General features: G+C 39.3%; 3 protein-coding genes and 1 pseudogene across 6 annotated transcripts; 2 read left to right on the top strand and 2 right to left on the bottom strand.

Annotated features, from left to right (window-relative positions):
* Nucleotides 1–16098: 16098 nt before the first annotated feature.
* LOC138905948 (uncharacterized) lies at nt 16099–17718 on the bottom strand. Its single transcript, XM_070194464.1, has 4 exons — nt 17704–17718; nt 17258–17593; nt 16720–16911; nt 16099–16641 (listed from the first exon to the last, which is right to left on the bottom strand). Exons 1-4 carry the CDS (start codon nt 17716–17718, stop codon nt 16099–16101), a joined length of 1086 nt encoding a protein of 361 aa, XP_070050565.1.
* A 12096-nt stretch (nt 17719–29814) lies between these two features.
* On the top strand, nt 29815–36217 carry LOC104120616 (myosin-binding protein 1). 4 transcript variants are annotated; one of them, XM_009632420.3, is made up of 4 exons: nt 29815–30046; nt 30710–31821; nt 32135–33605; nt 35914–36217. In XM_009632420.3, the coding sequence occupies exons 2-3, from the start codon at nt 30765–30767 to the stop codon at nt 33601–33603; spliced, it is 2526 nt and encodes an 841-aa protein (XP_009630715.1). In that variant the 5' UTR covers nt 29815–30046; nt 30710–30764; the 3' UTR covers nt 33604–33605; nt 35914–36217. The 4 variants fall into 4 exon arrangements, with proteins under 4 accessions (XP_009630715.1, XP_009630718.1, XP_009630716.1 ...); XM_009632423.4 differs by having other exon boundaries at nt 32138–33605; XM_009632421.3 differs by having other exon boundaries at nt 29815–30000.
* Nucleotides 36218–36515: 298 nt separating this feature from the next.
* Nucleotides 36516–39003, bottom strand: LOC104120617 (uncharacterized protein At2g34160). The gene is made up of 5 exons (XM_009632424.4): nt 38698–39003; nt 38082–38130; nt 37767–37829; nt 37072–37136; nt 36516–36978 (listed from the first exon to the last, which is right to left on the bottom strand). The coding sequence occupies exons 1-5, from the start codon at nt 38878–38880 to the stop codon at nt 36844–36846; spliced, it is 495 nt and encodes a 164-aa protein (XP_009630719.1). The 5' UTR covers nt 38881–39003; the 3' UTR covers nt 36516–36843.
* Nucleotides 39004–39956: 953 nt separating this feature from the next.
* LOC104120618 (AAA-ATPase At5g17760-like) lies at nt 39957–41350 on the top strand (annotated as a pseudogene).
* The last annotated feature ends 30739 nt before the right edge of the window (nt 41351–72089 follow it).

The raw sequence follows: 72089 nt of genomic DNA on the forward strand, positions 1-72089 counted from the left end.
TGGAGTTGACACTCAACCGAAGACAGTTGGGCCCGAACCGCATCTTTCTCCGAGGCGAGACGGTCCATGCTCTGCTTCCACCCCAGAGTCTCTGCCTCTTTCATCTTGGCCTTCTCATAAAGCTGCTCAGCCAATTCGGCAACCTGCAGGATCAAAGTGTTAGTTGCCAATATCAAGTTAATACATAACAAGCTCCCAAAAATTTACATTACCCGTTCAATGAGCTCGGTCTGATCTCGATGAGTTCTTGTCAGCTCGGCTCGAATGCTCATGATCTCTTCTTCTTTTTGCACATAAAGGAGTTTGAGGGCGTTTATCTCCTCCGTAAGCTTTTTAAGATCAGCTTCACATCGGGCCAGCTCAACTCGGTACTTGGAAGACGCTTCTCGATGGAGCGATGTAGCATGTACAGAAAGAAAGGAAATTAGACTTAGAGAAATAAGAACAAACGCAAGTATGGTAGCATGAGCTAAAACTCACTTGGTTCAGAAGCCGCTGAGCCTCATAAAATGGAATGACCCAACCGGTCATTTTGACTTTTAGAAACCCGTTTTCTAAAATAAAACTCCCCGAATATGCTTTTATTAATGTATGACTTGCGGGGATGGTTGGATCAGGATTTTGTAGAATTTTGGTTTTATTATTTCTATTGGTTTTAAATTTTGTCAATGAATACTTAATTTATTAAGTTGGCTTGCCTAGCCATAGTGTTAGGCGCCATCACGACCTATAGGTGAAATTGGGTAGTGACAACATGGTATCAAAGCACTAGGTTCACGTAGGTCTCACAAGTTATGAGCAGTCCTAATAGAGTATTGCGGATCGGTATGGAGACGTCTGTACTTATATTCGAGAGGCTATAGGGTGTTAGGAAATTACCTTTCTTCATATTCCATCCTGCAATTAATGTAGTACTAAATATCCTTCTCTTATTCTCTCACAAATGGTGAGAACGCGCTCGAATGAAGTTCCAGACCAGGGAAGAGCTACTCCCTCGGTTGCTAGAGGTCGAGGCAGAGGCCGAGGCCGAGGGAGGGCTCCAGCCCATAGTAGAGGGCGAGGACGTCCCAGGACTGTTCCAGTTATGCCGCTAGTGGGTCCAGCAGAGAATCCCATTATTGAGGAGTAGGGTGAGGTGCCTGGAGCAGAGCCAGCTCCAGTGGATTTCACATCTGCACCGGGATTTCAGGATGCCATGGGTCGTATGCTGCGGTTCATGGACAATATGACTCAGGCTTGTTTATTTCCGGCAGACTCAGCCACATCTCAGGTGGGCGGGGGAGCACATACCCCTACCGCGCAGGCTCATGGACATGCAGCTGCTGTATATCAGACCCAGGGTGCACTACCCGTGGGTAGAGCCCAGCCAACGGCAGCAGCTACACCTGAGCCCAGGCCAGCTGTAGCCGCCGATCCTCAGAAACTATTGGACAGATGGACTAGACTACATCCTTCTGTCTTTGGGGGTGAGAGACATGAGGATCCACAGGACTTCATTGATCGGTGCAAGGATAGACTGTATAACATGAGGATATTAGAGTCTCATGTGGTAGATTTTGCTACTTTTCAGCTAGAGGGCAGAGCCCGTAGATGGTGGCAGTCTTATGTTCTTGGAAGACCAAAAGATTCTCCTCCCATGACTTGGGACAGGTTCACCCGTATCTTCCTGGACAGTTATATTCCACCCTCCCAGAGAGAAGAGTTGCGGTTTCAGTTTGAGCAGCTCCAGCAAGGTCAAATGTCAGTGACTGATTATGAGGCGAGGTTTTCTAAATTATCTCGCCATGCACTTATGATACTCCCTACTAAGGATGAGAGAGTGCAGAGGTTTGTAGCCGATTTACATACTGGTATTCAGGCCACTATGGATCGAGAGTTTAAGATGGGTACTTCTTATGAGCGAGTTGTGGAGATAGCCCGGAGGATTGAGGGTGTGCGTCAGCGGAGTCGAGAGGAGATTATGAGAGATAAGCGGTTCAGGTACTCTGGAGAGTTCAGAGGTGCTCCGTCTAGGGGCAGAGGTCAGTTCTTGAGGGGGCAGTCCAGCAGACCCCCATATCCAGCACCACTACTTCCTCGAGGTGCTCTAATGCGACCTTATCTCAGTGCTATACCAGAGAGTTCTTACCGCCCACCAGCTATTCAGGGTCCTCCCAGTGGGTATTAAGGTCCCCAGGGCCAGACACTTTGTCAGCAACCCATCGCATCAAAGATTTTTTATGAGTGCGAGGATCCCAGTCACATGCAGAGGTTTTGCCCCAGGCTTCGAGGTAGACCAATACAACAGGGTCAGCAGCCTATGCTTATCAGACCAGTTGCTCCACCAGTAGTCCGACCACCAAGAGGTGGAGGACAGGTGGGTAGGGGACGTCCTAGAGGTGGAGGTCAGCCAGGTGGAGGCCAGCCAGTTGGCGCTCCAGCTCGGTTATATGCTTTTTCGGCTAGACCAGATGCAGAGGCCTCAGATGCTGTGATTACAGGTATTATTTCTGTTTGCGGAAAAGATGCCTCAATATTATTTGATCCAGGATCCACGTATTCATATGTGTCATCTCTATTTGCTCCATTCCTGGGTGTTTCTCGTGAGTCCTTGAGTACTCCTGTTTATGTGTCCACTCCTGTAGGTGATTCTATTATTGTGAGCCGGATCTACCGATCTTGTATTATTACATTTTGTGGTTATGAAACTAGAGCAGATCTCTTATTGCTCGAGATGACCGATTTTGAAATTATTCTGGGTATGGACTGGTTATCTCCATATCATGCTATTCTAGATTATCATGCCAAAACTGTTATCTTTGTTGTTCCATCTTTGCCTAGGCTGGAGTGGAAGGATTCGTCGGTTAGTTCATTTAATCGGGTTATTTCTTTTATAAAGGCTCAACACATGGTTGAGAAGAGTTGTTTGGCTTATCTAGCCTATGTTCGGGATACTACTGCAGAGACTCCGGCTATTGATTCAGTGCCAGTAGTTCGGGAGTTCTTCGATGTATTTTCTTCAAATCTTCCAGGTATGCCACCTGATCGTGATATTGATTTCTATATTGACTTGGCTCCAGATACTCAGCCTATATCTATTTCACTGTATCGCATGGCTCCGAAAGAATTGAAAGAATTAAAATAACAACTTGAAGAGTTACTAGCCAAAGGGTTCGTCAGACCGAGTGTATTGCCTTGGGGTGCACCGGTATTATTTGTGAAAAAGAAGGATGGAACAATGCGAATGTGTATTGATTATCGCCAATTGAACAAAGTTACTATTAAGAACAAGTACCTGTTATCGCGTATTAATGATCTATTTGACCAGTTGTAGGGTGCTAGGGTGTTCTCTAAGATCGACTTGAGGTCGGGGTATCATCAGTTGAAGATTCGATATTCGAATGTTCCGAAAACTGCTTTCCGTACTAGATATGGTCATTATGAGTTTCTGGTAATGTCTTTCGGTTTAACTAATGCCCCGACAACGTTTATGGATATGATGAACAGGGTATTCAGGCCATATATTGATTCGTTTGTCATTGTCTTCATTGATGACATTTTGATCTACTCGCGCAGCAACGAAGAACATGAGCAGCATATGAGAATAGTGCTTCAGATATTGTAGGAACAAAAGCTATATGATAAGTTCTCTAAATGTGAGTTTTGCTAGAGTCTGTAGCATTTTTGGGACATATTGTATCGGGCGAAGGTATTAAAGTTGATCCCAAAAAGATTAAGGCAGTTCAGAATTGGCATCGTCCCACTTCGGTGACTGAGATTAGGAGTTTTCTGGGTTTAACAGGTTATTATCGTCGGTTCATGGAAGGTTATTCATCTATTGCAGCACCTTTGACCAAATTAACCAGAAGGGTGTTCAGTTCCGATGGTCCGATGATTGTGAGTCAAGCTTTCAGAAACTCAAGACAGTATTGACTATATCACTAGTGTTAGTGTTACCTTCCAGTTCGGGGATGTATACAGTGTATTGCGACGCTTCACGCGTTGGTTTGGGTTGTGTATTAATGCAAGAAGGGCGAGTTATTGCATATGTTTCACGTCAGTTGAAGCCCCACGAGCAGACTTATCCTGTACATGATTTGGAGTTAGCTGTGATTGTTCACTCCCTTAAGATTTGGAGGCATTATCTTTATGGGGTGTCCTCTAAAGTTTATAGTGATCATCACAGTTTGCAGTATTTGTTCAAGCAGAGGGACTTAAATTTAAGGCAGCACAGATGACTGGAATTACTAAAAGATTATGATATTACTATCCTATATCATCCAGGTAAAGCAAATGTAGTTGCAGATGCCTTGAGTAGAAAGGTGGAGAGTATGGGTAGTTTGGCTTTCATTTCAGCAGAAGAGAGGCCATTAGCTTTGGATATCCAGTCCTTGGCCAACAGACTTGTGCGACTAAATATTTCAAAGCCCAGCCGAGTTCTTACATGTGTTGTAGCTCAATCTTCACTATTTGATCAGATCAAGGCTCGCCAGTATGATGACCCACACTTAATGGTTCTTCGAGAAACGGTACTACGAGGTGGTGCCAAGGAAGTCACTATTGGTGCAGATGGTGTTCTGCGACTCTAGGATCGTCTGTGTGTTCCTAATATGGATGAACTTAGGAAAAAGATCCTGGAGGAGGCACACAGTTCTCGGTATTCTATTCATCCAGGTGCTACGAAGATGTATCGTGACTTAAGGCAGCATTATTGGTGGCGATGAATGAAAAAGGACATAGTTGGGTATGTAGCTAGGTGGCTAAATTGCCAGCAAGTTAAATATGAGCACCAGAGGCCAGGTGGCCTACTTCAGCATATGACTATACCAGAATGGAAATGGGAACGCATCACTATGGACTTTGTAGTTGGGTTGCCGCGGACCTTAAGGAAGTTTGATGCAGTTTGGGTGATTGTTGACAGGTTGACCAAGTCGGCATATTTTATTCCTGTTGTGACTACGTATACTTCAGAGAGGTTGGCCCAGATTTATATTCAGGAGATAGTTCGGTTGCACGGTGTGCCAATTTCCATCATATCAGATAGAGGCCCTCAGTTTACTTCACATTTCCGGAGAGCAATACAGAGTGAATTAGGGACCCGTGTAGAGCTTAGCACAACCTTTCATCCGCAAACCGACGGGCAGTCAGAGCGGACAGTTCAGATTTTGGAGGATATGCTTAGGGAATGTGTGATTGACTTTGGAGGTTAGTGAGATCGTTTCCTGCCTTTGGCCGAGTTTTCTTATAATAACAGTTACTAATCCAGCATTGAGATGGCTCCATTTGAGGCTTTATATGGCCATCGATGTCGTTCACCTATCGGATGGTTTGAGCTCGGTGAGGCTAAGTTATATGGTACTGATTTGGTAAGGGATGCCTTGGAAAAGGTAAAGTTAATTCAGGAGCGACTTCGTACAGCACAGTCCAGATAGAAGAGTTACGCGGATCAGAAAGCGCGTGATTTATCATTTATGGTAGGTGAAAAAGTTCTCTTGAAGGTTTCGCCGATGAAGGGAATTATGAGATTCGGGAAGAAGGGCAAGTTGAGCCCAAGGTTTATAGGCTCATTTGAGATGTTGAGACGAGTTGGGGAGGTTGCTTATGAGCTTGCATTGCCTCCCAGTCTATCGGGAGTTCATCCGGTTTTCATGTATCTATGATCCGGAAGTATCATACTGACCTATCACATGTGTTGGACTTCAGCACAGTTTAGCTAGATAAGAGTTTGGGTTATGAAGAAGAGCCATTTGCCATTGTTGATAAACAAGTTCGCCAGTTGAGGTCCAAGAAGATTTCTGCAGTAAAGGTCCAGTGGAGGGGCCAACCAGTCGAGAAAGCGACTTGGGAAGCCGAGGAGGACATGCGGAGCAAATATCCACACTTATTTAGCACTCCACATATTATTCTAAACCCGTTCGAGGATGAACGTTTATTTAAGAGGTGGAGAATGTAATAACCCAACCAGTCATTTTGACTTTTAGAAACCCGTTCCCTAAAATAAAACTCCCCGAACATATTTTTATTAATTTATGACTTGCGGGGATGGTTGGATCGGGATTTGGTAGAATTTGGGTTTTATTATTTCTATTGGTTTTAAATTTTGTCAATGAATACTTAATTTATTAAGTTGGCTTGCCTAACCGTAGTGTTGGGCGCCTTCACGACCTATAGGTGAAATTGGGTCATGACATAAAAAAATGAGTGATGCTTCAAGGTCGGAAACATCATCGACCCCTGCGAAGCAACCACGAAATATATCATCCCCTTCGGGGCCCGTCCCCACATCGGGGGTCCCCATGGACCGGGCATCCCGAAACTACCCCTTAGAGAACGTGGGGCCGGGCGGCGAATCGTCAATATTAATTGCCCTGAGCGAGTCACTTGGGGCATTCTCTTCTCTTTGAAGGGCCTCAGAACTAGACCCTTCGGGAACACCCGCCGGTTGCTCATCATGGCAGGAGGCATCATCAACACCCGATGATTCGGGGACTCTGCTCGGACCTTCCCCTGCGATCACCTCGGTCTACGGCTGAACCCCCTCGACCGTCACCGGTTCAGCAGCTTTCGAAGCTTCGATGCTTTCCCTCTTCCAAGACACTAGCCAAAAGTCGGTATCTTTTCCCTCCTCATCTCGTAGCGTTTGGAGTACATCGACAGGCACAACAGCGAGATCAATCTTCGACTTTCGAGCCCTGCTTTTCTTGGGCCTTAGGGTATCTGGTGGCGAGGCCCTTCTCCTTTTCTTATCTTTGGTCGGCTTCGGGACCTCCTCTTTCCCGAGGGGATACGGCCTCATAACGACACTATCTCCAAGACCTGTATGAGAAGAAATCAAGTTAAAAAGAAGTATTTCGCAGGAAAGCATCAAACACGGACATGGGAACTTACCATGATTTTTGGCCTCCTATAGACCCTTGGCCAAATCATGCCACGAGCGCTCAGCATATGAAGAGGTTGAAACCAGTTGTCGAACCCAACCTGCAAGGTCCAGGACTGCACCAGGAAACCAGGGGGAAGCTGTACCATAAAGAAGAATATAGATGAGAAGAGGTAAAGGAAACATAACACGTAATCAAACATTATCGGCGAAGTTATACTTACGCTTCATGTTCCATTCTTCGGGGAATGGCATCCTCTCGGAGGGGATTAAATCGGAGTTCCTGACTCGGACAAACCGGCACATTCATCCTTGGTCCTTGTCCACGTCTATGCTCGAGAATAGCACCTTTGTGGCCCGACACTGAAGCCTTATCAGTCCGCCCCGATAAAGACGACAGGGGTTGTATTGCCTAATGAGATGATCGAGGGTGAAAGACATCCCCTCGATCTTGATCGAGAAGAATCTGAGCAAAATGACAATATGCCAAAAAGAGGGGTAGATCTAGCCTAGGGTTACCCGGTATTGGCGGCAGAAGTCGATTATGACGAGATCGACGGAACCTAGTGTGAAAGGGTAAGTATACACACTTAAGAACCCTTTCACATGAGTGGTGATGTCCTCATCGGGGGTAGGAATCACCACCTCTTTATTCTCGCAGTGGTAACCCTTTTTCACCTGCTCGAGATTTCCTTCGAATATCGAATAGATGTATCTAGACATGGGCTTGCAGCGACCAGGAATCGAAGAGGGTTTTTCGACTTTAAAGTCGGAAGTAAGTTCGCATGGCCCGGGGATTCACTCTTCGATACGTGGCTCCACTGGTGTTTTGTCACCGACTGGCCGCGATGAGGAGGCCTTTTCTTCTTGAGGAACGATCTTTGATGTTTTTGCCATTGCTATATGAGGTTTAATGAAGTAAAAGGCAGAATTTGCATTTTAATAAGAGATTGGCAAACGAAAACCGACAAAGTTGATAGACTTGAAGAGAATAGAAGGGCTTTTGAAGATTAGAAGAAGTTTGAAAGTAAAGTTTGAAAAGATTATGAAGGTGGTCTATTTATAATAGCCACTTTGATGGTTTGAAAGCACTAGTGGCCGATCATCAATAGGTGTTAATTAATGACCTTGGGAACAGCGCAGACACGATGCTTCAATCACTTCTGTCGCTTACGTCACAATGTTGATGTCATAATTGATCGAGGTACTAAATCGAAGGCTTAGTTCGTTTCTTCTCGTTACACTCCAAGAAACGAGGGGACTATCTGTATACGGTCAAAATCGAGCCTACCCAATTTTGCTGTTTGATCGAGACAAAGGAGTTGCATCGGGGGAAGCCTCATAATAAAACAGACTCGAGCTCGAAGATGAGACATCAAGCCTAGAGATCGAAGTGTACGTTGAGACCAAGGCCAGCAATAATTGAGATCAAGAATGACCGATTTCGAGGGGAGCATAATAACGGAATGGCGAGATATCAGTAACCGGTCGAAGATCACGGCGTGAATCTCGGAACAGATATCCGTGATTGGTCGAGGATCATAGCGTGAATCTCAGAACTGACCAAATCAGAAGCGGATAACTAGTTATTTATACGATTTCCTTCTGTAATTAGAGACATACCATAATTAGGTTTTCTCTACTATATAAAGAGGAGTTCCAATCATTTTTAGGGGATCATTATTCACTGATAAGAATATACATATACGTTGATCTCTTTGTTCATCACTGTTCATCGCTGTTTGTTCTATCCTATATTGTTCTTATTAACTAACCTCGAGACTATCTCAAATCAAGGTCGAGGCATCGTTTGCAGACATGTTTGATTTATTTTATTCCATATTATCTATTTAGTTCGTTGTTTATCAATTGTTGTTGGTCTAAATCACATATCCTTAAAACCACAATATAAGTTTAATTGTTACTTAATTTTTAGGCTAAACAGTTTGGCACCCACCGTGGGGCTAAGGATAATAGTGATTGTTCATTACTGATTCTGGTAAAACACACTATTTTACGCTTGTTCTTGTCAAGTATCTTTGCTTTAAGGTTAAAACATGTCAAACTCACAAAACGCATCCACACAAGGTGACAATGGCCTCAGATTCCATGGTGAAAACGAAAATGTGATTGCTCCAGGAGTTGAGGTGCCACAGGATACTCTCGGGGGAGCACAGGTTGCCAGCCCAATCGACGTCAGTTCGCATGTTGCTCTAAAGGCGGACCTAGGCGTAAATCTCGATGGGAGTGTATGCAGAGAAGGCCGATCTAGTGGCCAAGGAACACAGGGCAGATGAGATGAAGGAGCCAGTCTCCAAGTGATATTCGAGATGCTTCAGGCTCAGCAAGCCGCTATTGCTCAGTTACAAAATCAACATAGAGCTCCGAATAGGGTTGAGCCAAAAACTACTCGCCGTACCGAGCCAGTACCGGAAAGGTCGAATGGTAACGAATCGGGGACTGATCTTGAGGTAATGAAAATGATCGAGGAGATCACCAAAAGAATTGAATCAGGGGAGAAGAGAATCGACGCCAACGATAAAAAAAATAGACACATACAACTCTCGAGTTTATCAGATATAGGGGCACCGCCAATCTTGAAAGGGATGGATTCGAAGAAGTTTGTACAAAAGTCGTTTCCTCCAAGTGCGGCTTCAAAGCCTATTCCAAAAAAGTTTCGTATGCCAGATATACTCAAATATAATGGGCCCACCGATCCCAACGAGCATGTTACTTCATATACATGTGCCATCAAGGGTAACGATTTAGAAGATGATGAAATCGAATCAGTGTTGTTGAAAAAATTCAGAGAGACCCTTTCGAAGGGAGTAATGATTTGGTATCACAACTTGCCACCAAATTCCATCGACTCATTTTCCATGTTAGCAGATTCTTTCATAAAGGCACATGTCGGGGCCATAAAGCTCGCAACAAGGAAATTGGACCTTTTCAAAGTAAGACAAAAGGATAATGAAATACTGAGGGAGTTCGTGTCCCGATTTCAAATGAAACGCATGGAGTTGCCACCGGTCACAGATGATTGGGCCGTTCAAAATTTCACCCAAGGGTTGAACGAGCGGAGTTCGATAGTATCATGTCAGTTGAAACAAAATTTGATCAAGTATCCAGCTGCAACTTTGGCAGATGTGCTCAATCGATATCAATCGAAGATCAGGGTCGAGGACGACCAATTAGGAGCCCCTTCCAGTTCAGTACATCCAAACAGGTCGGCAGTTAAAAACCATAGGGACGTCGACAGGGAGCCAAGATCGAACAGAGACCGATATCAACCATATACCACAGATCGGAGGAACAATGGTTTAGGATGCAATTCCGCCCGGAGCGATCGAAGAAGTGATCGAGGACAGAATTATCGGGGACTTATGAGCAAAAGTGGTTTTGACAAGTATGCCGATCCAACAGAGGTACCTCGGTTATCGAAATATAACTTTAGCATCGATGCATCGGGTATTGTATCGGCAATCGAAAGGATCAAAGATACTAGGTGGCCTAGACCCATACAAACTGATCCTTCATAAAGAAACCCAAATTTGATGTGCAAGTATCATGGCAAGCATGGTCACATGACCGAGGATTGCATGCAATTAAGGGAGGAGGTAGCCCGTCTATTCAATGAGGGCCACCTTCGAGAGTTCCTCAGCGATCAAGCCAAGAATCATTTCAAAGAAAGGGACGCCAACAAGAAAAATGAACAGGAGGAACCCCAACATGTCATTCATATGATTGTCAGTGGGGTCGACATTCCACAGGGACCCATATTCAAACGCACTAAGGTATCAATCACTAGGAAAACACGAACCCGAGATTATGTGCCTGAAGTCACTTTATCATTCAATGACGAAAAAGCAGAAGGCCTTTCTCAGCCCCATATTGACGCTCTGGTAATTTCTATCTTATTAAATAAAGTTCAAGTTAAGTGTGTTTTAGTGGATCCAGGTAGCTCAGCGAATATCATCCGATCGAGGGTCGTGGAACAGCTCGGCCCACAAAATCAAATCGTGCCTGCAGCTCGGGTCTTAAACGACTTCAATATGGCCAATAAAACAACTAAAGGGGAGATTATTCTACCGGTGAACGTGGTTGGAACCATTCAAGATACCAGGTTCCACGTAATCGAGGGCGACATGAGGTACAATGAAGGCATTGGATCCACAATATGAGGGCAGTCCCTTCGACTCTCCACCAAATGATGAAATTCCCAACATCGACCGGTGTAAAAATAGTATACGGGGAGCAGCATGCTGCAAAGGAAATGTTTGCAGTTGATGAGGTAACGCCGATATTAACACTATCAACCTCGGAAAGGTCGAGCATCAAAACTAAATAGGAAGTCAAATAGCAATCACAGCCACCAGCCTTGACCGAATCAGGGAAGCAGGAGATAGAAGAAGAAGAGGAGGATTTTCTAACCCCTTGAACTTTTATTGTTCCCGAAGATTCTGACACACCAAATCAACGGTCGAAGAGCTGAAACAGGTTATATTGATCGAGTACCTACCCGAGCGAAAGGTATACTTGGGAACGGGATTAACCCCCAAACTCAGGAAAAAGCTTATTCAATTTCTTATTGGTAACATAGATTGTTTCGCTTGGTCCCATTTAGACATGACATGGATCCCACCAGAGATAACGATGCATCAGCTAAGCCTGGACCTTAGGTTTAAACCGGTGAAGCAAAAGAGAAGACCCCAGTCCGAGGTAAAATGCGAATTTTATAAAGGACGAGGTAATTAAACTTCTCAAAATAGGGTCCATTCGGGAGGTGAAATATCCCGAATGGTTAGCTAATGTAGTTGTATTCCCTAAAAAAGGGAACAAACTTAGAATGTGTGTAGATTATAAGAATTTAAACAAGGCGTGCCTTAAATATTCTTTTCCACTTCCTAATATCGAGCGCATGATCGATGCCATGGCCGGTCACGAGATCCTTACTTTTTTCGATGCCTATTCCGGGTACAATCAAATCCAAATGAACCCGGAGGATTGAGAAAAGACTTCATTTATCACCAAGTATAAAACATATTGTTATAATGTAATGCCATTCGGGCTAAAATATGCAGGAGCTACTTACCAACTTCTAGTAAATAAAATGTTCGAAGAACAAATAGGTAAATCAATGGAAATTTATATTGATGACATGCTAGTTAAGTCCCTGTGCGTAGAGGAACATTTGACTCATTTGCAGGAAACGTTCGAGATTTTAAGAAAATACAACATGAAGCTCAACCTCGAGAAATGTGCTTTCGGGGTCGGTTCGGGCAAGTTCCTTGGCTTCATGGTATCGAATTGGGGAATCGAGATCAACCCCGATAAAATCAAGGCCATCGAAGACATCACCGTCGTGGATAGTGTAAATGTTGTGTAAAGGCTAACTGGACGGATAGCTGCCTTAGGCCGATTCATTTCGAGGTCGTCGGATCGAAGCCACAGATTTTTCTCTCTGCTAAAAAAGAAGAACGATTTCGCCTGGACCCCAGAATGCCAACATGCATTAGAGGAATTGAAGCGATACCTATCGAGCCCACCACTACTTCATACTCCAAAAGCATATAAGAAACTTTAATCGTACTTGGACGTATCGAAAATCGCGGTAAGTGGTGTCCTAGTTCGAGAAGAGCAAGGTACATAATTTTCCGTTTATTATATAAGTCGAACCTTAGGAGAAGCAGAAACTAAATATCCACATTTGGAGAAATTGGCACTTGCACTGATAAACGCCTCTATAAAGTTAAGATCATACTTTCAATGTCACCCCATATGCGTATTAACCACTTACCGACTTCATAATATTTTGCACAAGTCCGAACTATCGGGCCGATTGGCCAAATGGGCCATCGAACTCAGTGGGTACGATATCGAATATCATTCCCGGACGGCCATCAAGTCTCAAATTTTAGCGGACTTTGTGGTCGACTTCACGCCAACCCTCATACCCGAAGTCGAAAAGGAACTCTTGTTAAAATCGGGTACATCATCGGGGGTATAGACCCTTTTCACAGACGGTGCTTCGAATGTGAAGGGGTCCGGGCTAGGCATCATTTTTAAGCCGCCCACGGGTAGCATTATTAGGCAATCTATCAAAACTTCTAAGTTGACTAACAATGAGGCGGAGTACGAGGCCATGATTGCAGGTCTCGAGCTAGCTAAAAGCTTGGGAGCAGAAGTCATTGAAGCCAAGTGTGACTCTTTACTGGTAGTGAACCAAGTAAACAAAACCTTCGATGTTCGAGAGGATAGAATGCAAAGGTATTTGGACAAGCTGCAGGTAACCTTGCACCGTTTCAGGGAATGGACTTTACAGCATGTACCTCGAGAAAAAAAACAGTGAGGCCATTGCACTTGCAAATCTAGGGTCATCGGTCGAGGAAGATGAGATCAGCTCGGGGACTGTCATTTAACTCTCGAGATCCATGATCGAGGAAGGTCATGCCGAGATAAACTATACAAGCTTAACCTGGGACTGGAGGAATAAATATATTGAATACTTGAAGAACGGAAAGCTCCCATCGGACACTAAAGAGTCGAGGGCCCTACAAAACAAAGCTGCTCGATTCACATTGGCTGAAGATGGAACATTATACAGAAAGACATTTGATGGACCATTGGCAGTGTGCTTAGGACCAGGGGACACCAATTATATTCTACGAGAAGTCCATGAAGGCACTTGTGGGAACCACCCCGGCACCGAATCACTGATTCACAAAATCATTAGAGCATGATACTACTGGGATAGCATGGAAAAAGACACTAAGGAGTTTGTTCGAAAATGTGATAAATGTCAAAGGTTTGCACCGATGATCTATCAGCCCGGAGAACAACTTCATTCAGTCCTATCCCCATGGCCGTTCATGAAATGGGGAATGGATATCATCGGCCCTCTACCATCGGCCCCAGGTAAAACTAAGTTCATTTTATTTATGACTGACTATTTCTTTAAATGGGTTGAAGCACATACGTTTGATAAAGTGAGAGAGAAAGAGGTTATAGATATAATATGGGATCATATCATATGTCGATTTGGGATACCCGCCGAAATAGTGTGTGACAACGGAAAACAATTTATCGGCAGCAAAGTGACAAAATTCCTCTAAGACCACAAAATAAAAAGGATATTATCAATACCATATCACCCTAGTGGGAACGGACAGGCCGAATCGACGAACAAGACTATCATTCAAAACCTAAAAGAAAGGTTGAACGATGCTAAGGGGAAATGGAGAGAAATTCTACCCGAAGTTCTTTGGGCATATCGAACAACATCAAAGTCCAGTACGGGGGCAACCCCTTTCTCCTTAGTATATGGCTCCGAAGCCTTGATTCGAAGTCGGGGAACCCAGTGCCAGGTTTTGATATATAATAGAAGAGTCAAATCACGAGTCTATGAATATTAGCCTCGAATTATTGGATGAAAAACGAGAAACCGCACTCGTTCGAATGGTTGCACAAAAGCAACAAATCGAAATATACTACAATAGGAGAACCAACCTTCGCCACTTTAGAGTCGGGGACTTAGTCCTGAGAAAAGTCACCATCAACAGTCGAGATCCTAATGAAGGGAAGCTCGGCCCAAATTGAGAGGGACCCTACCAAGTCCTCGACATCGTCGGAAAGGGATCTTATAAGCTCGGCACGATGGACGACGAACAACTACCAAATAATTGGAACATATCGCTTCTCAAACGGTATTATTGCTAAAGGTATGACTTTATCCCTTTTGTTTCATTTATATATTCGACACTAACTCACTGCAGGTGTTCGATCGAAGACATCAAGACCTCAGGTTTTAAAGCACGTGTTGCACTCTTTTTTCCTTAGATCGGTTTTTGTCCCAAGTGGGTTTTTCCGGTGAGAATTTTTAATGAGGCAATAATTATGTGCTACCTAAGGACAATTTAACAGTATCCAAGGCTTCTTTACAATCAACCTCGAATACTGGGGGGGGGGTATCACCCTCGGATGTTACAATGTCGATGAAATTACTTCATGTCAAAGGGTCTCGATAGAGAAACTTTGTAATGGGCCAAATGGTCGAATGAATCGTGTCCGTATAGATTAGTCGAGCCACGATGGCAAAACATGTATGCATGTATAAATTATACAAGAAGCATTCTTTCTATATCAAACATCTTGTGTCTCAAAGAAACTTTTCTGCTATACAAGCTTCATACTTATGATTGTATGAGAAATGGCTCAAGGGCCAAGTGCAAATATACCTCGTACACTCAGGGACTGCCATCGATGATCGACATATTCGAGTAATCTAAACTCAAATTTATAAGACCTCAAAGAGGCACCCCTCGATCTATAGGCCGAGGACATCACTCTCGGGGACTAACACTTCGAACAAGTTCGAAATAAGCCCAAGAGGCATACTCAAAGGCTACGACCAAATTAAGGCGGCTCGGAGACGTCCGAATCCCGCAATAAAAATAGTCCTTCGAATTCTTTGAAAAACCGGTTAAAAGGTCTACCCTCGGCAAAAGGGCTTCGATGAAATCAGCCCTCGAAAAACCTTAAGAGATATCAAATTATCTTAATACAAACGTGCTAAGGCACAAAAAGCAAAGGAGTTTCAATCAATATCGAACACTCAAAAAACCCAATGGGTAAAGAATACGTGTTAAGGCATAAAGAAACTTTTACTAAGCTTTCTAAGCCGAAAAAAGGAAAAAGTAGCCATTTTTAGAGGCCATATCGGCTCAATCTAAAGAGCCTAAGGCCAATACACTTAGAATTCAAGATTTTGTTCTCACTCAATTCGGACCTAAGGGTTTCACTATTCCATATCGGCCCAATCTAAAGAGCCTAAGGGCCAATAGAGCTTGAAGATTCATCATTATTTGATATAAAATAAGGTCTGTTACTGTGAGTTCGAAACTTACTCAAACTCGGATACAAAAATAGTGCAATTACGACTTCGATCAAGGCATACAAAATCAAAATTCCGAACATATTATTAAGCTCGGGGACTCACCTTCGCTTAACTAAAAAATCTAAGGGCTTGTTTTACTCTGAGTATTAGTTGTTGCTCACTCGATTATAGAGGCTACAACAACCTGATTGCAACAAAATTTTCACAAGACAAAGGCAAAATAGAATTTATCATAAATCAGAAATTGGAGACGAAACGGAAAGAAAAGGAATCTTTCATATATGCAAAGTATTTACAAAGACCACACAGGGACTTATACAAAAAACTAAAGGAAAAAAATCCTAAGTGCCTAGCCCGCCGCGGGAGATGCATCTTCGGGAGCTTCATTTTCATCTCCTCCGCTCTCGGATCCACTCGTAGAGTCTTCATCATCGGAAAGCAAAGCTCCGGCCTCATCCTCCAAAACTTTCGCACTCTCGCTATCAGCCGTGAGGTCGAAGCCACTAGCATGTGCCTCCTCAAGAGTCTCTCTCCGAGACTGGAGCCTAGCATGCTCGGCAACACGGGACAATGTAACCTCAGCAGGGTCAGAAATTTCCTTTGCCCGAGTGTTAGCGGTTTCAGCGTCGGCTCGGTAGGAGGCCACAAGCGCTTCTGCCTTGGATGTGGACCTTGCAAGCTCAGCGACCAACCGAGTCTCGAGCTCTTCAACCTTCTGGGCTCGGGCCAAGTTCTCCACCTTCACACTTTGGAGTTGACGCTCAACCGAATACAGTTGGGCCCGAACCGCATCTTTCTCCGAGGCGAGACGGTCCATGCTCTGCTTCCACCCCAGAGTCTCTGCCTCTTTCATCTTGGCCTCCTCATGAAGCTGCTCAGCCAATTCGGCCTTCTACTGAACCTGCAGGATCAAAGTGTTAGTTGTCAATATCAAGTTAATACATAACAAGCTCCCAAAAATTTACATTACTCGTTCAATGAGCTCGGTCTGATCTCGATGAGTTCTTGTCAGCTCGGCTCGAATGCTTATGATCTCCTCTTCTTTTTGCACATAAAGGAGTTTGAGGGCGTTTATCTCCTCCATAAGCTTTTTGAGATCAGCCTCACATCGGGCCAGCTCAGCTCGGTACTTGAAAGACACTTCTCGATGGAGTGATGCAGCCTGTACAGAAAGAAAGGAAATCAGACTTAGAGAAATAGGAACAAACGCAAGCATGGTAGCATGAGCTAAAACTCACTTGGTTGAGAAGCCGCTGAGCCTCATAAAAAAATGAGTGATGCTTCAAGGTTGGAAACATCATCGACCCCCGCGAAGCAACCACGAAATATATCATCCCCTTCGGGGGCCGTCCCCACATCGGGGGTCCCAATGGACCGGGAATCCCGAAACTGCCCCTCAGAGAACGTGGGGCTGGGCGGCGAATCGTAAATATTAATTTCCCTGAGCGAGTCACTTGGTGCATTCTCTTCTCTTTGAAGGGCCTCAGAACTAGACCCTTCGGGCACACCCCTGGTTGCTCATCACGGCAGGAGGCATTATCAACACCCGATGATTCGGGGACTCTGCTCGGACCTTCCCCCGAGATCACCTCGGTCTGCGGCTGAACCCTCTCGACCGTCACCGGTTCAGCAGCTTTCGAAGCTTCAATGCTTTCCCTCTTCCGAGCCACCAGCAGGCAGTTGGTATCTTCTCCCTCCTCATCTTCATCTCGTGGCGTTTGGAATACATCAACAGGCAGAACGGCGAGATCAATCTTCGACTTTCGAGCCCTGTTTTTCTTAGGCCTTGGGGTATCTGGTGGCGAGGCCCTTCTCCTTTTCTTATCTTTGGTCGGCTTCAGGACCTACTCTTCCCCAAGGGGAGACGACCTCATAAAGACACTATCTCCAAGACCTATACGAGAAGAAATCAAGTTAAAAGAAAGTATTTCACAAGAAAGTATCAAACACGAACATGGGAACTTACCATGATTTTTGGCCTCCCATCGACCCTTGGCCAAATCATACCACGAGCGCTCAGCATACGAAGAGGTTAAAACCAGTTGTCGAACCCAACCTGCAAGGTCCGGGATTGCACCAGGAAACCAGGGGGAAGTTGCACCATAAAGAAGAATATAGATGAGAAGAGGTAAAGGAAACATAACACGTAATCAAATATTATCGGCGAAGTTATACTTACTCTTCATGTTCCATTCTTCGGGGAATGGCATCCTCTCGGCGGGGATTAAATCGGAGGTCCTGACTCGGACAAACTGGCACATCCATCCTTGGTCCGTGTCCTCGTCTATGCTCGAGAATAGCACTTTCGTGGCCCGACGCTAAAGCCTTATCAATCCGCCCAGATAAAGATGGGGGTTGTATAGCCTAATGAGATGATCGAGGGTGAAAGACATCCCCTCGATCTTGCTAGAGAAGAATCTGAGCAAAATAACAATATGCCAAGAAAAGGGGGAGATCTGGCCTAGGGTTACCCGGTATTGGGGGCAGAAGTCGATTATGACGGGATCGACGGAACCTAGTGTGAAAGGGTAAGTATACATACTTAAGAACCCTTTCACATGAGTGGTGATGTCCTCTTCGGGGGTAGGAATCACCACCTCTTTATTCTCCCAGCGGCAGCCCCTTTTCACCTACTCGAGATTGCCTTCGGATATCGAACAGATGTATCTAGACATGGGCTTGCATTGGCTAGGAACCGAAGAGGGTTTTTCGACTTTAAAGTCGAAAGTAAGTTCGCATGGCCCGGGGATTCACTCTTCGATATGTGGCTCCACCGGTGTTTTGTCACCGGCCGGCCGGCCGCGATGAAGAGGCATTTTCTTCTTGAGGAACGGTATTTGATGTTTTTGCCATTGCTATATGAAGTTTAAGGAAGTAAAAGGCGAAATTTGCGTTTTAATAAGAGATTGGCAAACGAAAACTGACAAAGTTGATAGACTTGAAGAGAATAGAAGAGCTTTTGAAGATTAGAATAAGTTTGAAAGTAAAGTTTGAAAAGATTATGAAAGTGGTCTATTTATAATAGCCACTTTGACGGTTTGAAAGCACTGGTGGCCGACCATCAATTGGCATTAATTAATGACCTTGGGAACTGTGCAGATACGACGCTTCAATCGTCTCTGTCGCTTATGTCATAATGTTGACGTCATAATTGATCGAGGTATTAAATCAAAGGCTCAATTCGTTTCTTCTCGTTATACTCCAAAAAATGAGGGGACTATCTGTATACGGTCAAAACCGGGCCTACCCGATTTTGCTGTTTGATCGAGACAAGGAAGTTGCATCGGGGGTAGCCTCATAATAAAACACACCCGAGCTCAAAGATGAGACATCAAGCATAGAGATCGAAGTGTACGTTGAGACCAAGGCCAACAACAATCGAGATCAAGTATGACCGACTTCGAGAGGAGCATAATAACGAAATGACGAGATATCAGTAACCGGTCGAAGATCACGGCGTGAATCTCGGAACAGATATCCATGATTAGTCGAGGATCATGGCGTGAATCTCGGAACTGACGAAATCATAAGCGGATAACTAGCTGTTTATACGATTTTCTTCTGTAATTAGAGATATACTATAATTAGGTTTCCTCTACTATATAAAGAGGTGTTCCAATCATTTTTAGGGGATCATTATTCACTGATAAGAATATACATATACGTTGGTCTCTTTGTTCATCATTGTTCATCGATGTTTGTTCTATCCTATATTGTTCTTATTAACTAACCTTGAGACTATCTCGAATCGAGGTCGAGGCGTCGTTTGCAGACCGGTTTGATTTATTTTTATCCAAATTATTTATTTAATTCGTTATTTATCAATTGGTGCTGGTCTAAATCACATATCCTTACAACCACAATATAAGTTTAATTGTTACTCAATTTTTAGGATAAGCACCTCTATAAAATATTCATATATACACGTTAGAGGAAAATGATATTACATAAACTTTTATTTAAACATATTTTCATTAAGCGGATTAGTCCGTGAATAATAAAGAGAGAAACTGTAGCTGATGACCTTTGGTTGAATAAAAATAAAAATTTTATACAAAGGAAGTGAGAAGAAGGTAGAAAAAAGATGAGATTGAAATTTTACACGGTAATTAATGTAAAATAGAAAACCAATGACTTGATGGTAACTTCAGTACCTACAAAATCTCCGCTGTGCAAGTTTAAATAAATTAGTATCTGTTATAAGAAAAATTAAATTATAGTGGATATCTACTCTTCTTCATTATCTCCATAATTCACACTACTCTAATACTTGTGGAGTTATGATTGTAACTTCATAATCTCCCCCATGATCTTTCTCTCAAATTCTTAATGACATGTTCAATGACATATTTTACAATAGTGATTCTTCATTTTTCATGCCTATATAAAGGCCTTGTAATAGATAGAAAAAGATACAAGAAATAAGAATCCCTCTTCTCTTTTTCTCTATATCTCTTAGCTTGTTTTTTCTTGTTCTATATTGTTACGTTGAGCTATATTTCATAATATGTTATCAGCACAATATTCTCTCTTGAGCACTTTAAAAGATTTAAACATCTGGAGAAAGGTAAATTCAAAGCCAGAAGAGTGGTATTCTTTAACGTACCACATAAAGTTTCCAGACTTGCAATATGTAAATCTTTCCGGACCTCCCATTTACATTAGTAGCACCTCAGAATTGTAAACTAGAACTTCAACACTGCATAGCATTGTAAAACTCATAGGATAAAAAGTGTCATCGCTTCAAGGATTTTGTTAGTCTAAAACTTAGAAGGACAAGTTAACTGATAAGAGTTAAGTCCAATTACCAAGCATTTTGTCACTTTTAGTTGACGTATCATAGTGTGATGATTAGTGTTTAATGAAACTCACTTTGTTAATTGTTTAAAACAGTTAGAAATTTTCTTCAACGGCTCTAATACTTCCTTATTCCTACATATATATTTTTATCTTCCAATTATGTTATTTATTCACGTGGACTAATCTTTTTATTGCTTGTGAAGAAACATGGACAAAAGCTGAAATCTTCCAGTCAGTTAATAGCCGCGAAATGAATATAACATTTTGTCTTGGTTGCTTTTATCAGCATTTTATTTTTAATGGAAATAGGTTTGCATCAGATTAAGAGATCCAATTTAGATAAAGAAAGCAACTTAATTTCACTTCACATTTTATTCAAAATACTAAACTATACTTGATCTGCATATGCTTGTTATATTGCTTTTGTTTGAAAAATTTAGACGTGAACATTTTACATAAAATGACTTTAGCAATATCACTTGGTTTTATGAGTAATTCACAAAGTGATATCACTTACTTTTATGAGTAATCACAGTGTGATGATATTTTTAAAGGCTTGAGGGTGAGTCCATGTATGATGGTATTGGTTGAGGGTAAGACAATGGGTTCAAGTCCTAATACACCATGATGGTAAGACATCGGGTTTGAGTCCTGATACACCATAATGATAAGAGTTGGGTTTGAGTCCCAATTCAATATGGCTTAACATGCCTTTATATTGGTAAGGCATAGGGTTTGAGTCTCAATGTACCATATTCATGATATAATGATAACTAAAGAAAAATAATATATTTTTTCATGAAAATGCATGAAGATTGCCCCATTTGATTTGCTCCATTCTTGAAGTAAATGTGGTAGCGGACAATAATAAGTCTAAATGAAGACAAGCGGTTGACCAATGAATGTGGGCGTTCCAAAGAACAAAATAATAATAGTCATTACTTGTGATGACCCAAAAGGTCATCTTATGATTTAGAACTCGAATCTGCGCTCTTAAGCCTTAAAAATCTCAATTTTACCATCCTCGATTTGCGTGCGCAGTCCGAGCAGGTTTTCGAAAAGCTTTTATGTTGAAAACTAATGAAAATAAGAATTTTTGCCTTAAAAGTTGATTTTAGTTGACTTCGGTCAATATGTTTTTGTAAACGGGCCTGAATCTATATTTTGACGTTCTCGGTGGGTCCGTATCGAATTATGGGACCTAGGCGTATGCCCGAAATCAAATTCGGAGGTCCCTAGTTCAAGTTATGAATTTTTGATGAAAATTAAAAGTCTGAAAATTAATTATTTTTAAGAATTGATCGATATTTGGCATTGTTAGTGTCGGCTCTTTATTCTGGTTCCGGAACCCCATACAGGTTCATTATGATATTTAAGACCTGTCTGTGAAATTTGGTGAGAAACAAAGTTGATTTGACGTGATTCAGACGTCCAGTTGAGAAAATAAAAATTTTAAAGTGTTCTTGAAAATTTCATTCGATTTGGTGCTAAATTCGGAACTCTAGGTGTTATTTTGGCGATTTGATCATGCGAGCAAGTTCATATGATATTTTTAGACTTGTGTGCATGTTTGGTTTGGAGCCCCGAGGGCTCGGGTGAGTTTCGGATAGGCCACAGGATGTTTTGGACTTTGAAAATCTGGTTTTTCTGCAGAATCTGTGTTCTGGCATGTCCTTCTTCGCGTTCGCGAAGAGTAAACTGGGCAGCTAAGGATTCTTCTTCGCGAACACGAAGGCTTGGTCGCGAACGCGAAGCGATGGGGGCGTTACCCTTCGCGAACGCGACAAGCCAATCGCGAACGCGTAGCGTTAGGCACTGGGGAGGGGCAGGCAGTTTTTCTTCATCGCGAACGCGAACAATGACTCGCAAATGCGAAGACCAGGGAAGGGTATCCTACGCGAACGCGATCACTGTCTCGCGAACGCGAAAGCTTGGCAGCCCATACACTTCGCGAATGCGACAGTGCTCTCGCGAACGCGATGAACACTGTCGCCCAGCACTTAACAGAACCCAAAAATGGGATTTTAGCCAAAAACTCATTTTTCTCAAAAACCAAACAGTGAGAGGCGATTTTTCAAGAGTCATTTCTTCCCCAAATTATTGGTAAGTGATTCTAAATCATTTTCTTTCAATTACCCATTACATTTCTTGAATTTTCAACCTAAAATCTAGAGTTTTCATGGTAGAATTAGGGGTTAGGGTAGAAACTAGGGATTTCAGGAATTTGGGGATTTAGACCTCAATTTAAGGTCGAATTCCAAAACTAATTATATATTCGGGCTCGGGGGTGAATAGGTAAAAGGATTTTGGTCCGAACCTTTGGTTTTGACCAAGTGAGCCCGGGATCGATTTTTCGACTTTTTGGAGAAAAATTTGAGAAATTTAATTTATGCAATATAACTGATTCCTTTAGTAATATTTGATATTATTGAGTCATTTTTGAATAGATACGAGTGGTTTGGGGGTGAATTCCAAAGGAAAAGCTGTGATTGAGAATTAAGTGGCCTTCGGAGTGAGGTAAGTGTCATGTCTAACTTTGGCTTGAGGGAATAGGTATTGTGTGAGTATTTGCTACGTGTTTTGTTGTTGAATACGATGTATAGTTGAGGTGACGAGCATCTATACGTCGTGGTCGAGTCATAGCATGCGAGTGAAATTCTATTTCTTGCAAATTTATAGTCTTAAATCTTGTTATCCATGCTTATTGTTGTCATTGAAATGTTGGGAGACTTGTATCCGGTTCCACCAAGGTCCATAAAATTATGAATATTGATTCGAGGTTGAGATGTTAAATTGTGAAAGTAATCATTTATGAAATATTAATTTCTTGTGAAACTTCTCTCTATCCGTTGTTATTGATTCTGTAAATTGTGAGGAAGAGTATAAAGCACGAAGGGTGATGCCGTGCATAATTTAATTATATTGTGAGGAAGAGTATAAAGCACGAAGAGTGATGCCGTGCATAATTTAATTATATTGTGAGGAAGAGTGTAAAGCACGAAGGGTGATGTCGTGCATAATTTATTTATTTTGTGAGGAAGAGAGTAAAAGCACGAAGGGTGATGCCGTACAGTCTTATTTGTTATTTGGTGAGGTTGAGAATAAAAGAACGAAGGGTGATGCCGTGCAGTTTTTCTTGTTGTCTTAATTGCTCAATTCGTTTAAGGATTTCCGGTTTAATTCTATCTTTTCATTATTCTCACTCTTTATGTTGTATTCCCCCACTGTATGTTCCCCTCTCATTATTTCTGCATTATTGCTTTACTTATTGTTGTTGCCACTAGCATGATTATATTGTTCAGGTTATATGTGGGTATCTTATCTTAGCCTCGTCACTACTTCGCCGAGGTTAGGTTCGACACTTACCAGTACATGGGGTCGGTTGTACTGATGCTTCACTCTGCACTTTCTGTGCAGATTTTGATACTGGCTCAGGTTGATCGAGATTTACTACTGGTCCGCTGTTTGGAGACTCAAGGTAGATCTGTCGGCGTTCACAGACCTTGAAGTCTCCGTCTATCCTTTATGTCTTACTGTTTCTTTCATTCAAACAGTTGTATTTCTTTCAGACTATTACTTGTTGTAAATTCTAGAATGCTCGTGAATTGTGACTTCAGATCCGGGTGGTAGTAGTTAATACAGATTTATGATATTCCGTACTTGTTATATTTTATCGTAGTTAATTATTGCTAATTACTGAATGAAAATAAGGAATTGATAAATGATTCTCTAACGTTGGCTTGCCTAACAAGTGAAATGTTAGGCGTCATCACGGTCCCGTCGGTGAAAAATGTTGGGTCGTGACATTACTATGATTATAAAAGAAAAACAATAAGGGTTCTCAAAATAGTCCTTCAAAATGTGAAGGCAATGTTTACCATCAAATTGGTATGAAAAATAATAAAGCACGATATTGATTATGATCCATTCCTTGAAGAGAATGTGACTTGTGATAAGCATTGAGAATGCAGACTTATTTCTAAAGGTGAATGTGCCAATATGTGATAAAAGTTACGAATAAAGATATGCAATGCATGATTGGATGAATACCACACAACTCATCTCTAAGGGAGGTTTGAGTGAAATAAAGAGAATAAATATTATTATGTGGTTACATGAATATGTCATTGGTCGCGTACATGTGATACGCCAAAATAGTTTGGCATGCCTTATAAAAGTTATTAAAGGCAAAATTAAAGCAAGAAATGATTTTGCTTATGATGATTTTGACCATGACAATTTATTATGATATGATTTTTTCCGTGAAAGTAACATTCACTATATGGATGGTATGACAAAAGCTCTTGTAGTTGAAGATCAATTAAGAGCTCCAGAAGAACTAATTTATTACTACCCGGATGAATGAAGTTGTTCATGACATTGATATTGTAGTAAGTCTCAAAAGAAACATTTTGAGTTTCAAATGTATTAGCCAAAATAGTTGGCATATTGAGACTATAAATGAAAAGAAGATTGAATATTTTTATATTACTATAATCATATCGGGTAAATATGAAAAGTTATCTGACTTTTTTTCTATTTGTACTATATAAGTATAAGCATGATGATGAAATTATATGCCACAAGTAAACTAGAGGTTTACTGAAATAAATATTAGTTGGCATGACCGGTTGGCCATCCCGGTTCAATTATGATGCGAAAATTAATTGAAAATTCACATTGGCATATATTGAAGAAATAGAAGATTCTTCAAGAATTCTCTTGTGCTACTTATTTTCATGATATACCGGTTAAGGTTGGGATTGAATCCCCTGATTTCTGGAACGAATAAAAGGTGATAAATATATGGGTGTCACCTGCCATGTGGACCGTTTACTATTATATGATTTTATTAGATGCATATATTGTATGGTCACTTGTGCATTTATTATCAACTTGCAGTTTGGCTTTTGCAAGGTTACATGCTCAAATTATTAGAGCAGAGTTCTAGAATATAAATTATGATGATTTATCTTGATAATGATGGTTTAAATTCAAGTTGGTTTAGCAGAAATCCTCCAATTATAGCTAAACCATTAGTTATGAGAATAAAACTGCCAAAATAAAATTTGGTATATGATGTATTATTTAATATACAGCAATACCTGTATGCATTTAGCCAAGTTATGAAAAGTTCTCCCTCTCACAATTAGTTCAGGGTCAGGAACCAAATAATTTCCATCTAGAAATATGGATGTGCTATATGATTTAATTATATCACCACAATGCACAAAGATGGGTTCCCAAAAAAGTTAGAAAATGTGTTGGTGGTCCCAATATTGGGGAGGGGGAGGTGGGGAGGGAATGGACAGCTAAGAAAGTGATACTTGGAATGAATTATTATGAATATATATATCCCCGTACAAGAAAATATGAAGTTGAAATTCAAGTGATAATTCATTTGCAAATTATTGCCAGACGCATTTGTTGACCCAAAGCTAAATGTCATATTTCAGTTGGTAATGCTCCAAATAGAATAAAGTCCATGAGGGATAAAGTCTATGGCACACAAGAAGCGTAACAGACCAATCGGTTCCAAAGATAAAACTCCTTGAAGAAGGAGAGGGGCAAATGTTCAAGATGGTCATAATAAGGAGGCAAGTACTCTAGAAGAGCACCACGACATAACACTTCATAAGACCTTATGGGAGAGGCTCCGGTACCTGAAAATAATGAGATCTCAATAAGTTATGTCTTTATTGAGTGATGATGGAACCGATGCAAAATGATCGTCGACGACGTTGTTAATATAATGTAGCGCTTAATATTATTAATATTGACGAGGATCTTGAGCTCAAATCTGTTATGAAATTTGGATAGATAAATGATTGGCCAAATAAAAATACGCAATGAAAATTGACTTTACCTGAAAAATGTAAAGTTGGACGGATAGTCCCAACACCTAAAAGTATAAAACCAATGGAGGTATAAATGTGTTCTTGTGCGAAAATAAGGTCAAGTCGATAGACATAAAGACGACTTGTGTCACAAGAAGATTTGTAAATATTCTGGCATTAACTATATAGAGACATATTCTCCTGTAGTAGATGTAGTCATTTCAGGTTTTAATCTGGCAACACATGAAAAACTTGATATGCGTATAATAGAAATAATTGAAGGATTTAAATTATTCTGAAGCATATTAAGGTTTTCAAGAAATTTATTAAATAAATCTTCAACAAATCCTTATGTGGTAGAGCAGTCATGGCGTACATAATTTATTTTTGTGTCTATTGCAATTGGTGCACTAATGTATCTTACTAGGACCATGAGTATAACAATATGCTAGTGAGATATAATTTTATTCCTATATGAAGATATTGGAATACTATGAATCATTGATATAGGTTTGTATATTCTAACAAATATTGTCAAGGTTTTGTTAGTTATGCAAATGCAAGAATTTTTTGTAGTTCGTTCTTCAAACAATCTATTCGTATGTGAGGGTACTGCCATATTATACTTTCACAAGACCGTCAATTATTGATTCAAGTCATGCCAAGATATTAACAATTGATAAAGCAAGTACCTCAATACATAATAGATGTGTGGCAATTGGCCTACAAATTGAACATGTAACAAATGAAATTTTTTCCATCAATCAACAAACACTAAAAAGATTTTAAAGCGATTTTACATGAATTATGCATATCCATTGAGTACCCCAATGGTTGTGAGATCGCTTGACATAAATAAAGATAAATTTCGGCTTCAAGGAAATGATGAAGAGCTCGTTGGTGAAGAAACTCCATATATTAGTGCAATTGGGGCACTGATGTATCTTGCCAACAATACCCATCCAGATATTGATTTTACAGTAAGCTTATTAGCAGGATTCATCTCCTCCCCAACAAGAAGATATTGGAATGGTATTAAGCATATATTTAGATATCTTCGGGGAACTCTAGATATGTGATTGTTTTATTCTAATGAATTCAAGTCAGAAATGATTGGCTATGCCGATGCAGGTTATTTGTCTGATCCACATAAAGCCCGATCTCAAACATGTTATTTGTTTATATAGAGAGGTACAGCTATATCATGGCGTTCAATGAAACAAACAATAGTTGCCTCATCTTCAAATCATGATGAGATAATAACTATTCATGAAGCTAGTTGGGAATGTGTTTGGTTGAGATCAATAATTCAGCATATTCAGGAAATGTGTAGTTTTCTTATTAAAAAAGATAATCCAACTACACTATATGAAGACAATGTTGCTTGCATTGCTCAACTGAAAGGAGGATACATCAAAGGAGACAGAACAAAGCACATTTCACTAAAGTTCTTTTTCATGCATGATCTTCAATAAAATGGTGAAATTAATGTTCAACAGATTCGTTCATGTGAAAATTTGGCCGATCTGTTCACTAAGGCATTACTAACTTCAACATTTAAGAAGTTGAGACAGAAGATTGGAATGTGCCGTCTTCAAGAAATAAAGTGATATTTTCATGAGGGGGAGTAAGATACGCGTTGTACTCTTTTTCCCTTAAGCTAGGTTTTGTCCCACTGGGTTTTCCTGGTAAGGTTTTTAACGAGGCAACAAATAAAACATATTACAGATATGTGTACTCTTTTTCCTTCACTAAGATTTTTTTCCCACATGATTTTTTCTTAGTAAGGTTTTAACGAGGCACATTATCTATGGACATCCAAGGGGGAGTGTTATAAGAAAAATTAAATTATGATGGATGTCTATTCTTCTCCATTATTTCCATAACTCACACTACTCTAATACTTGTGGAGTTATGATTGTAACTCGATAACCTCCCACATGATTTTCCTCCAAATGCTTAATGATATGTTCAATGACATATTTTACAATAGTGATTCTTCACTTTTCATGCTTATATAAAGATTTTGTAATAGATAGGAAAAGATACACAATTGAAGAAAAAATAAGAATCTCTCATCTCTTTCTCTTTATATCTCTTAACTTGTTTTTTCTTGTTCTATATTGTTATGTTGAGCTATATTTTATAACAGTATCTTCTAATAATTTGTTGTGTTGATTAATCTTCACTTATAAAATTTTCTTTTTCTATGAAAAGCGAGGGAAAAGGGCAAAAAGAGGGGAAAAAAAACTTGAAGAATCTTCGGTTTTATTTGTTGTAAAGCCATTACTTTTTGGGTTAAGAGGTATTGGTGGATATGGGCCACCTTTCGGTAGCCGCCCAATTTTCATTTGTCACACTTGGAATTGGAAAGCCGACTTTCTGTCATTGTCGGCTTCTTCTATCTAACTAACATAATTTTATCCAAGTTGTAGTATTCAACCTCTCTTTTATTTATATATATATTGCAGTTATGCCTTTATCTTTCCACAATTTAGTTACTATTCCTACTGTTTTAATCTTGTTTACAAACTACTATTGAGCATGTCAAAACTAATGATTATGAATTTCCTATGTCACATTCCATTATTTAAATAAGAATTTGAATAATATATATATATACTCAATATTTTTAGGTTACTCATTAGTATAGAATATTTTAAATTAAATTTGTGTTGTACATATATTTACAATCTCAATCACAATAAAAAAATAGAAAAGACGAAAAATATAGTGCAAGAAAATAATTTTGATTGACCGTATAACAATTACTCATAATTTAGTATTATGTGCATGAAGTTTGCAAATGTTAATTATCATGGAATGTTGCTAACGTAATACTCCATAGATGTGTGTTGCTAAATGTGAAACTTCTTGGTTCTTATTAAAAGTTTCTTTTACTTGTTTGACCTTCCTTTCAAATTTGGACATACGTTTAGAAAGATCTAGATAAACTTGTCTTAGAATAAATAAGGTATGACCTTTAAAGTACCAAGATAAATGACTAACCAGTGTTTATTTAATTTATCTTTCAGTTAATCCATCAAAGAAAAAAATATATTTGACTATTAAAGTGCCAAGATAAAACTAACTACTCTACTTTTAAAATACCAAGACAATTACCCCACTAACCAATGTTGATATATGTTTCAATAGTCAAGAACTATTAATGATTTGCTTCTCAGGCCCTTTAACTTGTTCCTCTCTTATTTTCTTAATCAAATCAGAAAAGTGATAATAGTGAATTGTGTAATAGCCAAGAAAAGAGAGTAAAGTTGCCAATCATTTAAAGATGAGTACTAAAGTTGAATTTTAGACAGTTCTGGGACGTCTGTGTAATATTTGTTCTTTTACTTACTTTTTTTTTGGGTCAACATTTTGGTTCTTTTAACTTCCTCTTTGTTTGGTTCCATTCACTTCAGTGTTGAAAACAACGTGCATATCTGACAGAAACGTTCAAACTCTGAGTTAAAGTATTAAGTACTGTAGGTACATGTACCCCATATATAAATATATAATATACGTATATATTATACTCTGTGTCTGATTTTCTCCATTTTTGCGATTGAAACCTTTGGAATTTTCTTTAAGGGAAAAAAGGACTGTCCTTTGAGGTATTTTTCTGTTTCTGTATCCATACAATTGGCGGAGTTTCATTTGGTAATCATTTCTGCTGCTTTCCTTTTCTTTTATCTTTTCTTTTTACCTTGAAGTTGCAGTTGCTTTGGCTCTCCTTTTTTCTGGTTTCTTATATTGGTGACTAAATTCTTGGAAAAAGATTCTTTTTTTTTTCCTATAGGATCTGTTTCTTGAGTTTCTATTTTTATGTCTGTGGCAAATACTGTTTATGCTTTTGGTGTTTTTGATCTTGTATAACAACTGTAGTTTTGAGCTGGATTCATTTGATCAATTAAGTTTCTTTTTAGGGATATATTAGAATTTCAGTCTGTGGGTTGATCTCTTTTTTTATTTATTTGCTAATAAGTATAAACCCCAATAGAAGCTTTTAGTTGATCCTTTTGGGTTTGGAAAGCCTGTAGCAAGTAAAAATGAGAGGAAAAGTTACATATGGTGATTTTAGATGGAATAACTATGGGGAAAAAATAGGATATGTGGAAGCAGAGTTTTTTGACTTTATGCTGCTGCTGTATGAATAATGATAAGTGACATGCACATCAAATATAATGTATACTTCAGACTTGGTTGTTGCCTCTATCTGGGAAATGCAAACTTTGAGTTTCCTTTTGTGTAATTGAAATGAATTACCTGCATTTAAAGTCTGTTTGTGTTTGCTTGACATATCCTTTTACTGCTTCATTTCAGGTTGCCTGTTCGTAGTATTCAATTGTCATTCTGTCGTTGTACAAATTTCTTGAAAATGGATGTGAAGGAGACTTTTAGTAAAAGAAAAACTAAAGGTCCTTTTAGTATAACAGCAGCTTTAACTACAGCATTTCTTGAATGGTTGCTCTTGATTTTTCTGTTTATGGATGGTGCTTTCGCCTACTTAGTGACAAAGTTTGCTCAGTATTGCCAATTGCAAGTTCCATGTTTGCTTTGCTCGAGGCTGGATCATGTGCTTGGCAAGGAAAAGGCTGGGTTTTACTGGGATTTAATATGCCCCAATCATAAGTTGAAGATATCATCATTAGTTCTTTGTCATTCTCATGATAACCTTGTTGATGTTCATGGGATGTGTGAGAGTTGCCTTTTCTCATTTGCTACAGTAAATAAGTCGAATGCTGAAACCTATAGATTGCTAGTTGGAAAACTCGGGGCAGATCCTCACATTGCTGATGAGGATCCTTTACTCGAGGAACAAACCAGTAGTTCCTCAGGGATAAGAAAATGTTATTGTTGTAGAGAGGAATGTGTTTCCAGAGGATATGCCCAAAACTTGTTCAAGATATCGTCTTCATGCGCTGATGCTGCTCAACTTGATGCACCTTTATCTGAAACTAAGGAGATCGGAAATGAGCCATCTGTTTCAGTCCTTGACCCTTTGCCTCATTTGGAGTACAAAAAGGTTAAGGTTAGCTCTGATTCTGAATCAGAAGCTGCACACTCAGATGGTGATAGTTCTAGGTGTCTACTCCGTGCAACGGACTATTCTATAAATGATTCTTCAGATAGATGTTTGCATCCGGAACCTCAGATTTTTACTTTCACTGATGACCTTGCTACTGAGAAACTTATACATTCAGCTTCAGTGCCCGAACCATCACTTCTAGATGCAAAAATTGATTTCAGATGTAGAGATTTTCCTTTTAATATGATATCTGCTGCAGCTGTTGAGCATGGATTAGAGGAAATTAACTGGCAGAAAGCTGAACAGAAGACTGATGCATCTGCCCCAGCTGAGCTTATAACTTTCGATGAAGCCACCCCCTTGTCCATTGTCAACGAAAATCTTGTTGATGTAGCTCGAGAGACCTGTAAGTCAGCTTCCTTATTGTTCCATCTCTCTTTTTTGTTACCCATATAAGTTGAGTCCTCTATATCTCTTTGTTTTTTCCCCAAGGTCAAAATTCTTTAAAGTGAGTATTTTCTTGATTTTTTGCTGTCCTAAACTTCCAAATAGGAAGAAGATAAAGAAAAAGAAATTACTTATGGAATTTACATTTTTCCATTTTTGATATTCAAACTACCACTTTTGTAAATTTGTTAATTATCAAGTGTATTTTCATTTTTATTTTGTTTTACCTCGTTGTTGTTCGTATTTATTAGTATCTTGCTTTGAATTTACAGCAGCTGCGGAGATGGTCAGCCAAGTTGTCAAAGATTGTGGGGGAGTCTCTCAGGCAAGAAGTGATGAGGTCCTGAAGACCGAAGCAGAATTGCATTCTAAACCAGAGACAAATGAGACTAGTTTACAAACAGCTGGTTCGTTTGATCTAGGTGATGCTTATAAGCTGGCTGTTGGCAATAGATCAAGGCAATTATCTGGAAAGTTTTTGGAGCAGATGTCATTCAAGGATTCTACACGAATGAGTGAAGATCTGAAGGTCTTACTTACGCAACTGTCTTCTCCTCGTGTTACCGATACTACATTGAGTGAGATGAGTCCTCGGGTGTCTGTAAATGGTGAGGAAATTAGAACTTATGAAGCTTCTCACTTTATTGGAATGCAGATACTTCATAAAAGGATCTCGCTTGAGAGAAATGAATCTGGTTTATCTCTGGAAGGAAGCGCTGTGAGTGAAATTGAAGGTGAGAGTGTGTCTGATCGTTTAAAACGACAGGTGGAGTATGATAGAAAACTTATGGCTGCTCTCTATAAGGAGTTGGAGGAAGAGAGAAATGCATCCTCAGTTGCTGCAAATCAGGCAATGGCAATGATTACACGAGTACAAGAGGAGAAGGCAGCACTGAACATGGAAGCCCTGCAATGCTTAAGAGTGTTGGAAGAACAAGCTGAATATGACAATGAAGCACTGCAGAAAGCAAATGATCTTCTTGTACAGAAGGAGAAAGAGATTCAAGATTTAGAAGCTGAACTTGAACTTTACAAGAAAAAACTTGGGAACATGGCTCTCTTTGATGATGCACTTGAGGCAAGTTATGATTCAAATAAAGCTAAGCAAGCTGATACAATCTGCAGTGAAGGCAGTTCATCTTTTCCTGACGTGAATGCTGATATACCCACCAGAAAATATGGAATGTCCTCTAGAGAGGAGAACATAGATAAGAGGAGTCTGATACTTGATTTTGAAAGTGAAAGACAGCAAATTATGGTTTGTTTGAACAAATTGGAAGAAAGGCTCTATTTGTTCTCTAAGCATGAGGCTAGTCAACAGTCTGCTAATGTGAACAGCGAGTTTTCAACAGAAGAATGGGTTGAAGTGGGTAATCCGAAAGATTTGGACAATAGGGAAATTTTTAGAAATAATGGTGAAATAGAGGAAAATGTGCGCCTAGATCCAACCGCTGACACAAGCCCTTCTGGTGAAGAAGTATCTACTTGCAAGTTTCCAGATGAGAGCAAATCTTGGCTGTGCGCTGATGGAGATTCTGAGTTAGAGACATTGAAAAGTGAGTTATCAGTTTTGAGCAGCAGGCTGAAAGCACTTGAAACAGAACACTGCTTTCTTGAGCATTCCATCAACTCACTGAGGAATGGAGATGAGGGGCATCGATTCATTGAGGAGATAGCTGGTCACTTGCGACAGTTGCATTTTGTTTGGGACAGAACACATGATGATCTTGCACGTAAATAAAGGTGATCACCTTATGAATTTCATCTCTCCTCGAGACATTTATCTAATTCCTTCTTGGAAGTTGCTTTATCTTAGGGTTTATGGAAGTTCTATTTCTCATGTGTGGTAATTAGCTTTGCAGTATTTTCATTTAGATTAGTATGCAACTTGACTTTCAATTGAAAGCACCCATTTTACCTTGTGGCTTGTCTTTCCTTTTCCCCGTTCTTTTAGAAAATCTTATATTATGGAGGTGAAAATGGATTACACTGCCTTGTGCATTGCGTGTTGGTCTTATGACGTATGTTATTCCTTGCTTTTTTGTTTAGTTTGATTAGTTTGAGAGATCATTAAAGAGATGGCAGTTATATCTTTCTTCGGTGAAATAACAATTGGAAGGTTTACTAATGATACACTTCTGGCTCCAACAGCAGGAGAGATGGTTTTTAGTTGTTCAATCTTTTGCAATGAAGCGCTCATAGCTATTATATGCTAGTATGTTATGGGGTAGGAGACTAGTGAGGGAGTCAAGAATTAAATATTCTAGAAGAAATGTTCTTGGATATTTCTCTAAGTTACCATCTGATAAAATTTCCAATTAAAGTATTTATCCAACAATTGTGATGGCGTCAACAGGTTCAAGTTCTCAATAAGTAACCTAAGCATTCTTGCAAATAATGTAGTGAAACTGCTAGTGCTTCATCTTCCTAAGAACTGCAATATCAAATGAATTCTTCTTTTCCATGTATAATTCGAAATTAGTACTTTCTTTCATAACCGAGAACTCTGCAGTTTTCAGCTTTTGAAATCGGTTAATTATAGGCCTACCTATCCATTCTCCACTTGAACATCATACTTGTTTCACCATCTAGGCCTTGTACTTCTGATGTACGCCTACCACACTTGTTTTTCTGTTGAACTAAAGCCCTTGTGGCTATCATAGATTTGGGTTATGCCCTCTCATTGAACATTTGTAAGTGTGAAAAAGTTAGTTTTTTGAGTCTTTCTTTATGATGCCAAGTTTGGCACTAAGAATCCCACATATATCAGTTCATGTATCAAAATAGTTTAATTTGCAATGTATGTGATTTATTGATTTCCTAAATTCATTTTAATATAGTAGTGTTATGACTACTGCAGTTTCCCATTGGATCCAGAGTCAAGCATTCATTTCATCTTAAGTTCCACAATATTTCCTCTTTCTCTAGAATCGATATATCATCTCTCAAGCTTTTGCCATGTTTCTTGTATTCTTCGTCTTGATCCGATCAAAGTATCAACAGCTGCTTCCAGTATTTCATAATAACATCTTTCAACCACTTGAGAGTTTGTACCTTTATAGTTTATAACCTGCTCACTGTTGTTGAGAGTCCTGCCTCCTGTGCTATTGGACTCTTCTTTCACATTCTTTGTTACCTTCATTTCATAAAAACTGAATTCTGTCAATGAACAACCAGCAAAATATATTGTTCCGTGTCTTTCTAGAACTTTGTGGTTAGAAACTGGTGTTTTCAGGTAACAAGATTTTTGCCCATTGTGGATAAAATGTCTTTTGAGTGCAGACGGAACAACAAATGCCTCGGAGCTAAATTACCTTGCTCAAGTTGATGGATATGAATGAAGAATGATTCCCTGACAAACATTCATTAAATCATTTTTTTATGTTTTGTGGGACGTACAATTGGTGAAAGGTGATAGTGGTATTAGTATTGAGATGGAGGCATGGGAGGGTTAATAAGGAGTAGGAGTAGAGAGAGTTGCTGTTCAAATGCTTGTGTGCTTAAGAGTCCGTGTGTTGTTTTCCTCCTGATGATACAAATATTATCCTATATGGATAACCAAACACTGTTGGATAAATCATTTTCCATCGGTCTTATTTCACATTCAAGATGCATGACATGGTGAACATTTCGCCTGTTATGTTATGCTCTACCTATGGTCATTTTCTGCAGATAGCTATTCATCAGTTTTCTTTGAAATTATTGTCTTCCTGGTCATGGTAAGACTGCCTTTCCTGAAATCTCGGACCATGGGAGTTTTGATGTATCGAGTCGTGGCAATTGTAAGCCACTGCCCTCTTCAACCAGTGATTTTGCATGTTGTTATTGACAAACACTGCAACTTAGGACATGCAGTCATAAACAAAAGTTTATTATGAACTATAATCTGTTTGAAGTTGTCCCTCCATAATCCACTTTGGATATCAGTTGAAATCTCTGTTAGTTTCATGCGCCATTTCCGCATTTATGCTTTTATTTTTTATTCAATTTTCCCTGCTTTAGGTGGAGCAAAAGATTTTTACTTGACATATTCATTTTGAATTCTTTGCAGATTAAATTAAAGATGGCTCTTTCTCCTAGAGCATGAACTGTACAGTTTTTGGGTGAACATTGAACATGGTTTCTCCCATTAGTAGAAGGCTACAAGCAGCAATTTAGCATTTTGTGATGTTTTTTTTCAGTGATTTTCCCCTTTTTGTTTCATTACTACATTGGTTTGAGTAAAGATTGGCTGTAAAGATGAAATTCAAGAGTCCTATAATTTGATGTAAAGTTCTGCTAGAGTGGCTAGGATCATGATTTTAATGTAGTAGATTAATGAAATTGTGAGATAAAATTTGTTTTGGTTACGTTTCTATCTAGCCTGTTATATTTTTGTTTTTCTGAATTTGTCAAGTCAGGATGACTTTCCTTTTATAAAACTATGGAAAAAAAATAGAATCTCCTACTTCTGCAAACAGAAAACTAACACAACAACAAACCTAGTGAATTTTCACAAGTGGGGTCTGCAGAGTGTTTGTGTACGCAGACCTTATCCCTATACTGGGAGGACAGAAATGTTGTTTCTCATAGACCCTCGGTTAAAGAAAAAATCAAAAGAGGCATAAGGAATGGAGAAATGAGTATCCAAACAAAATGTGAGAAAGCAATGTGTAAAGGTAGCAACAAACAAAACAGCAATCATATTATATATGTGCTGTATCTTTGGAAGATACAAGTTTGAAAAAGGAAACTGCAAAATGGTTGCAAACTCTATGGGAGGCAAATAGTAATCCTAAAAGCCACAACTCACAAACAACACTCCTTTGTTGTGGGTTGCTTTTGCTGTCACTCTGTATTTTTTTAAAAATATAATAGCCTCTCACACTTAACATAATAATAATAACAAATATAATAAGAAATAATAGCAGAATAATAATATAGCATCCTCATATCTAGACTGAGATACAGTAAGAATGAGATTTTAACCTAAGAAGTAATTCTACTTCTTGATTTGCTCCTTGTTGTCATTGTTATTCTTGGTTGCTGCTGAATTTTGTGCTACTGCACGCTCACCATTATTGTTTGGTGTCATCAGCTTGTCGAATTTTTCGCTCTTTGTCAACACAATCTCAATCTAAAAATTCATAAATGCAGAAAGTAGTTACTAAAATTGTTAGTACATACATTTCATACAGGGGAGAGATTAAAAGGGAAAAAAATTGCTTACTCTTGCTTTTTGAACCATGCGACCTTTGGCCTCATCTTTCATTCCAACTGTGGATGTTAAAACCTCTGCATCATATTCGTGAGAACTATATTAGTTGGGAGGAAATGCCCGATGCACAAAGTATCTCACATTCATTCAGGGTTCGAGGAAGTTGGGGTGCGATGTAGGCTACCTACCCTACGCTCGTGTTTATACCACATCAAACGGTTTAACCTTAAGGGGTCATTTGATAGGGTGTATAAGAATAGTACTGACTACTGAATATGGTGTATTTGTAATGCTGAGATTAGTTATGTTATCATTATTTCTTATGTTTGGTGTACTATAGGTTTTGAAATGGCAATTCTGTCTTTATACATGTATTAAAATCTATAATATTGCTAATACCATGATTTGCTATGTATAAGAATAATATTGAATAGGGTATAACTAATACAAGTGGAGTATTAGTTATGCGTAGATTGAAAAACACTACCAAACACGGGATTAATAATACCAAAGCTAATGCATGTGTTATTTTTCCTAATACATCCTACCAAACCACCCCTAAGAATTAAAAGTGCCTGTGCAGGGCGAATGTATTGCATTATTTGTTAGGTGTAAACATTAGGCGCGAGTAAGTTTTTCTTGTTAACATGCCCTGCTCACATCAATACCATGATCTAAAAGAACTTAGTGGGATCAGAATTACTTACTCTTCTCTGTGGCAAATCCACCATTCTTCAAAATCTCAGCTACTGTGACAACCGTAGTGATCGCTGTCCATAATTTAACATAAATAAATTAGCAAAAGGAAATTATTTTACATTTCAATCGACTTCGAAAAGTAAACAATCGTGCTAAACTAGGCTAAAGTATCCCCTATCATTCTTTTTCTCCTCTTGTTGTTTTTGAGTTTGGTTTAAATTGGAAAACGATTTTCATTTTTGTATTTGTCATAGATCGAGATATCAAGTTAACAAAAAAGAACCAATGTAAAATAAATAAATCAAAATAGAGATTCAAGTTACCCATGCCCAAAGCAGAAAGCTCAACCTCAGTATGCTGCTGCATGTACCTCTGCAGAAAGTTAGTAAATGAAGTTTATGAGTGTTTAATTCTTAGCATTCTATCACTAACGGATTTTCAAAAAAATTATACCCTAGAAATAGATTCCAAGAAATCCCGCTTTTTTTAAAAATTAATTTCTGATGATAAAAAAATAAAAGAAGATATAAGACGTCGATATTATTTACATTATATATAAAATAAAATAAAAGACGTCGATAAAAAAAATTAGAAAATAGTGGATCACGTGAATGGACTATTGGAATGGGATGACCAAAGCAACTAAAAGAAACAAATGGTATAACTTCAAAAATTACATGCTAAGTTATGAGCCGCGAATCCAGAATTTTGGAATATATTGTACCAAAGTTTTTCACACACATATATATAATCCGAGCCAGACACAATCAGAGGCGGGAGGCACAAGTGGAGCTACGGGTTTGACTGAACCTAATAGCTTTTGCTCAAACAATATATTAGGTATTTGTAATTTATTAAATATATGTACAAATATTAAATTTAGAACCGAATGACTGACACTAGAAGTCGTAGTTCTTAAAAAAAGACAATACATATTACCTTTGCAAGGTTGACATAGAAGAAGAGTGGTTTTTTGGTGTTAGACACTTGAATTCTGTTGCTCTTCTTCGGTGCCTCATTGTTGTTGGCTGCTTGTGCTTGTGGTTGTGCTTGTGCTGGTGCTGGTGCTTGAGCTGGTGTTGGTGTTGGTGCTGCTGTCGGTGCCATTGTTTCAATTGTCATAATTTTTCTTTACCTCTTTCACGTAATATTTTACGTGCAGGAAAGCGTGAAATTCTAATCTAGCTTGGAAAACTAGTACAAAGACAGTTAAATAAAGGAAACATTAGACAGGCCCGATTCAATGGGAACCAATTGCATATCCGTACGTGTCGTTTTGACCAAGTAAACATCCATTGGCAGTTAGGACAAAAGAAGTACTAACAAATTAATGGTTGGCTATTAAAGCATTGAAATAAGAACAGTGGCTATGCATGTTACTAGTACGTACTAGTGATTTTCTCTGGTTTTGCTTCTACTTCGGGACTATTTAAACATTATTCGTCATCCAAAACATTTTTGGTTAAAAACAAAATGTAAATGTATTTAGGAGAATACAGACCATTGAATATATATGAATCAAGAAGACTGTCCATTGATTAATTAAAAATTCTTGACGTAAGTTGTATTAATCTGCATATATATTGGGAAAACTTTATCATGTTTTTGGTATTTAATATTTTTCGCCGATTTTTCTCGTTCAATACAATCATGTAAGTTTGATTAGTCGTTTTATTTTGCTAAGTCTAAAAATCTATTTCATGCTAAAATAAATTTGTCTTTAATTGAGTCTTTAAATTATCCATCATTATTTAATTCAATTATCATCAATATATCTTGCTAAATAACAGATTTTCTCAAAGAGTAATTGATTTGATAGTGTTATGTTGGAATGAAGTCAAATTGAAAAAATCGAAAAATCGACAAAAACCAACTGATAAAAAACTGCCTTAATTGGCTTGGTTTCTTTTTTGGTAAAAACCGACTCAAACAGAACCATGAAAACCCCTAATTTAGAGCGATGGACTCACTATCACTATTCCCTTTTTCTTTGGGTTAGAGAAGCAACTTTTGGTTCCGTTTTGAAAAAAATTGTGACAAGTTCTAAAAAGGAAAATTTCTCTTTCCTTTTGTAAAAAAGGAAAATTCACTCCCTTTTGCAATAGGACTCGTAGTTAACAAAAAAAAAGTATTCAGTATAAATAGTTCATATAGCAGCTCGTGCAAGTATTACGAAGTTCTTAAGGTTTGAGTAAAAGATGATGAGAATGCCTTCAGTCTCGTCAATATTCCAGGTCTATGCCTCATTGTCTGCTACAATTACCCTATTTAAGACAATTCTGAATCAAGTTGTTCCTCTTCAAATCCAGAACTACATTATATCCAAAATCCTTAGTTATTTTCGTCCTCATTCATCAGACATAACTCTTGCTATTGAAGAAAAAGAAGGCGTGGTTACTAATGAAGTCTATGCCGCTGCTGAAATCTACTTGTCAGCCAAAACCAGCCCCGAATTTCAACGTTTCAACGTTAGCAAAAGACCTAAAGACCCAAAAGTGAACGCTAAATTCGCCAATTGTGGGAAAATTATTGATTCCTTTGAAGGGATTGAATTGGTTTGGAGGTTTGTTCACGATGCTGAGAAAAAGACCATGACAAAAGATGATTATGATCCTGATCGCGGTGGTATGTTTGTTAACGAGAAACGTTACTTTGAGCTAAGCTTTAACAAGCAACACAAGGACAAAATCATGAATTGTTACATCCCTTTTGTACTCAACAAAGCCAAAGACATGTCTCATGAGAAAAAAGTTGTTTAAGTTGCATTCTCTAGCCAATGGTCTTACTTATAATTCTAAACTTTGGGATTCAGTTAATCTTGAGCACCCTTCAACTTTTGATACACTAGCATTAGAACCAACACTAAAGAAATCCATAATTGAGGATCTTGATAGGTTTTTAAAAAGGAAAGATTTTTATAGGAGAGTAGGAAAAGCTTGGAAAAGAGGATACTTATTATATGGACCGCCAGGGACAAATCAAGTTTGATTGCAGCAATTGCTAACTATCTAAAATTTGACGTTTATGATTTAGAGTTTTTTAACATAAGGAACGACGCAGATTTGAGAAGGTTGTTGATCAGCACCAAAAATAGGTCTATACTTGTTATTGAAGACATTGATTGTAGCGTTGATTTGCCAGATAGAACTAAAAATCGCCCAGAATATGGTCATTCTCGTTCACGAGATCAAGATAGGCTTACACTTGGTGGATTGCTAAATTTCATAGACGGGCTATGGTCGAGTATTGGAGATGAGAGGGTTATTATATTTACAAGGAGAAACTTGATCCAACTCTGTTGCGACCTGGACGAATGGACATGCATATTCATATGTTTTACTTGACAATTGAAAGTTTTAAGGTGTTGGCAGCTAATTATTTGAAAATTTATGATTTGAATAATTATGGATATTTTCAAGAAATACAAGAGTTGATTGAAAGTGTTCAAGTTACCCCTGCTGAGGTTGCTGAGGAACTTATGAAGAGTGAAGATGCTGATGTTTGTCTTGCAGGTCTTGTCAATTTTCTCAAGAGTAAAAGGATCAGTAATACTGAAGAGGAGATAACTGATGATGCTACAAAAAAGGAGTAAATCTTTGAGTATAACATAATTCAATTGACCAAACGTTATTGTGTCTTTTTTACGTACGTAGATTTTTTTTGGTTGCTTTATTTATTGTTGTTCAAGATTTATTTTGTTAATTAACTTTCGAATGACACTTGGTTATATTTCAATTCTAATATTATATTAGTCATAAAAAAATTTGTCCTTTAAAATAAAAAAAATTAAGATGAAAATTGCATTTTAAATATTCATTATGTCCCAATTTATATGGCACTTTTTGTTTATCGAAAGTCAGTTTGACTAATTTTTGAAGCCAAATTGAATTAGAACAATTTAATATTTTAAAGTTAAAATTAGATATTCAAAAACTATACAAAAAGTATTATAATCTACGATTCTTCTCATGTCAATATGATGAAAAGTTACCTTTTAAATTACGCAACACATCAAACATTTAATTATATTTATCATTTGTTGCTATACTTTCAACAATTTTACTATTCGTAGCTATATTTAAATTTTATAGCAAATCCATAAAATAAGAGATTAATTGTTTTGAATTGAAACAAAAGAGCAACAAGCCCTCGTAGCTCAGCTGGCTAGATCGCAGCTAGCGAAGGTCTTGAGTTCGAATCTAAACAAGAATATTTATTTTTTTGTATTTCACTAGTTCTATTCGTTCATTTGTATACGAATACAGCTGATACATGTTGCGTAACAACTGAACATTAGCTAAAAATGATAATTAGGCGAATTATAGTAATTAGGCTCTAAACTACGGTTATTAAACATAAGAGTCTTGCTTTAAGGTATAATTTAATCTAGGTCCGATTTAACTTTGAAGATCTACCCAATGCACCATCGACAAATGTAAAAGGTCCTTTGAATTAGGGTGGAACAAGTGAAATTTTGATGGTATATGAACAAATCCTCGTTTTGTATGCATAAGTATGCGAGGGGAAAATTTGACTGAAAAAAATAGAAATATTAAAAAATAATTTTCAAAACCCATTACAGTTCTCTCTCTTTGTGTGTGTGTTTGGGGGTAAGAAGTTTGAATGGGGAAAAACGTAACCCTGCCAACGAAAATATAAAACCTCAATACTTAGAATAGATAGAGAGATTGCCTTTTAAATTTCTTACTAAGAATTTTATAAGTATACTAGCTTGAAGGTTTAGAGGTTCCGAATTCAAGATTGGAAATGAAGAATTTTATAATAGGGAGTATTTTACTTCATGCATGAATTCGAATTAGTCGAGCTTGTAGTTTTAAAAACTGAATAGCATAATAAAAAATATTTTATTGGTATAATCTATCTATTTATACTATATTAAAAGTACGAAATCTCATAGCGAAATGTCATTTGTTTTTTTTACTCTTTAAAAAAGTTTTCATACAGGACAAATTAGTCATTTTAATTATTATCTCCCTAATATTTAGGAATAGCTATTTAATTATTTTCCTAATGTTTAGGATTTCAAAATCAAATAGATTTTGTGTCCCAAAACCTTCTTTATTTAACATGTGTGTAATATAAAAGATCTTCAAAAGGGAAAATAATAACTATTTAAAAAGAAAAGAAAGAGTAAGATAAGTCTTCGACTGTTTTTTGTTTCGCATTTTGGCTTTCATTTGTTTAATTTCGAAACCAAAAACAAAATACAAAAGAAATGTTCTAGATTCACTCAAAAATAAATAATTATATTGCTATCATCCTTTCTTTTTCTCTAAATTAATATTTTACAACTAAATTTTATCACAATTACAAAGATTAATATTATAAACCTAACAATTATTAGGAACGATACACTTATATTGTATTAAAATGTTTGGACTTTGAAATCACATAAAATTTCAAAATTATTAGCAAATATTTTCTTATTTGAAATTGTCACGACCCAAAACCTAACCCGTCGTGATGGCGCCTATCGTGATACTAGGCAAGCCGGCATTTCCAAAATACTTTCAACATTTAACAGAAATGAATTAAGACATTTAAAATAACCGGAGTTTTTTTTATAAAAACGTGGTAAAACCTAAAACATAAGTGCGGAAAATAGCCCGAAATCAAGGTGTCACTGAATCATGAGCATCAAGATATCCAGTCTAATACAAACAGTATCTGAGTATCAATACTAAAAAGAAAGAAAACATAGAAGGAGAGACAAGGTCTACGGACGCCGGCAGCTACCTTGTAATCTCCAGTACTCGATCGCGCACGAACTCAATGACCTCCGTGATCAAACACACCTGGATCTGCACATAAAGTGCAGGGTGTAGCATGAGTACAACCAACTCAGTAAGTAACAGAAATAAATAAAGAACAGAGAAGGTAGTGACGAGCTATATAAATACATTTCATTTTCAATAATTTCAATAAATAATAGACATGCTTTCAAATCCGGTAGTTCAAGTCAAATCAGTTTATACAGTTACAGTTCAAGTAATCCGGATATAGAATCTTTCAGAAATTTTACAACAATGACAGATAGCAATTAAGTGCATCAATAAATAGAAAACAAGTACAACCTCTCAGGGCAACATACACTCAACTCGTCACAACAGCTCAATCACTCGGCTCTCAGCTCTCAGTACTCACACTCAATAGGTACATGCGCTCACTGGGGGTGTGCAGACTCTGGAGGGGCTCCTTTCAGCCCAAGCGCTATATCCGCACGGACAACTCACATGTTGCACGGATAACTCACGTGTTATAGTATCAATATATGGAACCGCACGGACAACTCACGTGCTGCACGGATAACTCACGTGCCATAGTATTGATACCTCACATATATACCCTCGGCCTCACTCAGTCATCAACCTCTCTAGTCTCTTGGGCTCTCGAAAATCACAAAGATCGGCCCAAACAAAGATAACATAGTGTATCAACAAAAATCAAGAAGAGGCTGAGATATGATACGTAAGTAAAACCATGACAATTAGCAAGTAATTCAACAAGTACGCGACCTCTGCGGGTCCCAACAGTACCACCGCATAGCCTAAGCATGATTTCTAACATGATTTGCAGTTAAATTTCTATAACACAAGGAGAGCATATAGCTAGCAACAAGTTATTCAACTTTACAGTTTCACGGAATGGACCAAGTCCCAATTCCTACGGTGCACGCCCACACGCCCGTCACCTAGCATGTGCGTCACCTCCATAATACTCACATAATCCAATAATCCTGAGTTTCATACCCTCAAGACCAGATTTAAAACTTTTACTTACCTCAAACTGCGCAAAATTTTATTCCCGCAATGCATTTGCCCTTCGAATCAGTCTCCAAATTCCCCGAATCTAGCCACAAGTAGAACAATACAATCAATATAGGCTAAAGGGATCAATTCCACAAGAAAAGTACTAAATTACAGCCAAAAATCCGAAATTGACCCGAACCTGGCCCCCGAACCCACGTCTCGAAATCCGACACAGAAGTCACAAAACCCGAAAGCCCATTCACTCATGAGTCCAACCATACTAAATTTATCCAAATTCGATGTCAGAATCCCAATCAAAACCCCAAAATCTTGGTTGAAGAATTTCTTCCCTTTCCCATTTTCCCCTAATTTTTAACCCAAATCTGAAATTTAATGATGAAATTAATGATAGATTAGTGGGATATAACTAAAATCAAGTGTAGAATCATTACCGAATCGATGTCTCTAAAAATTCCTCGAAATCTCATCCAAATCCGAGCTTCCAAACTCAAGTTTTGATAAAAATGGCCAAACCCTCATTTTTGAATCTTTTTATCTGCCCAGTTAAGTCCTTCTTCGCGAACGCGGTCAAAGTCTCGCGTTCGCGTTGAGCTAAAAAAATGTTGACCAGAATTCCTCTTTCGTGAACGCGAGTGACCTCTCGTGAATGCGTACCTTTCACTGGCAGACCCTACGCGAACGCGGGACCCTCTTCGCGAACGTGTAGGCTTAAATGTCTTAAGCTCTATCTGCCCATTCCTCTCCGCGAACGCGATGACCATGTCGCGAACATGTAGCCTCAGGGTTCCACATCTTCGCGAACGGGGGATCCACATCGCGAACGCGAAGAGTAACTCAACTGGCCTACCCAGATGCCTTACGTGAACGTGAGAACTCCCTCGCGGACACGATGAAGAAAATGTCTGCAATAAAACACAAGAAAATCTGCTATCTTCCAAAGTCCAAAAGTGATCCGTTAAGCATCAGAAACTCACCCGAGGCTCCGGGGACTCAACCAAACATACCAACCAATCCTAAAACACCATACGAACTTATTCAAGCCTTCGAATCACTCAAAACAACATCAAAACACCAATTACACCCGGATTCAAGCCTAAAGAACTTCTAAACTTTCAAATTCCACACACGACATCGAAACCTACCAAACCATGACCGATTGACCTCAAATTTTGCATACAAGTCATATTCAACAGTACAGACCTATTCCAACTTTTGGAATCGGAGTCTGACTCCGATATCAAAAAGTCAACCCCCGGTCAAACTTCCCAAAATTTGACTTTCGCCATTTCAAGCCTAAATTAGTTACAGACCTCAAATTCGCAGTCCAGACATACTCCTAAGTCCGAAATCACCCAACGGAGCTAACGGAACTCCATTCCGGAGTCGTCTTCACACATTTCCGACTACGGTCAAAAATTCTGAGCTTTAATCTTCAGTTTTAGGGACTAAGTATCCCAAAACACTCCGAAATCAAAAACAAGACCTCCCGGCAAGTCAACAACAACAACAACAACAACAACAACCCAGTATAATCCCACTAGTGGGGTTTGGAGAGGGTAGTGTGTACGCAGACCTTACCCCTACCCTGGGGTAGAGAGGCTGTTTCCGATAGACCCTTTGCTCCCTCCCTCCAAGAACTCACCACCTTGCTCTTGGGGTGACTCAAACTCACAACCTCTTGGTTGGAAGTGGATACTCTTGTCCCTCCCGGCAAGTCACATAAGCAGAAATAGATACGAAAAAAATAATAAATAGAGAATCGGGGCTAGTACACTCAAAACGACCGGCCGGGTCGTTATAGAAATATCTTAGAAGTTCTCTAATATTATTAAAAGTTTAAAATCAATTAAAATATTAACTTATATAAATCTTTTTCTTGTTTGAACTACATATAGAAAAATTATAATGCATGTTACTTTTCTTAATATTTGTTCCTTAATTAACTACTTTTATTTATTAAAAACATCCTTATTAATAAATTATTTTAGAACGTACTTTTACGTGGTATATCAATCTTTAACGTCTCGACATAAATAAAAAGGTTCTTATTGTATATCATTAATTAACTTTGCCCGTATTAATATAATATAAGTTTTATGATGTTTTAAATTTCCTTTTCAATTATTATCAATAAGTTCTTTCTTTCTTAAATGCAAAAGGACATTTTTTAAATTTGATAATATTGATTTATTTCTATTAATTCTTCTTTTATGTTTTTATAGATAAGAATCTACTTAATTCTTTTGTTCATTTTAAGCCACGTTACATTGATTGAGGATTATGTTTTTTTTTTGCTAAGATTTAATAATTCTAATAAATACTTTTAGTCATAGAAATTTTATTTTCCTAATACCTATAATTTATAATGTAAAAAAATGAACAAATGGACGTATTAATACGAAAATTAAACAGTTTGACTTTCGTGTTGAGAAGCCGATTGAAAAGTATTGGGTTTAAGCTTGGTTAGCTTAAAATAAATAATGAATGAAAAATGGAGGGAAAATGAAATATTTGAATTTTCCTCCTTGACAAAGGGACATTGTCTCATATTGGAGGAAGAAAAGACTTTTGATGGGTATATATACAATTGCTCTTCTTCTAGCTCTTAAAGAGTTAAGAAGAAGGCAAGCCTCGTGCCGTCGTCGTCGCTCGCTCGGCTTCGGCTTCGGATATTTAAAATTTCCTCTTGTTCTTAAGTGATTGTTGTGAAAGGTTGTAAACTTTCAGAAACAGTACTTCCATTGGCTATAAATTCGTTTGATTCCTCAGATTTTTCCTTATGAATTTTCTGAACTTCAAGACTTCTTCTTCTTCTGCACAAATCTATTCCAGTGTGATTTACTATCATTGAGTGGTTCGCTGACACCGTGGTTTTTGATACCGATACACCGGTGAGTTAAATTATTCTATCCTGTGAGGATAATATTCTAGCACCTCGGGTACTTGAGGAAAATAATTTTTGTAATGATACATTGTGCATTCAGCGGGCTCGATTTATTCAGAAATTATTTTTTCAAATATTATTTCAACATCCTGTTGCTGCTAACTTTCTGCTTTTGTTTTCTATTTCAGACAAATTATTATTTCGTTATTTATTATAGTAATGTAGATTGACTAACAATCTTAAGAAAATTATTTTATTGTAATCTGTATTATGTTTTTGGAGATTAAAATCTGTGGTGTTTTCTACCCCTTCTGGATTTTTCTATTCTGATTTGAAGATATAAAAACTTCATCGGTGTATTAAAATTCAGAAACGATTTGAAGAACATAAAAACTTCATTGTTTTATGTGAAACAGTATAATAAAACATCGATTTTTATTTATTAAATGTACTGTTTATCGTTAATTACAGTACTGCTTACTGTTCTATTTTTTTTTCATTAATTGAATTATTCTATTGTATAGTGAGAAATGACAATTGATAATGGAAATCTTTCTATGACTGTTGGGGCAACAAGCCGAACTGCTATTCCACCGGCCGAGAAACCGGAAATTTTTTCTAGAGCCAACTTCAAAGGATGGCAGCAAAGGGTATTCTTCTGGCTTACCGCACTTGATATGCAGAAATTCACCAGTGAAGAACCTCCAGTGCGTGCCGCGGATATGCCGGACAACGAAAAATTTATGATTATTGAGGCGTGGAAATAGACAGATTTTCTTTGCAAAGGCTATATCCTAAGTGCCTTGGAGAATGACTTGTTCAATGTCTACAGTACTATAAAAACTTCGAAAGAATTATGGGACGCACTTGAGAAGAAGTACAAGACTGAAGATGCATGCTTGAAGAAGTTTGTGGTTGCCAAGTTTCTAGATTATAAAATGATAGACAGCAAAACCGTTGGAACCCAAGTTCAAGAACTTCAACTTATTTTTCACGACCTTATTGCTGAAGGTATGGTCGTAAATGAATCATTTCAAGTGGCTGCAATGATTGAAAAATTGGCTCCTTCGTGGAGAGATTTCAAAAATTATCTTAAGCACAAGCGCAAAGAAATGAAGTTGGAAGATCTTGTGATTCATCTCAAGATTGAGGAAGACAACAAATTAGCCGAGAAGAAGTCGTGAAAATTCAATTATTATGGGAGCTAATATCGTTGAGGAGCCGGCAAATGGGTTTAAAATCTACAAGTGTGACAAATATGTTTATATTAAAAACACTCCAGGTCATGAAGTCATTGTTTATTTATATGTTGATGACATATTGATAATGAGCAAAAATATGGTAGATATAAATGCGACTAAGCGCATGTTGGCTAGAAAATTCGAAGTGAAAGACTTAGGAGTTGCTGATGTGATCTTAAGAATCAGAATTCACAAGACTCCACAAGGTCTAACATTATCACAGCCTCACTACATTGAAAAAGTACTTGACAAGTTCAAGTATTTGGATTTCAAGATTGCCAAGACTCCAATTGACGTTAGTTATGCACTTCAAAAGAATGAAGGTGAAAGTGACTCACAACTGGAATATGCAAGAGTATTGGGAAGTTTGATGTATATCATGAATTGTACGCGACCAGATATAGCATTTTCTATTAGCAAACTGAGTCAGTTTACAAGTAATCCCAATCAAATATATTGGATGGCAATGAAACGGGTTTTGGGGTATTTGAAACATACCCAAGATTATGCTCTGCATTATAACAAATATCCCTCCGTGATCGAGTGATATAGTGATGCAAATTGGATCACCGAATCATCTGAAGTTAAACCCACGAGTGGATATGTTTTCATAATTGGGGGTTGAGCAGTGTCTTTGAAATTATCCAAACAAACGTGTATCGCCCGTTCTACAATGGAATCTGAATTCATATCTTTAAATAAGGCCGGTGAAGAAGCTGAATGGCTCTAGAATTTCTTGGAAGATATTCCATTTTGGCCCAAAACTTTGGCACCTATATGTATACATTGTGATAGTCAAGCGACAATAGGCAAGGCAGGGAGCGTTATGTATAACGGAAAATCTTGTCACATACGACGGAGACACAATACTTTTAGAAAACTACTCTTTAGTGGTGTTATCACTATTGACTACGTAAAGTCAAAAGATAACGTGTCAAATCCACTTATAAAAGGCCTATCTAGAGAGGCAATTGAAAGATCATCAAAAGGGAATGGGGTTAAGGCCTAAGACAAGTCATCATGGCGGTAACTCTAACTAGCAGACTGGAGATCCCAAGAGCTAGGTTCAAAGAGATCAAACAAAGTTATGAATGACGGTTCAACATTGTCAAATAACTTAATCCATTCTCGTGATGAAGACAATGTTCAGAAATCGAGGTAAAATATTAAGACTTTTTGATGAGTCAATAAAGCTTAAAGCGTTTTAATGATTTGCTAAGTCTAGCAGGATATGACCAGATAATACGTCTATAGGATTACACATTTAGAAATCACCTATGTGAGTGTGAAGTATAAGCCGCTTCAAGGGGAATGAAAGTAAAGGCCCATTCTCTAAGCATTGATGAAACATGTGATGACCCAAAAGGTCATCTTATGTTTTAGAACTCGAATCTATGCTCTTAAACCTTAAAAATCTCATTTGTATCCTCCTTAATTTACGTGCGCAGTCTGGCATGTTTCCGAAAAGCTTTTATGTTGAAAACTAATGAAAATAAGAATTTTTACCTTAAAAGTTGATTTTAGTTGACTTCGGTCAACATTTTTGGTAAACATCCCCATATCCATGTTCTGACGATCCCGATAGGTCCGTATAGAATTATGGGACCTGGGCGTATGCCCGGAATCAAATTCGGAGGTCCCTAGCTTGAGTTATGAATTTTTTATGAAAATTAAAAGTTTAGAAATTATTTGTTTTTAAGAATTGATTGATATTTGGCATTGTTAGTATCGGGTCCGTATTTTGGTTCCGGAGCCCGGTATAGGTTCATTATGATATTTAAGACATGTCTGTAAAATTTGGTGAGAAACGGAGTTCATTTGACGTGATTCAGACGTCCAGTTGAGAAAATAGAAATTTTAAAGTGTTCTTGGGAATTTCATTTGATTTGGTGCTAAATTCGTAGTTCTAGGTAGCGCGAGCAAGTTCGTACGATGTTTTTAGACTTGTGTGCATGTTTGGTTTGGAGCCCCGAGGGCTCGGGTGAGTTTCAGATAGGCCACGGGATGTTTTGGACTTGGGAAAAATTGGGTTTTCTGCAGATTCTGGTCTCTGGAATATCCTTCTTCGCATTCGTGAAGGTCCTCTCGCGAACGCGAAGAGTAAACTGATGAGGCAGGGATTTCTTCTTCGCGAACGCGTAGTGTTAGGCATTGGGGAGGGGGAGTGAGTCATTCCTTCATCGCGAACGTGAAGGCCAGGGGGGATTAACCATCGCGAATGCAAGCTGGGTCTCGCGAACGTGTAGGCTTGGCAGCCAGTACCCTTTGTGAACGCGACAGTGCTCTCGCGAACGCGATGAACACTGTCGCCTAGCACTTAACAGAATCCAAAAACGGGATTTTAGCCAAAAATACTTATTTTCATGAATTTTTAACATAAAAGCTTTCCGGAAACATGCCCGGACTGTGCACGTAAATCGAGGAGAGTAAAAATGAGATTTTTAAGGTTTAAGAGCGCAGATTCGAGTTCTAAAATATAAGGTGACCTTTTGGGTAATCACAGCAAGTATCAAAATCTGCACAGAAAGTGCAGAGTGCAGTATCAGTACAACCGACCCCATGTACTGGTAAGTGTCGAGTCTAACCTCGACGAAGTAGTGATGAGGCTAAGGCAAGGCACCTACAAATCAACCTGCACAAATTAACAGTGTATATACAAATAACAGAAATGAAGAACTAAACAGGAAACATCGAGAGGGGAACATGTTGAGGGGAATATGAGATAAAGAAATACAACAGAATGATAACCGGAGCAGTCAACATACCATGAATCAACAAGAATAGTGTATACAGTAAAGGAAAAATACACGGCATCACCCTTCGTGTTTTTACTCTCAATTTCACCATAAAATTAATAGAAACGGCACGGCATCACCCTTCGTGCATTAATACTCACAATATGGCACGGCTTCACCCTTCGTGCATTAACACTCTCCCTTACCATAATGCAATGCATAAATAACAATAGGGAGATAGAATAACAAGTACAAACCTTACTTCAACATTTGGTTCCATAATATCAATCTCAACTTGAAATAAAAATTCAATTATTACCAGAAAGTCCGTAAACATAATAAGAACGATAAATTGAACAACACTAGTATAACACGTAGCAATTAGGCATAGGAATGAGACAATATAAGAAAAACAGAGAAACATGAAAAACAGGTAAATTGGCGGCGCATAAGTACTTGTCACCTCATATATACGTCGCTCACATGAATTTCACTTAGCAAGTAATCTAAGTGTAATGACCCAACCGATCATTTTAACTTTTAGAAACCCGTTCCCTAAAATAAAACTCCCCGAACATGCTTTTATTAATTTATGACTCGCGGGGATGGTTGGTTGGGGATTTGGAAGTGTGTAGGTTGAAATCGGAACACTTGGTTCCTTAAGTTAGCTTTAAATGGACAAGTTTGACTTCGGTCAACATTTTGAGAAAACGACGACGGAATCGGGATTTGACGGTTCCAATAGGTTCGTATGATGATTTTGGACTTGGCATATGTCCAAATCGGGTATTGGATAACCCGGGAGCGTTTTGACGCTTAATAGTAAAAAAATCAACTATTTGAGGGTTTAAAATTCTTTAAATTTGGTTTGGAGTAGGATTTTGAGTAATTGAAGTCCGTTTGGAATTCCAAGTTTGGTAATAGTTCCGTATAGTGATTTAAGACTTGCACGCAAATTTTTGTGTCATTCCAAGTAGTTTAAGTATATTTCGGCACATCGAAAGTAAATTGAAGAACTTAAAATTCTTAAGTTTGAATCAATTTGGTTTAGGGTATGATTTTTAGATTTGATATTGTTTTACGCATTCCGAGAGTTCGAGCGAGTCTGTTTTATGATTTCAACCCTGTTGGTATATTCGGGCAGGGCCCGGGGGTCCCGAGTGTTAACCGAACGAGGCTCGGACCAATTTTGGGAAATTGAGCAAGGACTGAAGCTCCCAGCTACTGTCATAATCGCACCTGGTCTTGGACAGCCGCAGGTGCGAGCTCGCAGGTGTGAAGGAGAGGAGCTTGCCCAGCCATCGCAGGTGCGAGGTATTTTGGCGCACCTGCGAATGCGCAGGTGCGAAGGCCTGATGCGCAAGTGCGAAGGAATGGGCGCACCTGCGCTTGCGCAGAAGTGAGCACTTCTTCCGCAGGTGGGAAACAGGAAAAGAGTGAAAATGCACACCTGCGAAAAATTTCCGCAGGTGCGAAAATCACTGTTGGGCAGAATGGTTAAAAGTCGGGGCTCAGACATTTTGAGCCCATTTTTCCTTCATTTTCGGGCAATTTCAGAGCTTTTGAGAAGAGGGTTTCAACTAGCAATTGAAAGGTAAGTTAATTCCACACCCCTTGAGTTAAATACATAGATTATATGTGGATTATAACTAGTAAATCTTAGAAATCAAAGATTTAGATGAAAAGCCTAGATTTTTGTAAAAGTAAGATTTTAACCACGAAAATAGTTACGAAATTAGGTAGAAATTATACATTTAAATTCTTGAGATTATGGGTAACGTTTTCATACGAAAATTTCCAGAATTCGAGCACGTGGGCCCGGTGTGAATTTTAGGAATTTTACCATTTTGGATAAGGTAATTTATTTAATAGATAAATTTTGAATTATTTAGCATATATTAATTATTGTGTATAATATTTGAATAGTTTCGGATCTTTCGGCGTCAAATCAAGAATTCAACGCGACGTGGTAATCGGAAAGTGGACTTTGAGATGAGGTAAGTCTCTTGTCTAATCTTGTGAGGGGAAAATTACCCCATAGGGATTAAATTGAATAATTGTTGCTAATTGCGGGGCCTACGTACGCACGAGGTGACGAGAGTCCGTACGTAGGTACTATTAATGCTAAAGTCCGGGTTGTTTATGACTCAAAGCATGAATTACATGTGTGCATTATATTCTTTGTTTAATTAATATTAATTGATATATATGAATATATTGTGAATTGTGAGATAAAGATATTAAAGGATGGAAATCTCATAAGCTTGATTTTCTGTTTAAATTAATTAATTGTTAAAAGAAATGGTTCTTCCTCCCGAATTTATCTTATAATAAATATACTCTCCTTCCGGAGGTACATAAAAAAATTTTTTCCTTTCTTGTGGAGCGGGCGGAACTCCTCGATAGGATAGATGCATCTATGGATCGCGCCGCACGTCCCTCGGCAGTGTACACGACACTCTGGATCGGGCCGTACGTCCTCGGTAGAAATCGTACTTAATAATAATAATTACACGATACTTTAATAGTTATTTCAAGCTTGCGAAGCTAATTGATAAATTGGAGAATCCTTGAAATTTAATGAATTATTATTCATGCTTGTTAAGGAATTAATTGTTATTCCTGTAAATGATATTAATTGATAAATTGGAAATTATTTGAATTTAAGGAATTTAATTAATATATTGAGGATTGTTGCATTTGAAGGAATATGATTATTTTCGCTGGTTAAATAAATTATTGTAAATTCTATAAATCATGCTGATTTAGATATTCTAGTTATATTTCAGTTATTATTATTGACCCATAGTGAGTGTCAAAGTCGGCCATCTCGTCTCTACCACTTCGAGATTAGGCTTGATACTTACTAGGTACACGTTTTTTACGTACTCATACTACACTTGCTGCACTTTTTGTACAGGACCTGAAGCAAGTACTAGTGGGGGACCTATCGTCTTACACCCATATTATCCAGGGGCATAGTGGTGAGCTGTCTTTCTGAGCCGTTCTGCAGCTACTAGTGTCTCTCCTTGTATTTTCCGTTATGTCTATTTTTATTTCAGACAGTATTTGAGGCTTTGTATAATCTACTAGATGCTCATACATTTGTGACACCAGGTCTTGGCACACACATTGGTAGAATTTGGTGTTCTATTATTTTTCTTGGTTTTAAACTTTGTCAATGTATGCTTAGTTTATTAAGTTGGCTTGCCTAGCTGTAGTGTTGGCACCATCACGACCTATAGGTAAAATTGGGTCGTGTCACTAAGGTTCCTAATTTGCTCAAGTCAGGGTTAGACACAACACTTACCTCGCTCTGAAGGCCACTTAATTCTCAATCACAGCTTTTCCTTTGGGATTCACCTCCAAACCACTCGTATCTATTCAAAAATGACTCAATAATATCAAATACTGCTAAAGGAATCAATTATATTGCATAAATTAAATTTTTCAAATTTTCCTCCAAAAAGTCAAAAAATCGACCCCGGCCCCGCTTGGTCAAAACCTGAGGTTCAGACCAAAATCCATTTTCCCATTCACCCCCCAGCCCGAATATATAATTGGTTTTGGAATCCGACCTCAAATTGGGGTCTAAATCCTCAAATTTCCGAAATCTCTAGTTTCTACCCTAACCCCTAATTCTACCATGAAAACTCTAGAATTTAGGTTGATAATTCATAAAATGTAATGGGTAATTGAAATAAAATAGTTTAGAATCACTTACCAATAATTTGGGGAAGAAGTGGCTCTTGAAAAATTGCCTCTCACCGTTTGATTTTTTAGAAAAATAAATTTTTGGCTAAAATCCCGTTTTTGGATTCTGTTAAGTGCTGGGCGACAGTGTTCGTCGCGTTCGCGAGAGCACTGTCGCATTCGCGAAGGGTACTAGATGCCAAGCCTTCGCGTTCGCGAGACCCCGCTCGCGTTCGCGATGGTTACTCCCCCCTGGCCTTCGCGTTCGCGAGGCATTGCTCGCGTTCGCGATGAAGGAACGGCTGACTCCCCCTCCCCAATGCCTAACACTACGCGTTCGCGATGGGATTGTCGCGTTCGCGAAGGGTAACGCCCCCATCGCTTCGCGTTTACGACCAAGCCTTCGCGTTCGCGAAGAAGAAATCCCTGCCTCATCAGTTTACTCTTCAAGTTCGCAAGAGGTCCTTCGCGAACACGAAGAAGGATATGCCAGACACCAGAATCTGCAGAAAACCAGATTTTTCCCAAGTCCAAAACATCCTGTGGCCTATCCGAAACTCACCCGAGCCCTCGGGGCTCCAAACCAAATACGCACACAAGTCTAAAAATATCGTACGAACTTCCTCGCGCGATCAAATCGCCAAAATAACACCTAGAACTACGAATTTAGCACCAAATCAAATGAAATTCTCAAAAACACTTTAAAATTTCTATTTTCTCAACTGGACGTCCGAATCACGTCAAATCAACTCCGTTTCTCCCCAAATTTCACAGACAGGTCTTAAATATCATAATGAACCTGTACCGGGCTCCGAAACTAAAATACGGACCGGATACTAACAATGCCAAATATCAATCAATTCTTAAAAATAAATAATTTCCAAACCTTTAATTTTCATCAAAAAATCATAACTCAAGCTAGGGACCGTCAAAACACGGATCCGGGCTCGTTTACCAAAAATGTTGACCGAAGTCAACTAAAATTAACTTTTGAGGCAAAAATTCTTATTTTCATTAGTTTTCAACATAAAAGCTTTTCGGAAACATGCTCGGACTGTGCACGTAAATCGAGGAGGGTAAAAATGAGATTTTTAAGGTTTAAGAGCACAGATTCGAATTCTAAAACATAAGATGACCTTTTGGGTCATCACAAAACCAAGCGGTGTTCATGGCTGAAACGAACACAACCGTGAGAACCAAAGATGATTAAGGGTTGATTGTGTGACTTATGTTGTCTATGTATACAATAAAGCTCGACGGTTCAAAGATATCAAATCTACCAATTGACCGAGTATATCCGATATAAGTTCACCACGGAAAGTTCAAAGGGAAACCTACTTATCCAGATGCAATTAATTCTTGCATGTAAATTACACACTCGTTCATGCATTCCTTTGTCATATAGCCATTCCCCATTCATGTGGGGGATTATTGGGTTTAAGCTTGGTTAGCTTAAAATAAATAGTGAATGGGAAATGGAGGAAAAATGAAATATTTGAATTTTCCTCCTTGACAAATGGACATTGTCCCATATTGGAGGAAGAAAATTTTTTTGATGGGTATATATATACAATTTCTCTTCTTCTAACTCTTAAAGAGTTAAGAATAAGGCAAGCCTCGCGTCGTCATCGTAGTCGCTAGGCTCGGCTTCGGCTTCGGATTGATTGACTAATCTTTTTGGACAAAATTTCTTTAATTATTTAATAAAATATTAATTAAATTAGCCCAATATCCAACCCGAATCGGATCCGTGCGCGACCCGATTCAGTTTCTTCCCAGATTTTTATTTAAAATTCCCTTCGTTCTTAAGTGACTGTTATGAAGAGTTGTAAACTTTCATAAATAGTACTTCCATTGGCTAAATATTCGTTTGATTCCTCAGATTTTTCCTTACGAATTGTCACGACCCCAAATCCCTCTGTAAGGTGTCGTGATGGCACCTAGTCCTTACGACTAGGTAAGCCTAATATTGCGAAAAATATAAAGAAACACAACATTTTAAAGATAAACAACATATTATAAATAGCCAAGAGTAGTACCACTCGGCATATACGAAATAATTTCCCAAGACCCGGAATATCACTAAGTCACAAGCTGCTATAATCTATGTAGCTCTATACAAAAGTCTGAGGATAATAAAGAAAGTATCTAGGCGAGGGAGTAGAAGGGGACTCCGAAGATCTGCGGATGCAAGCAGAAGTACCTTGAAGTCTCCTAGAATCAGCAGCACGTACTAATCCCGAGGCTGATAGCTTGCACCTGGATCTGCACAAGAAAACATGTGCAGGGAAGGACATGAGTACACCCCAATGGTACCCAGTAAGTGCCAAGCCTAACCTCGGTCGAGTAGTGATGAGGTCAGGTCAAGGCCCTACCGGAGTAAATATAATAAATTAAACAGTAAAAGATATAAGTGAAATTTACGGTAACATAGTTAGAGAAATTCTCAAAAATTTAACATTTAAGGGAGCCCTCGGCTCAAAACAAGGTAAACATAGTGGGATAATCACTCGGGATACCGTCCCATAGTTTCAAATGAATATGCAGTACAGGGGGATCTCCCGGAATACGTCCGTAGTCCCAAAGTAAATATGCAGTACATTGGGATCTCCCGGAATACGTCCGTAGTGCCAAAATAAATATGCAGTACAGAGGGATCTCTCGGAATACGCCCGTAGTTCCAAAGTAAATATGAAGTACAGGGGGATCTCCCGGAATACGTCTGTAGTCCCAAAGTAAATATGCAGTACATGGGGATCTCCCGGAATACGTCCGTAGTCCCAAAGTAAATATACAGTACAAGATGAAATAACAAGTATGACATCGAGTTATACAGTTTATACTGGACACAGATAAGGCAAATGAGGACTTAGCGAAACATGACGCACAGAATGTCAATTAGGCAGTTAAAACATGTAAACATGCTTTTCTAGTCTAAACTACACAATTTAAACATATTAGTACGACTTAATAAGAGAAACAATTTATGATTTAAAAAGGTTAAACATGATTTTTGCAATAATAGCCCGTGTACGTACTCGTCACCTCATGTACACGGCGCCCACACACCAAATAATATCAAGATATCCTAAGGGGGAAGTCCCTAACACAAGGTTAGGCAAGCCACTTACCTCGAACCTCTCCGATCACCTCAAAAACACGTTCTTGCCACGAGTATCCGACTCCAAATGGCCCGAATCTATTCAAATAAATTGCATAATATAAATATAACTACGAGTAACTAATTTAGCTAATTAATTTGAAGCTAAAGCGTGAAATTAGGGAAAACGCCCAAAAAATCACCCCGAGTCCACGTCTCGGAATCGGGTAAAAGTCGCAAAATATGAACACCCATTCACTCACGAGTTTACTCGTACCAAAATTGCTCAAATCCAATACCAAAATCTCAATCAAAACCCCAAAATTCGGCCTAAGAATCTTTCTATATTTTCACCCCAAATCCGAAATTAAATGATGAAATCAACCATAGATTAGTGGAATATAACCATAAAGGAGTTAGGAATTATTACCCAAAAACTTCCTCCGAAAATTTCTCCAAATTTCGCCTTCTACCGAGATCTCAATCAAATTTTTATGTTATGAACTCAACCCTCGTTTTTGAACCTTAAATTCTGCCCAGGTGCGTTCTTCTTCGCAAACGCGATATCACGATCGCGAACGCGATGAACAATCTTCCACTAGCCCAAAATTCCTCCTACGCGAACGCGAGGGCACTTTCACGAACGCGTACCTTCCACTGACGGACCCTTCGCGAACGCGGGAACCTCTTCGCGAACGCGTAGGCTTAATGCCCAATGCTTCCTCTGCCCCATTCCTCTTCGCGAACGCGAGGACCATATCGCGAACGCGTAGGCTTAAGGTCCCACACCTTCGCGAATGCGGGAACAACATCGCGAACGCGAAAAACAACTTCGCTGCCTTTCCCAGATGCACTACCCGATTATGAGGCACCTCACGCGAACGCGATGAAGGATTTTTCTACAATAAAACACCAAAAATCTGCCACTTCTCTATGTCCAAAGATGACTCGTTGAGCATCCGAAACACACCCGAGGCCTCCGGGACCTCGACCAAACATACCAACCAATCCTAAAACACCATACGAACTTAGTCAAGCTCTCAAATCCCATCAAACAACGCTAAAATCAAGAATCACCCTCCAATTCAAACTTAAAGAACTTCAAAATTCTACAACCGATGCCGAAATCTATCAAATCACGTCTGATTGACCTCAAATTTTGCGCACAAGTCATAATCAACATTACGGACCTACTCCAACTTCCGAAATCGGAAAACGACCCCGATATTAAAAATTTCACTACCGACCCAAAACTCCAAAAATTTGACTTTCGTCATTTCAAGCCTAAATGAGCTACGAACCTCCAAAACACAATCCGGACATGCTCCTAAATCCAAAATCACCTAACGGAGCTAACAGAACCGACAGAATTCTATTCCGGAGTCGTTTTCACATAGTTCTGACTACGGTCCAAATCTTAAGGCTTAAGCTCTCATTTAGAGACTAAGTGTCCCAAAATACTCCGAAACTCAACACCCATCATCCGGGCAATTCACAATAGCAGAAAAAGATTTGGGGAAAGCAGTTAATAGGGGATCAGGACTATTACTCTCAAAACAACCGACCGGGTCGTTACATCCTCCCCTTTTTAAAACAATCGTTCATCCTCGAATGAGTATAAAGACATACATGAAACTGTGAAAAGATAAGGGTACTGGCTGCGCATATCGGTCTCCCAAGTCGCCTCCTCGACCGGCTGACCCCTCCACTAGGCCTTTACTGAAGCAATATTCTTTGACCTGAGCTTTCTGACTTGCCTGTCCAAAATGGCTACTGGCTCCTCAACATAAGATAGATCTTTGTCCAACTGGACTGAGCTGAAATACCGGGTGAACTCCCAAGTCGGATCACCGTGATACTTCCGGATCATGGACATGTGGAATACCAGGTGAACTCCTGCTAGGCTGGGAGGCAAGGCAAGCTTATAAGCAACCTCCCCAACTCGCCACAATATCTCAAAAGGACCAATGAACCTAGGGCTCTACTTACCCTTCTTCCCGAACCTCATGACACCCTTCATAGGCGATACCCGAAGCAAGACCCGCTCATCAACCATAAATGCCAAATCACAAACCTTACGGTCTGCAGAACTCTTCTGCCTGGACTGGGCTGTGCGAAGTCTCTCCTGAATCACCTTCACCTTATCCAGGGTATCCTGGACCAAATCTGTACCCAATAATCGGGCCTCGCCCGGCTCAAACCATCCCACTGGGGACCGGTACCGCCTACTATACAAAGCCTTATACGGTGCCATCTGAATACTGGATTGGTAGCTGTTGTTGTAAGCGAACTCTGCAAGTGGCAAGTATCGGTCCCATGACCTTCCAAACTCCATCACACAGGCACGGAGCATATCCTCAAGAATCTGAATTGTGCGCTCGGACTGCAAGTTCATCTGAGGGTGAAAGGATATGCTCAACTCCACCCTAGTACCCAACTCCTGCTGTACGGCTCTCCAAAACCGGGATGTGAACTGTGTACCTCTGTCTGAAATGATGGATATTGGAATACCATGAAGGCGGACAATCTCTCTGATATAAATCTCAGCCAACCTCTCAGAAGAATAAGTGGTCAACACTGGAATAAAATGAGCTGACTTGGTCAGCCGATCCACGATCACTTAAATAGCATCGAACCTTCTCAAAGCCCGTGGAAGTCCAACTACAAAGGCCATGGTGATCCGCTCCCACTTCCACTCTGGGATCTCTAACCTCTGAAGTAATCCACCCGACCTCTAGTGCTCATATTTGACTTGCTGACAGTTGAGACACTTGGCCACAAACCCAACTATATCCTTCTTCATTCTCCTCCACCAGTAGTGCTATCTCAAATCCTGGAACATCTTCGCGGCACTGGGATGAATGGAGTACCACGAGTTGTGGGACTCCTCGAGAATCAACTCCCGAAGCCCATCTATATTGGGCACACAGATCCGGCCCTGCATCCTCATCACACCATCATCACCAATAGTCACATCTCTGGCATCACCTCGCCGAACCCTGTCCTAAAGAACTAGAAGATGAGGATCATCATACTGGCGCTCCCTGATACGGTCATAAAGAGAAGGTCGAGCAACCACACAAGCTAATACCCGGCTAGGTTCTGAAATATCCAATCTCACGAATTGGTTGGCTAAGGCCTGAACATCCAAGGCTAAGGGCCTCTCAGCTACCGGAAGATATGCCAAAACTCCCCAAACTCTCTGCCCGGCGACTCAAGGCGTCGGCCACTACGTTGGCCTTCCCCGGGTGGTATAATATAGTGATATCATAGTCTTTAAGTAGCTTCAACCACCTTTGCTGACGCAAATTAAGGTCCTTCTTACTGGACAAGTACTGCAAACTCCGGTGGTCAGTGTAAATCTCACAGGGAACACCGTACAAATAATGATGCCAGATCTTCAGGGCGTGAACAATAGCTGCTAACTCGAGATCATGAACTGGATAATTCTTCTCGTGCACCTTCAACTGTCTAGACGCGTATGCAATCACCCTACCTCCCTGCATCAATACCGCTGCAAGGCCAATCCTCAAGGCCTCACAATAGACAGTGTAGTACCCCGAACCTGTAGGCAATACTAATACTAGGGCTGTAGTCAAAGTTGTCTTGAGCTTCTGAAAGCTCTGCTCACACTCCTCGGTCCACCTGAACGGAGCACCCTTCTGGGTCAGCCTGGTCATAGGTGCTGCAATGGATGAAAATCCCTCCACAAAGTGACGGTAATACCCCACCAAACCAAGAAAACTGCGGATCTCCGTAGCTGATGACGGTCTAGGCCAACTCTGCACTGCCTCCACCTTCTTCGGATCTACCTTGATCCCATTACAAGACACTATGTGGCCCAAGAATGCCACTGAATAAAGCCAGAATTCACACTTAGAAAATTTTGCATACAACCTCTTCTCCCTCAAAGTCTGAAGCACGGTCCTCAGGTGCTGCTCATGATCTTCTCGAGACCGGGAATATACCAGGATATCGTCAATAAACACAATGACGAAGGAATCAAGATAAGGCCAGAATACACTGTGCATCAAATGCATAAAGGCTGCTGGGGCATTAGTCAGCCCAAATGACATGACAAGAAACTCATAGTGGCCATATCTGGTCGTGAATGCATTCTTCGGGATATCTGGCTCACGAATATTCAACTGATGATAGCCAGAACACAAGTCAATCTTGGAAAACATCCTGGCACCCTGTAACTGATCAAATAAATCATCAATGCGAGGCAAAGGATACCTGTTCTTCACTGTGACCTTGTTCAACTGCCGATAATCAATACACATACGCATAAAACCACCCTTCTTCTTCACAAATAAGACCGGAGCACCCCAAGGTGATACATTGGACCTGATGAAGCCATTATCAAGCAACTCCTGCAACTGCTCTCTTAACTCCTTCAACTCAGGAGGAGCCATACGGTAGGGAGGAATAGAAATGGGCTGAGTGCCCGGCAATAAATCAATGCCGAAATTAATATCTCTATCGGGCGGCATACCCGAAAGATCAGCTGGAAACACATCCGAAAAGTCCCTCACTACTAGAACTGACTCGACTGTAGGAATATCAATACTGACATCTCTCACATAGGCCAAATACGCATCACACCCCTTCTCAACCATTCGCTGAGCCTTAAGAAATGAAATGACCCTGCAGGGAGTATACTCTAAAGTACCTCTCCACTCTAATCTCGGCAAACCTGGCATAGCCAGTGTCACGGTTTTAGCGTGACAATCAAGAATAGCATAATGGGGCGACAACCAGTCCATGCCCAAGATAACATCAAAATCTACCATACTGAGTAATAACAAATCTGCTATGGTATCAAAACCAACTAAGAGCAATCAAACACGACTGATATACGTGGCCCACAATGAGAGAATCTCCCACAGGAGTAGATACGTAAATAAGGGAACTCAAAGAATCCCGAGATATCCCCAAATGTGGAGCAAAGTAAGAAGACACATATGAATACATAGATCCTGGGTCAAATAATACTGATGCATCCCTATGACAGACATGGACAATACCTGTGATGACTGAATCTGAAGCAACGGCCTCTAAACAGGCTGGAAGGGCATAGTACCTGGCCTGGCCTCCCCCTCTAGGGCAACCTCGTCCTCCCCTACCTCCACCTCGAGCTGGCTGAGGAGGTGGGGTAGCAGTTGGTGCTGAAAGAATGGCCGGAGGACCCGGTGGAGCACGTGGAGGCTGATAAGTCTGTGGAGGTTCACCCCTCCTGGCTCTGGGGTAATCTTTAACTAAGTGACGAGTGTCACCACACTCAAAATAACCTCTCGAAGGACGCGGAGGCTGAGACTGACTCGGACCTGGCCTGCTGGACTGGCCGGTAATAGCACCTCGAGTAGGAGGCATACTGGATACTGGCGGTGCATAATAGGGCTCCTGAGGTCTAGGAGGAGCTGGAACACCACTGGCTGCTGGAAGAGTTGAATGAACAGGGCGACTCACAAAACCCGTACCATAGCGTGCTGCTGGTGCATGAGCTCCTAAATAATGACCAGTCTCTCGAGACCTCTTGGCCTCTCTCTCCTCTCTATCCCGGGCGAACATGCCCTCCACTCTCCTGGAAATGCTCACTGTCTGCTGATAAAGATGTCCATCTCCAACTCCCTAGCCATACTGGTCCGAATACTAGGGTGGAGTCCCTCAATGAAGCGACAAACCCTCTCTCTGACTGTAGCAACCAGAGCCGGTGCATGACGAGCTAACTCACTAAGATGGACTGCATACTCCGACACAATCATAGCACCGTGACGCAACTGCTCAAACTCTGCGTGCCAAGCATCTCTGAGGCTCTGAGGAACATACTTACGCAAGAACATCTCTGAAAACTGAGTCCAAGTGAGTGAGGCTGCCTCGTCCGGACTACTCAGCTTATAGGTACGCCACCACTGATATGCTGCTCCCCTCAGCTGGAAAGCGGTGAAAGAAACCCCACTCGTCTCCATAATGCCCATAGTGCGGAGAATACGATGACACTCCTCAAGAAAACCCAGAGCATCATCTGAAGCTAGTCCACTGAAAGTAGGTGGGTTGTACTTCTTGTGCCTCTCAAGTCTGAGCTGCTCTGCCTCAAAAGCAGCTACCCTGATCTCATGCTGAACCGGAGCCATTGGGGGCATAGGAATATACTCTAAGGCCTGATCAACTTGGACCCTCTGCTTAGGAGTGCGGGCTGCGGGGGTCTGTGCCCCTCCCCCGGCCTGAGATGTAGCGGGAGCTATCGGAAATAGTCCAGCCTGAGCCAGAGTGCTGAACATGCTCAAGAACTGAGCTAAAGTCTCCTGGAGGGCTAGAGTAGCAATAGGGATCTCCGGCACTGGCCCTCCAGCTGGAGCTGCTGGGGGCTCCTCTGACGCCACTCTCGCAGGTGCTCGGGCTGCACCGCGTGGTCGTCCTCTACCCCGACCCCGGCCTCTGGCGGCTCTGGCAGGGGGCTCGGGTGCCTGATCGTCGGTCCTTCCATTGCGGGTCCTCACCATCTGTGAGAAAGAATAGAATAGAATCTTAGAATTTTTTGTGTCAATAACTCGCATGACAAGGAAATCAAAGAAATATGATTGTTCTTAACAATTACATAGCCTCCCGAAGATAAGTACGGACGTCTTCGCACCGATCCGCGAGACTCTAATAAATCGTCTTGTGACTCGCGACTCCTACGAACCTAGTGCTCTGATACCAACTTGTCACGACCCCAAATTATCCCTCCGTAATGCGTCGTGATGGCACCTAGTCCTTACGACTAGGTAAGCCTAATATTGTGAAAAATATAAAGAAATATAACATTTTAAATATAAATAACATATTATAAATAGCCAAGAGTAGTACCACTCGGCATATACAAAATAATTTCCCAAGACCCAGAATATCACTAAGTCATAAGCTGCTATAATCTATGTAGCTCTATACAAAAGTCTGAGGATAATAAAGAAAGTATCTAGGCGAGGGAGTAAAAGGGGACTCCGAAGATCTGTGGACTCAAGCAAAAGTACCTTGAAGTCTCCTAGAATCAGCAGCACATACTAACCCCGAGGTTGATAGCTCGCACTTGGATCTGCACACGAAAACATGTGCAGGGAAGGGCATGAGTACACCACAATTGTGATGACCCAAAATGTTATCTTTAAATTTAATAATTAATTATGTGTTCTAAGACCTTGAAAAGTACTATTTATCATTTCTCGACTTGCGTGCGTAATCTGTAAAATTTCATGGAAATTTTTTATGTGAAAAATGGATTTAAAATGTGGATTAGAGCTTTAAAATTTAATTGAGTTGACTTTGGTCAACAATTTGAGCAAACGAACTCGGATCAGTGTTTTGATAGTTCCGGTAGGTCCGTATCGTGATTTGGGACTTGGGCGTATGCCCGTAATCAAATTCCGAGGTCCCTAGCCCGAGATATGGAATTTTAAAGAAAAATTAAAATGTTTAAGTTCGAATAGTGACCGGATGCCTAATTATGTGAAAACGACCTCGAAATAGAATTTTGATGATTCCAACAGCTCTGTATGGTGATTTTGGACTTAGGAGCTTGTTCGGAATTTTATTTGGAAATCCGTAGTTAAATTAGGCTGAAATGGCTAAAAACAAGAATTTAAGTTTGAAAGTTTGACCGATGAGTTGACTTTTTGATACCGGAGTCGGAATCCAGTTCCGAAAATTTTCATAGCTCCGTTATATAATTTATGACTTGTGTGTAAAATTTTTGGTCAATCGGAGTTGATTTGATAGGTTCCGACATCGAATGTAGAAGTTGAAAACTCTTAGTTTCATTAAGCTTGAATTGGGGTATGATTCATGGTTTTAGCGTTGTTTGATGTGATTTAGAGGTTCGACTAAGTTCGTATGATATTTTAGGACTTGTTGGTATATTTGGTTGAGGTCCCGAGGGCCTCGGGTGAGTTTCGGATAGTTAACGGAACAAAAGTTGGACTTAAAAAGCTGCTGCAATTTTCTCTTCTGCTGTATATTCTGGGATGTGATCGAGCCCCAGATAGAACCCAGATATCGAGCCCACAATCGAGGCCTGAGTCGAAGCCAGGGACGAGGCTCAGTATAGAAGCCTCGATAGAAGGCAAGGCTCGAGGACATGATCGAAGGTAAGGCTCGAGGGCTAGGATTGAGACCCATGCTCGATGCCCTGATCGAAGGCCCAACCTCGATGCCCTGATTGAAGGCCCATGCTCGATACCCTGATCGAAGGCACATGTTCGATGCCCTGATCAAGGCCATGACCGAGGTCCAGGCTCGAGCCTGTGATCAGAGCCACGATTGAGGCCCAGTTCGAGGACCAGTTCCGAAGGCTGCTGGGCAGTTTTATAAAAAGAGGGCATTCGTCCCATTCGCCATTTTTAACAAATTGGAGCTTGAGCAGAGGCGATTTTTGATAGATTTTCAAGGAAAAGACATTTGGGGTAAGTGATTCTAACTTGGATTTGGTCTATAAACATAAATATATCATTGCTTTCACAATTTAATTAGTATTTTGAGATTGAAATTTGGAAAAGTTTAGAAATCTCATAGAAAACGAAATTTTGAGATTTCGGTATCGATATAGAGTCTGATTTGAGTGAAACTGGTATGGTTGGACTCATAATTGAATGGATTGTCAGATTTCATAACTTTCGCCGGATTCCGAGATATGGGCCCTGCGGGCGAATTTTTAATTAAGTTCGGGATCTTTTCTTAGAAATGTAGTATTTTCTTATAGAATTGATTCCTATAATATTTAGTGATTGTATCGAATTATTTTGGCTAGATTCGAGCCAGACGGAGTTGAATAATCGTGGAAAAGGCCTTATAATGGATTAAATTGGAGCAAGACGAGGTAAGTCTCTTGTCTAATCTTGTGAGAGGGAAATTACCTCATAGGTGATTAAAATTAAATGAATGTTGCTAATTGTGGGGGGCTACGTACGCACGAGGTGACGAGAGTCCGTGCGTAGCTACTATTAATGCTAAAGTTCGTGTAGTTTAGGACTCAAAGCATGTCTTACTTGTGTAAATTATATTCTTTGATTTATTTATATTAATTGATATCTATATGAATATATTGTGAATTGTTAGATAAAGATATTAAAGGATGAAAATCTCATAGGCTTGATTTTCTGTTTAAATCAATTAATTGTTAAAAGAAATTGTTATCCTCCCGAATTTACCTTATAATAAATATACTCTCCTTCCGGAGGCACGTAAGAAAATGTCCTCCTTTCTTGTTGAGCGGACCGAACGCCTCGGCAGGATAGATGCATCTATGGATCGCGCCGCATGTCCCTCGGCAGTGTACACGACACTCTGGATCGGGCCGTACGTCCTCGGCAGAAATCGTGCTTAATAATAATAATAATTACACGATACTTTAATAATTTATTTCAGCTTGTGAAGCTAATTAATAAATTGAAAAATCCTTGGAATTTAATGAATTATTATTCTTGCTTGTTAAGGAATTAATTGTTACTCATGTAAATGAGGTTTAATTGATAAATTAAAAATTATTTGAATTGAAGGAATTTAATTAATATATTGAGAATTGTTACATTTGAAGGAATTTGATTATTTTTGCTGATTAAATAAATTATTGTAAATTCTGTAAATCATGCTGATTTAAATATCCTAGTTTTATTTCAGTTATTATTATTGACCCATAGTGAGTGTCAAAATCGGCCATCTTGTCTCTACCACTTCGAGATTAGGCTTGATACTTACTGGGTACACGTTGTTTACATACTCATACTACACTTGCTACACTTTTTGTGCAGGATCTGAGACATGTACTAGTGGAGGACCTATCATCACATACCCACGTCATCCCGAGGTATAGTGGTGAGCTGCCTTTCTGAGCCGTTTTGCAGCTACCAGTGTCTCTTCTTATATTTATATTCTGTCTATTTCATTTCAGACAGTATTTGGAGTTTTGTATAATCTACTAGATGCTCATGCACTTGTGACACCGGGTCTTGGCACACACACATTGGTAGAAGTTGATATTTTATTATTTTTTGGAATTAAAGTTTAACCAATGTACGTTTGACTTATTAGTTGGCTTGCCTAGCTGTAGTGTTGGGCGCTATCACGACCTATAGGTAAAATTGGATCGTGACAACAATGGTACCCAGTAAGTGCCAAGCCTAATCTTAGTCAAGTAGTGACGAGGTCAGGTCAAGGCTCTACTGGAGTAAATATAATAAATTAAACTGTAAAAGATATAAGTGAAATTTACGGTAACATAGTTAGAGAAATTCTCAAAAATTTAACAATTGAGGGAGCCCTCGGCTCAAAACAAGGTAAACACAGTGGGATAATCACTCGGGATACCGTCCCGTAGTTTCAAATGAATATGCAGTACATGGGGATCTCTCGGAATACGTCCGTAGTCCCAAAGTAAATATGAATTACCAGGGGATCTCCCGGAATACGTCCGTAGTCCCAAAATAAATATGTAGTAAAGGGGGATCTCCCAGAATACTTTCATAGTCGCAAAGTAAATATGCAGTACATGGGGATCTCCCGGAATACGTCCGTAGTCCCAAAGTAAATATGCAGTACAAGATGAAATGACAGGTATGACATCGAGTTATACAGTTTATACTGGACACAGATAAGGCAAATGAGGACTTAGCTAAACATGACGCACAGAATGTCAATTAGGCAGTTAAAACACGTAAACATGCTTTTCTAGTCTAAACTACACAATTTAAACATATTAGTACGACTTAATAAGAGAAACAATTTATGATTTAAAAAGGTTAGACAGGATTTTTGCAATAATAGCCTGTGTACGTACTCGTCACCTCACGTACACGGTGCCCACACACCAAATAATATCAAGATTTCCTGAGGGGGAAGTCCCCAACACAAGATTAGGCAAGCCACTTACCTCAAACCGCTCCAATCACCTCGAAAACACGTTCTTGCCACGAGTATCCGACTCCAAATGGCCCAAATCTATTCAAATAAATTGCATAATGTAAATATAACTACGAGTAACTAATTTAGCTAATTAATTCGAAGCTAAAGCGTGAAATTAGGGAAAACGTCCAAAAGGTCACCCCAGGCCCACATCTCGGAATCGGGTAAAAGTCGCAAAATACGAACACCCATTCACTCACGAGTTTACTCGTACCAAAATTTCTCAAATCCAATACCAAAATCTCGATCAAAACCCCAAAATTTGGTCTAAGAATCTTTCTCAATTTTTCACCCTAAAATTTGAAATTAAATGATGAAATCAACCATAGATTAGTGGAATATAACCATAAAGGAGTTAGGAATCATTACCCAAAAACTTTCTCCGAAAATCTCTCCAAATTTTGCCTTCTACCGAGCTCTCAATCAAATCTTTGTGTTATGAACTCAACCCTCGTTTTTGAACCTTAAATTCTGCCCAGGTGCGTTCTTTTTCGCAAACGTGACATCACGATCGCGAACGCGATGAACAATCTTCCACTGGCCCAAAATTCCTCCTTCGCGAACGCGAGGACACTCTCGCGAACGCGTACCTTCCACTGAAGGACCCTTCGCGAACGCGGGAACCTCTTCGCGAACGCGTAGGCTTAATGCTTGAAGCTTCCTCTGCCCAGTTCCTCTTTGCGAACGCGAGGACCATATCGCTAACGCGTAGGTTTAAGGTCCCACACCTTCGCGAATGCGGGAACAACATCGCGAACGCGAAGAACAACTTCGCTGCCTTTCCCAGATGCACTACGCGATCGCGAGGCACCTTTCACGAACGCGATTAAGGATTTTTCTGAAATAAAATACCAGAAATCTGCCACTTCTCTAAGTCCAAAGATGACTCGTTGAGCATCCGAAACACACCCGAGGCCCCCGGGACCTCGACCAAACATACCAACCAATCCTAAAACACTATACGAACTTAGTTGAGCTCTCAAATCTCATCAAACAACGCTAAAATCACGAATCACCCTCCAATTCAAACTTAAAGAACTTGAAACTTTAAAATTCTACAACCGATATCGAAACCTATCAAATCACGTCCGATTGACCTCAAATTTTGCGCACAAGTCATAATCAACATTACGGACCTACTCCAACTTCCGGAATCGAAAAACAACCCCGATATCAAAAATTTCACTACCGGCCCAAAACTCCAAAAATTTGACTTACGTCATTTCAAGCCTAAATGAGCTACGAACCTCCAAAACACAATCCGGATACGCTCCTAAATCCAAAATCACCTAACGGAGGCTAACGGAACCGACGAAATTTCATTCCGGAGTCGTCTTCACATAGTTCCGACTATGGTCCAAATCCTAAGGCTTAAGCTCTTATTTAGGGACTAAGTGTCCCAAAACACTCCGAAACTCAAAACCCATTATCCCGGCAAGTCACAATAGCAGAAAAAGATTTGGGAAAATCAGTTAATAGGGGATCGGGGCTATTACTCTCAAAACGACCGGCCGGGTCGTTACACGAATTTTCTGAACTTCAAGATTTCTTCTTCTTCTTCTGCACAAATCTATTCCAGTATGATTTACTACCATTGAGTGGTTCGCTGATACCGTGGTTTTTGGTACCGATACACCGGTGAGTTAAATCGTTCTATCCTAGGAGGATATTATTTCAGCACCTCGGGTACTTGAGAGGAATAATTTCCTTAAGGACACACTATGCATTCAGTGAGCTCGATTTATTCCGAAATTATTTTTTCAAATATTATTTCGACATTCTGTTGCTGCTAACTTTCTACTTTTGTTTTCTGTTTCAGACAGATTACTGTTTCGTTATTTATTATAGTAATACAGATTGACTAACAAAAAGTACAATAGATAGTATTTCTACTTTATTATATTTAATCAATATAAATTCCTAAATTTGAAGAGTTTATTGATTTTGAACTGTATCTATCTAAACTATTTTTTCTAGAATATTAACTCAATATTATTCATTTTAGAGACTTTGTATTCATCATTTTCATGAGCTCATCTTAATTTTATTTATATCTCAAACATATTATTTCGAACTCTTTATCTAATTTTCATAATCTTATACTCATTATCATAGGTTCACGTGCAACGCGCGTAGTCTAATGCCAGTACTAATAATGGAAGAAAAGATAATCAACGTATTAGTTCCGATTTGACAATTCTCATACTCGCTTAATATATACTATATTAAAAGTACGAAGACCCTTAGCGAATTGTCGTTCGCCTTTTTTACCCTTTAAAAGTTAATTTTATAATAGACAAAATAGTCATTTAAATTATTTTTCTAATATTTAGGATTTAAAAATTAATTATATTTTGTGTGTCTAATTATTCCTTATTTAAACTAGGTAGGGGTGGGCATAGTTTGGCCAAATCCAAAATTCAAACCGAAATCCGAATTTTTTGGATTTTTGGTTTGGATTTTCGGATTACGGATTGGATTTTGGATTTAATTTTTAAAATTTTTGGATATTGGATTTGGTACTTTTGGATCCGAAAAATTGAAATTTCTATACTTTGTATTTAGTCTATTATCCATATGCCAATAGTAATAAGTTCAATACCCTATCCATTAGATATTATCTTATATATTCAATATTAATTAGTATTAAGTTGCTGTCAGAATACTTTCTATTTGGACATAATTTTACTATTGCTACTTCTTATCGCCCGTATTAGTGTTTCCGTTGAATTTTTTTTTATAATAATTTTATTACTTGAATACTTTATTTGGATGATTGCGGCACATCAATTTAACATGAGTACTTCATTTGGATATTTATTTTTGTAAAAAGTAGAAACATCTCAACTTATACGCTCAAAACTGAAAATCCATAATATCCAAATCGATTAATCCGAAACAAAACTTAAAAAATCCGATCCAATCCGAACTTATTTGGATTGGACTTGGATT

This window comes from Nicotiana tomentosiformis, chromosome 1, assembly GCF_000390325.3.
Source record: "Nicotiana tomentosiformis chromosome 1, ASM39032v3, whole genome shotgun sequence".
In the NCBI taxonomy this organism is placed as follows: Eukaryota; Viridiplantae; Streptophyta; class Magnoliopsida; order Solanales; family Solanaceae; genus Nicotiana; species Nicotiana tomentosiformis.

Excerpts from the sequence above, each read along its gene's own strand:
- LOC138905948 (XM_070194464.1), bottom strand. Across the intron at positions 16,912-17,257 it reads GCCGTGATGAGCAACCAGGG|GCTGCATCACTCCATCGAGA; the intron begins GTGTGCCCGAAG and ends CTTTCTGTACAG. Across the intron at positions 16,642-16,719 it reads AGACCGAGCTCATTGAACGA|AAGGCCGAATTGGCTGAGCA; the intron begins GTAATGTAAATT and ends CAGGTTCAGTAG.
- LOC104120616 (XM_009632420.3), top strand. The coding sequence starts at position 30,765 with ATGGATGTGAAGGAGACTTTTAGTAAAAGAAAAACTAAAGGTCCTTTT. Across the intron at positions 31,822-32,134 it reads TGATGTAGCTCGAGAGACCT|CAGCTGCGGAGATGGTCAGC; the intron begins GTAAGTCAGCTT and ends TTGAATTTACAG.
- LOC104120617 (XM_009632424.4), bottom strand. The coding sequence starts at position 38,880 with ATGACAATTGAAACAATGGCACCGACAGCAGCACCAACACCAACACCA. Across the intron at positions 38,131-38,697 it reads TCTATGTCAACCTTGCAAAG|AGGTACATGCAGCAGCATAC; the intron begins GTAATATGTATT and ends AACTTTCTGCAG. Across the intron at positions 36,979-37,071 it reads GCATGGTTCAAAAAGCAAGA|ATTGAGATTGTGTTGACAAA; the intron begins GTAAGCAATTTT and ends ATGAATTTTTAG.